Genomic DNA, 69,448 nt, shown 5'->3' on the forward strand with positions numbered 1-69,448 from the left:
CTGTCAACAGTTTGTTTATAAGGCAAAACCAACATTTCCAAATGTGATAGCGTTAGACTTTGTACAAGACCCACTGAGGCTGCACAGAGACCGAGATTTTAATGTAACGAGTGCACAGAGCTCATCCGCAGGCCTCGGCTTCCACAGCGACACTCACCTTTAAAAGCGCTCCTGTGTCGGCTTGAGCATAGCAGCAAAGAACAGCCTCCACAGCCATCTGAAAGGACTCTTACGATAACCTCCCACTTTCTGCCCAGCCTGCGTGATTGGTGCTTCTATCTCTCTCCCTCTCTCTTCCTCTCTGAAATCAATAAAAATATATTAAATAAAATAAAAAATAATCTTCTACTTTCCAACCCAAATCTATGTGAGATTAGAATTTCCCCCCACCCCCATATATTTCAACCAAAACAACATATTAGAACAGATTGAACACTGAAGCAAGTGTGAGAATCCAGCCATTTTAGGAAGCCGAACACTGAAGGGATTTTCAAAAATGTAAACAATGCCACTCTTCTCCTTGTTTTGTTTTGAAAATAGTTGTTTTAATAAAAATATTACTTATGTTAATATGTAATTAAACACGTAGTTATAATTATAATGAAATAGGTACATATCAGCACAGTGAGTGCTGAAAACTATAAAATGTAGATTTTTTAATAAATGAAAGAAAAGCCAAAAAAAAAATGGAGAGACATACGGTGTTCATGGTTTGGAAGGCTCAATAGTTCACGTGTTAATTATCTCCAAATTGATTGTAGATTTAATGCAGTCTCAAAATTCCAAGAATTCCTTGTAGCTATAAACAAAACTTCTATGGAAATATAAGGAATTAGACTAGCCAAGATCATTTATAAAAAAGAACTAATTTGGAGGACTCCCCTACCCAACTTTAAGACCCATTAGAAAGCTGTAGCCGTGGAGCAGGGAGCACTGGTGAAATGACAGACATAGGTCCGTGGGACAGCTTGAAGAGGCTCAGCTTTTGACAAGAGGCAAAGGAATTGGATGGGAAGGACAGTCTCTTCGACAAATGGCCCTGGAGCCACTGGGCTCCCCTTGAAAGCAAACAAACACCATGGACCTTCATCGCCACCTCAACAGGATTCAAGGAGTAACTCAAAATAGATCCTAGGTCCAAAGGTAAATCATGAACCAATAACATGCTTGAGAGAAAATATCTGAGAAATTCTTCATGAGTTTGGATTTGGCAAAGACTTCTTAGCATAATCCAAAAGGGGGAAAAATTGATAAGTTAGAAGGCACCAAAGTAAGGACAAAATTAAGAGAATGAAAAGACAAGCCACACAGAGAGAAAATATTTACAAATCAAAGACTAGTATCTACTTATGAAAGAAATGCAAATTACTAGCATAATGAGATGCCACTACTCACCTAGTGAAATGGCTACAATAAAAAATGCTGGCAAGAGCCAAAACTGGTTTGGCTCAGTGGATAGAGTGTCAGTCTGTGGACTGAAAGGTCCCAGGGTTTATTCTGTCCAAGGGCATGCACATTGGTTGTGGGCACATCCCCGGTAGGGGGTGTGCAGGAAGCAGCTGATTGATGTTTCTCTCTCATCGATATTTCTAGCTTTCTATCCCTCTCCCTTCCCTTTATATATATATGTTTTATTGATTTAAATAAACCAAGTTCTCCCTTGTCTCAGGCCCCCTTGCTCTTTATTAACACAATTTGTCCTAAGGCAAGGTAGATATACACTTCAAAGGCCAGGGTTTAGTTTACAGAGTCCATTGTCAGATTGGTGAATTACCTCTGGCTGTTCCTGTGTTTGGCCAGGAGGAGGCAGTAACATGTAGATTAAGATACCCTTAGCTGTCTGGCAGCAAGCAATCATTCATGCATCCCTTTCAGGTTTGAGGAAATGCCCTCAGCCATCTTCAGATGATTCAGCCCTGCTGACATGCTGGAATTGGCTTCCGGCAAGGGAGAGATAGAAGCATCAATGATGAGAGAAAAATTACTGATTGTCTGTCTCCTGCACGCCCCATACTGGGGATGAGCCTGAAACCTGGGCATGTGCCCTGGCTGGGAATCAAACCGGGACCTCCTGGTTCATAGATCAACACTCAGCCACTGAGCCCTGCTGGCCGGACTGATTTGATTTCAAAAAGAAAAGTGACATTTCTTATATCTCAGTGACATGGAGCAAATCCCTGCTGGCTCCACAGATGCCAGTTGGAAGCCCCAGGGATGGCTGAGGTAACCCTGTGAGCATTTACCCTGCAAAGAGCCTGAGGGGTCTCCCCGGAGCTCTGTGGAGGAGCCTGTAGGCGGCGGCGGGAGGCCCAGCCAGGGCTCCAGAAGGGGAGCTGGGAGGAGCCGTGGAGTTCCTCCACGCAGGGAGCACTCCGCTGTGAAATGCTGCAGAAAGTGCCAGGAAGATGCAGACGACAGTGTCCACCAGAGGTCGCCACATGGCGGTTCGCTGATGTGATGGGGCCGGAGCCAGTGGTTGAGGGGTCTGTGGAGGATTAGAATGTGTGTCCCCTCACGGCCCTGCACGTTGGCTCCATTGGCTAATCAGTCAGACGCCACTGGAGCAGGGACAGGGCCCGTAGCCCTTCTGGTCCATTGGATGAGAGAGCAGGGTGAGCTCCACTCAGTGAAGCTAGAGAAACCACCTCTAGGGGGCGTCCATCTGCCCATGTCACCTCCAGGGAAGATCAGCCCTTTCCTATAATAAGACCAAGAGGGCAGCTGATGCAGAGGAATGGTACATTTCCCGAGACCTGGAGGTTTACCGATGTTCCCTCTCCTATCTCACTTTCTGTGGGACCTGGAGGTGAAGGGCCTGGCCCTCTTGCTGCAATTTCAACATTTTTGAGAGGTCACACTGCTACACCAATAACTGCCCTGGGTATTTACCTGTGTCATCCCATCTAATCCCGCAGCACGTGAGATAGACACACCCACCGCACAGACGGAGAAATAGAGGTCAGCCTGTGCCAGGTCACACGGCCATGTAAGTGGGGGAGCTGGGATTTGTACCCCCAGATTCTTCCATTCTGATGCCAGTGCTCCTCTGTGGCGTGTGTAATTAGAAGGGTTCATTCAAAGGAGATCCCAGCCCAGCCAGCGGGGCTCAGGGGCTGAGCGTCGACCTATGAACTAGGAGGTCACGGTTCAGTTCCAGGTCAGGGCACAAGCCTGAGTTGCAGACTCTATCCTCAGTGGGAGGTGTGCAAGAGGCAGCCGATCAATGATTCTATTTCACTGATGTTTCTATCTCTCTCCCTCCCCTTCCTCTCTCATATCAATAAAAATACATTTAAAAAACAACACAGACAAACAAAGGAGATTCCCAGGGCTCCCCTTGTGTAAAAGTGAAGGATTCTGGGCCTCAGGCTGGGCAGAAGACAGCTTCTGTTCTCTCCTGCCCTGCTGGCAGAGCTGAGCTGTGCAGGCCAATGGTTAGTCCTCTTGGAGGACTCACCTGATAAAGCCTCCTGTCCAGACAGTCCAGCTGCCTCCCTGCAGAGCATGGCCCCCCAAGTTCTCGGGGAGGCCCTTGGTAAGACCAGCATGGAGCCTGCTGCCTGGGCGGGGGGTGGGGCGTAGATGACCAGGAATAGGAAGCCTGGCGTGTGGAGGAGGTGGGGAATGAGTGGCATGTGCCCCTCAGAGCCACCCGCCCACGTCAAGGTGACACGGAGGTGTCTGGCCTGCCAGCTTGTCATGGCCTGGGCGCGCCTCCGGAAATCACCCACCTGGGATGAGGGTGGGACGTGCAACAGCCTCCTCCCACTCGTGATGACTTGTCCCAGGTTCCGGAAACTGCGTGGTCCAAGCCTCTGGCATGTGACACTCTGAGGGGTGTGCCAGCCGCTCTGGGGAGTCGCCCCGCCCCTCGCACAGCAGCGGTCCAGCGGAGAATAGAAGGACCCCTCGGCCAGGAGGCAGACCCCATGAGGCCACAGAGAGCTGGATTCCACCTGACTTTGAAAAGTAGCTTCTCAAATGGGACAGCCTGGATTCAAAGGTCAGCTCCACTACTGAGAGTCTGGGGACACTCATTTCATTCTCCTTGGTGTCTTCTTGCATAAAACGGCAACAATAGCCACGCTCGAGTGTCCTTCCCATCCCAGCCGCCCCGTCTGCTCGCCTACCCTTCAGGATGCATCTCACCTCGCCTCCCCGGGAGGCCCCCCTGGCCTCTGGCACCACTGGTGGCTGCTCCACCTGTGCCCCACGGACGGTGCCCAGACTCAGCCACAGCGTCTACCACGCCGTCCCAGCCGTGAGCCCTGAGGCCGCGGCTGCGTCTTCGTATCCCGGGCCTGGCCAGGCACCCAGACCGGCCAGCCTGGTCCGGCGGGAGCATGGGTCCATAAAGGAATGGGTGAGGAAGTGAGCCGGACCCAACGCCAAGGAACCAAAACTCAGAGCCCACACGGAGGATGTCTGGGCAGCTGGTGGACCACCTCAAGTTCCCACCTCGGGTCCCAGGACAAATCCAGTGACAACATGTTCACAGAAGTTTTATTGCTGACGGCCATAGCCGGGCTGGGGGAGGTCACGGCTGCTGCCCCTTCCTCCCCCCCTCTTCCCTTCAGAGCACGTAGCCAGCCCTCCGCCACTGCCTGGTCACCAGCCACTCCTCCTGCTCTGCCAGGGCAACTGCCCCCGGGCTGCCCGCCGTGGCCTGGGGGGGGGGTTTGACCTGCTTGGACCCTGCCTCTGGGAGCACAGCCCACCAGACAGGCCCGGGCCAGGGGAGAACGGGAGGCAGGAGCGGAGTGAGGCTGGGAGGTCCAGGGCTCGAGGGGTGGGGCAGGGGGGCAGTCAGAAGGGCCGTGGGGGCGGGGAAGGGGGGTGGGAACTGGGGGCAGTGTCCGAGTTCTCTCCATGGCAACTTTATGTCGGAGTTCCGGAAACAGCAGAGAAATGGAAGGACGGAGAGAGCAGAGGAAAACCTCCAAAGTCCCAGAGCCCTGGGAGGGAGGGTGCCGTGTGCGGCTCCCGCCTCCGGGCCCGAGGAGGACCAGCACCCATTGCTCATGCCTGGGAGGAGCCTGAGTGGGCGCCAGGGCTCTCCCTGCCCTGGGTCTGCGCCTCCCCGAGGCCCGCGCCCTGCGGAGGCACCGGAGCCGGGAACCTGCCCAGCCCGGGGCGGCCAGCCCATGCGCCCGCAGAGCACTCGGCGTGACCGTGCTCGCTCCCCAACGGCAGGCATCTGGGGAGAATCTTTAAAAATACATCCAACTCTGTTTCTTAAATATAAAAATAGAGTCAATCCACACCCGGCTGCCGTGACCAACACGACCAGTGATCCGTCGACACAGGCGCGGCAGCCGCTCCACACACCGCGCGCCGGAGCGTCCTCCTGAGGGGCAGCCGGGCCCGGGCGAGACCGCCACCATCCCGACAGCGCTGCTGTCACCAGGCAGTGGGCACTGCGTGTCCTGGGCCAGCCTCCGAGCCCAGGTCGGAGGGCGACAGTTCCCGGCGTGTCTCCTCCGTGCGGACACACCCGTGGGTGTGCCCTGTGCCACACTGTGGTTCCCAGTGTGTCCAGCCTGGGGTTTGGGAAGAGCTGACCACCACCCTCCTGGTTTCTGAAGACCTTGGGAGAGCAACCACACACATGCACATGCACGCATGACCCACACATGTGCTCGTGCGCGTGCACAGACACACACACACACACGCGCACACACACACACACGCACACGCACACACACATTGCATGTCCGCTGAGCAGCAGCAGGGAACGGCCGGAGAAGGTCGGGGCCTGAGCAGGAGCCGTGGCGGCCTCGCAGCCTGGGCAGCAGCGGTGAGGTAGGCAGGGCTCAGGGCTTCCGGAGGCGCACCTCGCTCTGAGGAGGAGGGACAGGGGCGGTGAGCTGGGGCCCAGAGCCAGACCGGGCGCTCAGAGCCGCCACCAACCGGCCTGTTGGCTGGCACCCTCAGAGAGGAGGGAAGGGACAGTCATGGAGGTGGGCTCTGAGCCCCGGCAGCTCCCCTGCCCCCTCTGAGAGCCACTGTCCCTCCCGCCCTCAGCGGGCAGAGCACTGGCCTTCCAGCGTAGACACTGCTGGGTGAACCTCCACTTCCTGCCTCTCCATTCCGCCAGGGACCCATTTCCAGGAGAGAGTCCTCCCGCCTGGCCCCTCCTCCGTGGCCCTCCCCATTCCCCCTGCTGCCTGTGGCCCCTGGCCTGTGTGACGCACAATGTGCCGTCCTAACCCGGGGAGAGGAGCAACACTGGCCCACCCCGCAGGCCCCCCTCCAACCCTCAGACTCTGCTCCGTCCAAGGACAAGGAGTTCAGGGCACCGGGACGCGGGGCTGACCCAGGGTGGGACCCCTGTCCTGTCCTGTCTTCTGCGCTTTGTGACCCCTGGCAGGGGGACGTGAGGGGTCGCTGAGAGCGGGGAAGGGCCCTCTTCCCAGTGACCTGTGGGCACTGCCCCGCCTCCCCCGGTCGGTGGTGCCCGCAGCCTCACCTCCATCTTGCTGTAGATCCAGGGCAGGAGCTCGGTCACTTTGGTGTACACGCCGGGCTTGTTCCTCTGGCCGCAGCCTGTCCCCCAGCTGGTGACCCCTGCCAGGTACCAGCGGTTGTTCTGCTCACAGACCAGGGGCCCCCCGCTGTCTCCCTGTGGGGAGGACACGCTTCAGCAGTCAGCAGAGCGGGGAGGGCGCCTTGTGCGGGAGAGCTGGGCACCGACTCCCCTCCGACCCGGCACCTCTGCCTCCCGCTGGCCCTGGTCCCGGAGCCCGAGCCCCCAGCAGCCCACCTGGCAGGAGTCACGGCCGCCCCGCAGGTCGCCGGCGCACATCATCCGGGGCGTGAGGTAGCTGTCGTAGACCAGGAAGTCGTTGCACTTCCTGAAGTCGATGAGGCTGACCTGCACCTCCCGCAGGAAGGGGGACGTCTTCTCTTCAGGGGGGGGGTCAGATGTCAGCTCCCGGCCTTCCCACTGCCCGACCCCGACTCCCCCCTCGGTGTGGCCACCCAGACATGTGCGCCCACACGCACCCTCACGCCAGACACCGCTCACTGCACACGACAAAGTCAGATGGACATGGACACACGTCTCAGTCTGCCTTGCATGTTGCACAGGGCTTTTCCGTGTTCAAAGTGCCGTCCACTAGGGCCCTCCCTCCCTTGTTCCCAGTAGCTATGAGCTGGAGGAGGTGTAGTGACCCCCTGCAGATGAGGAGGCCATGACCCCCTGCAGATGGAGGAGGCCGGGCTGCAGGAGGGACTGGCCAATCACCCCACTGGTCAGCCGGTAGCCGAGGCCAGAGAGAGAGCTCCCAGGCAGGCACGCTGAGCCGGGGAGCCCAGCCTGTGTCTCATGGGGCCAGACAGGCCTGGGCCGTCTCCTGCGCCTGGAACAACCCTATAGGCCAACACCAGACAAGGCCGTGCCAGGGCCGTGATGGCCGCTCCCTAACCTGGGCAGGTACAGGTGCAAGCAATGCAGCCGCCATGCAACTCGCAGGCCAGCACCCTCCCACCAGGAGGGACGGCTGCCACTTCCTCGCCGATGGCAGCTGTAGACGCCAGGTGGCCACAGCCCCAGACGAGATGACTGAGGGACTTATCCTGCTCCCTGACAGCTTCCGGTCTAAACACACGCTCCCCGGAAACCCAAGCCCCAGGCCCTGTGCCGGGTCCTTCCTGACGCCTCTGCTGAGAGGCGCCCTGGCTCTCCGTGACGAATGTCCTCCTTGGACAGGAGCAGAGCCCCACATGTTCGTTTCTAGAAGTTTCACGGTGGTCTTAGCCGGAGGGCATGGTCACATGACTGCTTTGACATACACACAGGTCACACAGCCCCACCCAGGCCCGTGAGATCGGAGACCCAAACCCTCATTAGCTAGGCCTTCCCTACCCCCAGCATGTCATCCCACACACTGCACACAGGTACGTTTGCATGCGAGTGTGCGCGCACGCGCTCGCGCGAGCACACACTCATACACACACACACACACACACACACACACACACACACACACAGCTTAGCACCCAGCCTCTCACCATCTGTCTCCTTGGTCTTGCCGAAGCCTGTGATCCAGCAGGTCTCGTTGAGGCTGAAGGTCTGCCCGTGCATGGGGAGGCAGGCCGGGTGGATGTGGGCTGCAAGGAGAGTGCACGTCAGTGGAGGCACCCAGCTCTCAGCGGGGGAGGGGAGGGATGGGGGACTAATGTCCTAGGTGCCTCTTCTTGTCCTCGGAGAAGTTCTGAGTCTTCTAGGGCTCATTTTTTTCTTCCTTTCTTTCAAAGTCCTCACCCGAGGATAGTTTCCCAATGATTTTAGAGAGAGTGGAAGAGGGAGGGGAAGACAGAGAGAAACATCGATGTGAGAGAAACACATCAATTGGTTGCCTCCTGCACGAGCCCTGACCAGGGCTGGGGTCAGAGAGAAGTCTGCAAGCAAGGTGCATGCCCTTGACTGGAATCGAACTCAGGACCCTTCTGTCCATAGGCCGACGCTCTATCCACTGATCCACACCAACTAGAGCGAATCACTTTATCTTGGCCCCCCAGTCCTCAGGGTGCTACAGAGTCCCCAAGCATCCTGATGCAGGAGGGCCCTGTGGGCAGAGGTCTGTGCCAGAAGCTCCTCTGACCAAGAAGATCCTGGCGACCGGGTGTTCTATCCCAGGAGCGGCTCCCCTGCCTGTCCATCGGAGCAAGGAGCAGTCACGGGCGATGTCCAGTGGGATGGCCGCGCTGTCTCAGGGAGTGCCCAGCCTGGCTGGGAGGGCCCCTGCCGGTGGCCAGGACCCGAGGCTCTCCCTCCGGGGCAGACAGCCTCTCTCGGCAGGAAGACACCCTCCAAGGCACAGGCCACAGCATCGCTGCTCACTGGCTCTGCGTCAGAGACAATGAGAGGTGCAGGTGCTGCTGTGGGTCACTCCATGTGCTCCCCTGAGGACTTCTTCCTGCAGGGGGCACGGACCACCACGTCCTGCTCCAGAGAAGAACATGGGCACTGACACATATCTGCCATGTTCTCAGCTGCTTGCTTTGCTTACTGCAGCTTCCTGCACCTGGAATCTACACTGAGGGCCAGAGTATGATGATCTCTGAATGCACAATAATCTGACCGCTCAGTGTGTGTGTGTGTGTGTGTGTGCATATATTAGAGGCCCGGTGCATGAATTCATGCATGGGTGGGGTTCAGCCATCCTGGCCAGGCGGAGGAGATATGGGCGGTTGGCCGGCCTGCCTGCTGGTCAAACTACTGGTCAAGGGGACAATTTGCATATTAGTCTTTTACTATATAAATAGTACATTCACCGAGTGGCCAGATTATTATGCGTTCAGAGATCATAGGCTGAACTAAGATGCTCAGTAACTTTGAAAGAGAGAGAAGGAGGGAGGGAGAATGAATGTTAAATTCCCCTACAGCCATGGCTCAGTGGTTGAGCATTGACCTATGAACCAGACGGTCACTGTTTGTTCCCAGTTAGGGCACATGTCTGGGTTGCAGGCTCAATCCCCAGTGTGGGGTGTGCAGGAAGCAGCTGATCAATGATTCTCTCTCATCATTGATGTTTCTCTCTCCCTCTCCCCACTCTCCCTTTCTCTCTGAAATCAATAAAAACATATTTTAAAGAAATTCTCTTATAAATTGGGCTTTGCACATTGGCATCTAACATACCTGTCTGCTTCAGAGTAAACAAGAAATAAATGAAGGGATAGTATCAAATATTAACAAATATGCAAACACCATCTCTTAAAATGTGCTATCCCTAGTTTTGCCACACAGAGCCTGGAACATCTGTACCTGTTACATATTCTGCTGATTTTATGGGGAAATTAAGTTTCCCAGTGAGTTTCCATGAATTCTTTCTGATGCTCTGTGACCGCAAGGGCGTAGCCTATGTGTGGCGACTGCACCTGCTCTCATTTCTAAACCAAGAGTCAGGTCCAGGTCTGGCCCAGGGTGGCCCTCAGCGGGCCTGGGACTCCTCTGGTCCGCAGAGCGTGGGGATGGCTGCATAGGGTGGGCAAGGCCTGTTAGGAGGAGGGGGGGGGGGAGGACGGGGCCTGCCCACGGGAGGCTGTGGCTCAGGAGGGGTAGTTCTGGGTCAGCCCGGCCAGCTAGGCTCCGCCAAGGCTCCCTCCTCCTCACCCCACCCGACCAGCTCGCTCACTGCTCTGACTCACCACCCGCCCCGCCTCCGAGGTAAGGTGCGTGCGGGAGAGGCGGCTGACGGGCCAGAGCACAGGAAAGGCCGGACGAACCAGAGAGCCGTCCCAGGCCCCCGGCAGCCCGGCCCGCTGAGCCAGCCTGCCTCTGAGAGCCTCCCGGTTCCGCCGGGCCCACTGGAGCCCATACCCTGCCCCTCGGAACCTCACCTTCGGCCCCCTGGCTGTCTGCTCCATTTGCACTTGCAGCCCCGGAGCCCACTCCGCAGCGGGCGCCGTGGTCGGCAAGTGAATGACCGAGTGAGTGGCCCACTGCCGGAGCCCTCCCTGTCCCCTGCGTGTGCCTCTCTGGTCCTTAGCACCCCCCTCACGGCAATGGGGTGTCTGCACATGACTCCCCGGTGTTCGAGGGCCAGCCCTGCCGCCCGGAGCCGAGTGGGAAGAGGGGTGCCGGGAGCCGGACCACCGGCCGGTCCTGGAGCTGCCGCCACAGCTCCATCTCCTCCGTGTGAACTAAGCCGACACGGGCCTGCCCGCAGGGCCGCTGTGCTGAGCCACGAAGTCACAGCTGCCACACGCCTACCGTGCCTGCCCCTGGCGAGGGCTCCGTGACCAACGGGGAGAACATGCGATCTACCTGCTAGGGAGCCTGTGACGTAGCCGTGGCCCTGGCCCGGCACCTACTTGCAATGGAGCTGTGTCATTTGGGCAAACTCATGTCCAACCTCCGGGCCTTAGCTTCCCTAACTGTAACACAAAGGTGTCCCTGAAGTGACCTCTGAGCCCGACTCCGCACACTGAAGCTCTGCCACCCGGGCTGGCAGGTGCTGCCAGCAAGGGCTGCCGACAGCCGGCTGGTGCGAGCGCGGACACACGCACCGGACAGGGCCAGGGGCTTGGAGAGGCGCATGAGGGCGATGTCGTAGTCATCCTGCTCGTCCGAGTAGTTGCCGTTGATGATGATCTGGGCGATGGAGGCCGCCTCGGGCAGCTGGTGCAGGTTGTTGGTGCCGGCGTACACCTTCCAGCCCTCCAGGACCTTCTCCCGGGTCCTGCGGGGCCACAGGGGAGCAAGACAGTCACCTGCCCGCCGCCCGCCGCAGGGCAGCGTGTGTACACACAGGGCAGGTTGTGCACACACAGGACGGCGTGTGCTACTCACAGTACTGTGTGTGTACACACAGGCTGCACCTGGGGCCTCAGCGTGGTGGCAGGAAGAGGGATGACATGGCCTCCGGAGGCGCCTGTCTTAGCTCAGAGGTCCAAAGCAATGCCCCCTCTCCCCCTAGGCATTTGGAGCCTGCCCCTGCACCCTCCAACAGAAAGGGAGGGGCCTGGCAGGATCTCTGGGGGCAGTCACCCCACTGTCTCCTCTGCGCGCCCCAAAGATCAAACCAGGGCCATACACATCTCAGTATCACTGTCCTCAGTGGAAGCAGGTTCTCGGCAGGACCAAGTGGCCCCTGGAGGACTCCCTGCTGGGCCGGTGCCCCCAGGCGGCTCTCCTGCCCACCCCTCCCCCATCCCTCAGGTCCCCAGACAGGGTCCTGATTTCCCAGGCTCCTCTCCTGTAAGTCTGGTTCCAAAACCAGCAGCCCAGAGCCAGCGCGGGGCCCTCAGGGCAGGCTCCTCCTGCCGCCCGCTCTCCTGGGGCCCCAGGCAGCAGCAGCGTCTCCTGCCGGGCCTGGTGCTGAATAAGATGCCCATGACCAAAGGCCTGCTGCCCACCATGGCAGGGACCCGGCCGCTGGAGAGGGAGGGCAGCCTCATACCAGCCCTTCCCGTGACCCCGGACCCCAAGGCCTCGCATCACCTGGCCCCCAGCACTTACACGAAGAAGCAGTGGGCCGCCGTGAGCACCCACTGGGCGTCGATCAGGGTGCCCCCGCAGATGTGGGTGGTGCCGTAGTGCAGGCTCACTTGCCACGGCCACTTGCTCTCGGGGGCCAGAGCGCCGCCCACGATCCGCCCCGTGGGGGCCCTCAGTCCGCAGTCTGGGGGAAGCAGAGAAGGTGACCTGTCAGCGCTGCTGCTCTCCCAGCCCTGCCAAGCTCCCCGGGCCCAGGACGGCTCAGGGTGCCCATGGACACCACTCTGCCCACTGGGTCTGATAGGGCCCAGTGCTTCCTGCCCAGCCAGAGGCCCCATGGCGGCTGACCACCTGGAACCACCCAGCAGGGGGTCTGGTCCTAGGTAGTCCTTTCCTCTGCCCGTTCACTCCTCCTCAGATTCAGCAAATGCCCAATGGGTGCCCGATACCCCCTCTGTCAGGAGCCCGGGAAGCCCATCCATCTCCACGACCCTCAGTTGAAGGTGCTGTGCTGGACCGCCACTCCCTCCCTAGAGCCAGAGCAGACAGCCTCCCATGGCGCAGGGCTTTGTGCCCACGGGGCTCCTCCGTGGCCGGCTCACGCAGTGTGAGCCCTTCCTTCCAGGGAGCATTCCCCGGCACCTCCCGGGGTGAGTCAGCCCGAAAAACCGCGGGCGAGGGGGCGGCCTTGGAGTCTGTGCAGATGTGCTCTTTCCGCTGCCAGGGGACGGAGTGAGGAACCAGAGTGTCTGGGGTGGCACTCCGTCCCGCTCAGAGGAGCACCCCAGTGGCCATTGCTGAGAACACTGTCCACTCGGGTCCAATGACCAGCGAGGGCTTAGGGGTCAGACTCTTGGTCAGAGGTCAGCTCCTCCCCACCAGAGGCCTGACCTGAAGCTAGTAAACACTTCCGTTTCCTTTCAACGCGGAGCCGGTAGAAGTCCCTGCCTCCCGAGAACTTGCTCATGCTGGTGAGGAAGCAGGCAAGCACCTTGCATATAACACGGTGGGGTGCTGACGCCAGATCCAGGCCTCTGCCTGTGGCCAGAGGGGCTGTTAGCGGCCAGCCCTGCTCTCCAGGCCTCTGCCCCTGCCCAGAGCCCAGTGAGTCCAGCGTGCTTCTCTGGTGTGAGCGGAGCCGCTGGGCTGAGGTCAGGGCAGAGAAGGCTGGGCTGGAACGGTCCAGGTGCCTTCCGGGAACCCTTGCTGGCTAAGCCCCTCTTCCTGGTGGACCCCGGGCCAGCCCTGGCCCCAGAGAGGCCCCACCGCTCTGCCCCGATTCCCACCCACAGGCCCCGACAGGAGGAGGAGCATCTTCTTACGGGAGCACTGGAGAGAGACGTACCGCTGGGAAGGGCATTCGGATCTGAAGGAGGAAAGACAGAGGTGGGAAAAGGGCATGTGAGCCACCTCTTCCAAGAAGCCTTTCCTGCTCAGCTCCTCTCCCATTTCCTTGGCACAAACACCTGGAGATTCCGACCTTGTGGTGGAGGCCCCTTCGGTGTGCTCACCGGGCCTGGAAACAGCTCCGCCAAGCCCCCCGCACTCTCCCCACCCGCCTTCCCAGTGGCAGCCGCACACATTGCCCAGATCCCCATCCTCTGAGCTGGTGCCTCTGTTGTCCCAGCTTCTTCCACGGCTGGGCAGGCAGCCCAACCCTCCTCTGGCAGGTTCTGTGATGGTCGTCAGCAAGGAGCCTGCAGGTCACCTGGCCCAGTGCGGGCACTGCCGGCACAAGGCAGGCACCGGGAGCAGCCGGCTCCTTCCTTCCCTCCCACCCTTCCTCTGGAGCCTTGCTTCTCTGTCTCCCGTCTCCTGAGGTAGACACTGCCAGCTGGTTGAGTGCCCCCGCCACCCCTCAGTGGGATGGGACCCTGTGGGGCCACAGTGCAAAGCTGACACCTGGTGAGGAGGTGCGGGAGGAGGCCATGCCCCGGGTGGGCCCTGTTTACAGGCCACTGGCACTTCCCTGCTGCCGCTCCTCCCTCTAAAACCCTGCAGCGGGGTTCATTCCAAACACCTGGCCGACCGCTGGCCCCCAAACTCACTGTCTCTGGCAGCCAGGTAACCTCTGGGGACACCCCCACCCAGTGGTGCTCTCTGCACCGAGCCTCCGCGAGGTGAATGAGTTCCGGGTCTGAGGCGCTCCTGACACTCACAACGGGCTCCCGGAGGCCGGTCCAGAGAGGCCCAGGAAGTGGGGCTCCCTGATGTCCAAGTTCCTGACCCCCTCACCCGCTCACAGCCAGGCCGCTGGCCGCCCGCACCTGTAGAGGCTTTCCTGGAGGGTGGAGTTGTATATGGAGACGGAGAAGCTGCTGGCGGCGCCCCGGAAGGCCACCTCGCTGGTCCGGTAAGCACTGCCAGGGGAGAGGGAGAGTGAGCCCTCTGATACGGGGTCTTCTTCCACCCCCCCCGCCCCCCCCGCCCGGGAGGTCCTGGCCAGCCCTGGTGACGGGGAGGGGTGGGGGGCAGGGTTGTCAGGCTCCATATGGCCTGACCACGCCCACCTAACCCCGATTGCCCCACTAGCCCTATAGTTAGCCCAGCTATGATCACACCCAGAGTGTTCTCTGCCAAGCCCAGCAGCCTCAGCCCTGCCCCCTGCCGCCCAGGAACTTGTTGGAAATGAGACTGAGCCTCAGCCCTCCTGCATCAGGGGAGGGGGTCTGTCCTGGGTTGGAATAGGCCCTGGGGGGACTCTGACGCTCTCCCTGAGACACGCTGGCCTGGCCCCTTCCACCGGCATGGTGGCCCGTGGACCCAGAGCCTGCACCAAAGACTCTCAGCAGCCCCGGCTGGTGTGGCTCAGTGGATAGAGGGTCCTACGGACTAAAGGGTCTGGGTTCAATTCTGGTCAAGGACACATGCCCAGTTGCAGGCAGGAGGCAGCCGATCCATGATTCTCTCATCACTGATGTTTCCATCTCTCTCCCTCTCCCTTCTTCTCTGAAACCAATAAAGATATATTTTTTAGAAAATGTCCAGAGTCTCCTGATGAGATCACCCAGACTCCCCTTCGCAGGTGGGAATGCTGAGCCTGAGGCAGGGACAGAGCTGGGTCTAGTCCTCGTCTCCCAACCTGGTTTTCTAGCAGCTTCTTCCTGAGTGAGGAAGAGCCCTCAGTGAGGCCCTAAGCTCCTCTCCCCATGGCCTCACACACATGGACACACCCCAGCATTACTTGACTTCAAGACACAGACCACGGGGAGCAAGGAGGTGACCACGTGGCCTGCGAACTGGGATCCCAGAGGTCAGAGCTCCCCTCCCCTCCTCCACCTCCTGGCCTCAGCCGGCCGTGCGGATGCCGGTCCCTGGCCGCCCTGCCCACTGCTCTCCCCTTTGTGAGGTCAAGCCCGAGGCACACTGCCACAGCGCAGAGTCCCCTGGAGGCGGCCAGCCCGAGCTTCCAGCTCGGAGGCGAGGAGACCAGACCTGCCAGGGGCCTTCGCTTCCAGAGGCCGGGTGACCGCTCCCGGTGAGGAAGGCGCGAGTGGGTCCCGCTGCAGAGCTACGGGGCTGCCCGCCCAGACCTGTGCGGCCCCAGGCCCGGGCTAGTGTCCTCAGCCCTGGTCCCCAAGAGTCATGCTAATAAGAGGTCTCCGCACGGCGCCTGGGCCGCCCTGAGGCCCGGAGGACCCCGGGAAGGTTACCTCTCAAAGCCCAGCTGCTGGCAGGCCTTCACGGAGTAGGAGCTGTTCCAGCTGTCGCTGCAGATGGGCACCCACTGGTGGGAGGAGCCCGAGTAGACTCTGAGCAGAGACTTGTCCCAGTCAAACCTCACTGCGGGCGAGAGGGGGGAGCAGGCCCTCAGCACCGGAGGCGCCTCGGTGGGGGTGAGCTGAGTAAGGCTCTGAGAGGCCCCTGTCCTGAGACCCCTCGCTGAAGCCTGGGAGATGCCCGGGACCTTGGCTCCGGAGTGAGGGCATCAGCCAGTGCTTAGGCGCCCAGGACACTCGGTGAGGGCAGAGGCAGGGCAGGGGCAGGGGCAGGGGTGGGGGCGGGGCCGGGGCAGAGGGCTCTCCATCCAGCAGGACCTGGGCCATCACTGGGACAAGGGCAGGCGCTGCCAGGAGCTGTCACCCCGAGAGGCAGTGACATGCTATGAGCCGGTGTATGACCTATGATCTAATCATGTTCTCACTACACAGGCTCAGTCACAGGTAGACACGGCCGTGGGCAGGACACACGGAAACGTGCAGCAGAGTGGAGGGCCCGCCCCACAGCCGCCACCTCGGGCCACACACAGACAGCCTGCAAAAGCCACTGAGACCCGGAGCTCAGCACCACCTCTGCGTTCACCTAGGCCGGCCACTCATAAACCTGCCTCCATGAAGCCACAGCGGGGCCAGAGGTCATGTGCTGGGCAAAGAGGAGGGGCACATAGGCTAACGCCCAGAGAAGGTAAGCGATTTGCCCACGTCACACAGCACTCGAGGCCAGGTTTCAAACACAAGCCTCCGGGGCTGGGGCCCAAATCCTCCCAGTCACTGTCCATCACTTCCATTCACATTTGAAGTCACCAGAGTGCACACATGGGTGTGCACAATCACGCGCGCGCGCGCGCGCGCGCGCGCGCGCACACACACACACACACACACACACATGCACACTCCCGTACACACACACACACCCTACACTCACAGACACACGAATACACATGCATACTCACACATCCACACATACATGCACATACCTGCACACTCTCTCTCTCACACACACACATAGCCATACACACACACACACACACTCACATACACACACACACTCTCGTACACACACACTCATGCATACTCACGCACACATGCACACGCACAGACACACACATGCACACTCACACATGCGCACGTGCACGCGTGCACGCCCAGCCCGCTCACCGCAGCCCAGCTCGTCACTCTTCAGCTTGCAGTCGGCCACGCCGTCACAGCGCACCGCGTGCCGGGGGCAGCTCTCCACCGCCTCCTTGTACTTGATCCTCGTGTGGCCCCTCCAGAAGTAGACTGGAAAAGAGGAAGCACACAGCACTGTCACGCCAGCCCGCGGCGAGCAGACATGGAGCAGCCCGAGGCCCAGGGTTCTGAGACACCGACCTGCAATCCCTCTCGGACTCTGGGGCTCTCGTCCCCCATCTGTATGGAGAAAAAGGCTACTCAGGAATGTTCCAGAATGCTCCAGAAAGCTCCTGCAAGCAGGGCAGCACCAGGCCGGCCTGAGCAGCCACCCAGAGAGAGAAGGAGAGAGAGGGAGGGAGGTGTGGGGACGGCCTCGTGAGCCCCCTGCCTGATGCTGGCCAGAGCGGGGGCCAGGGAGCCATCCCGCAGGCCCGGCCCCTCGGAGCCCTCGCCGCAGTGCCTCCGCTGTGCCGGTGGCAGACATGGCTAAGCACCGGTCTGCTCTCCAAGGAGGTCCTTCGGCCGCACGAGCTCCTGGGTGCTGTCTGCTCCTAGGCCACGAGGTCTCCTAACTCACTCCTGGCCCACACTGTGCTTTTAAATGCTTTCCCACCAAAGAGCCACGGAGGTGCACACGCCTCACACACCCTTTCCCCGCACGCTGGCTCCCTGCATCTGCCCCTGCGTCCCCCCCAGAGCTGTTAGCCCGCCTGCACACACCGGCCTGGGAAGCCAGAGGCGCTACTCCCCACCCTGCTGTGCCGGCCCTGACCCTGCTTCCCGTCCTCCACTCACTCCACCCCCAGGGTGAAGGCCACCTGTGTGACCCCCAGGGGGAAGGCCACCTGTGTGACCCCAGGGGGAAGGCCACCTGTGTGACCCCCTGGGTGAAGGCCACCTGTGTGACCCCCAGGGGGAAGGCCACCTGTGTGACCCCAAGGTGAAGGCCACCTGTGTGACCCCCAGGGGGAAGGTCATATCTATGATCCCCAGGGTAAAGGTCACCTGTGTGACCCCAGGGTGAAGGTCACCTGTGTGACCCCCAGGGGGAAGGCCACCTGTGTGACCCCAGGGTGAAGGCCACCTGTGTGACCCCAGGGTGAAGGTCACCTGTGTGACCCCCAGGGGGAAGGCCACCTGTGTGACCCCAGGGTGAAGGCCACCTGTGTGACCCCAGGGTGAAGGTCACCTGTGTGACCCCCAGGGGGAAGGTCATATCTATGATCCCCAGGGTGAAGGTCACCTGTGTGACCCCCCAGGATGAAGGTCACCTGTGTGACCCCCCAGGGGGAAGGTCACCTGTGTGACCCCCAGGGGGAAGGCCACCTGTGTGACTTCGGGGTGAAGGTCACCTGTGTGACCTCGGGGTGAAGGTCACCTGTGTGACCTCCAGGGTGAAGGCCACCTGTGTGACCCCAGGATGAAGGTCACCTGTGTGACCCCCCCAGGGTGAAGGTCATATCTGTGACCGCAGGGTGAAGGTCACCTGTGTGCCCGCAGGGTGAAGGTCACCTGTGTGACCCCAGGGTGAAGGTCACCTGTGTGACCCCCAGGGGGAAGGCCACCTGTGTGTCCCCAGGGTGAAGGTCACCTGTGTGACCCCCAGGGTGAAGGCCACCTGTGTGACCCCAGGGTGAAGGCCACCTGTGTGACCCCAGGGTGAAGGTCACCTGTGTGACCCCCAGGGGGAAGGTCATATCTATGATCCCCAGGGTGAAGGTCACCTGTGTGACCCCCCAGGATGAAGGTCACCTGTGTGACCCCCCAGGGGGAAGGTCACCTGTGTGACCCCAGGGTGAAGGCCACCTGTGTGACCCCAGGGTGAAGGTCACCTGTGTGACCCCCAGGGGGAAGGCCATATCTATGATCCCCAGGGTGAAGGTCACCTGTGTGACCCCCCAGGATGAAGGTCACCTGTGTGACCCCCCATGGGTAAGGTCACCTGTGTGACCCCCAGGGGGAAGGCCACCTGTGTGACCTCGGGGTGAAGGTCACCTGTGTGACCTCGGGGTGAAGGTCACCTGTGTGACCTCCAGGGTGAAGGCCACCTGTGTGACCCCAGGATGAAGGTCACCTGTGTGACCCCCCCAGGGTGAAGGTCATATCTGTGACCGCAGGGTGAAGGTCACCTGTGTGACCGCAGGGTGAAGGTCACCTGTGTGACCCCAGGGTGAAGGTCACCTGTGTGACCCCCAGGGGGAAGGCCACCTGTGTGTCCCCAGGGTGAAGGTCACCTGTGTGACCCCCAGGGTGAAGGCCACCTGTGTGACCCCAGGGTGAAGGCCACCTGTGTGACCCCAGGGTGAAGGCCACCTGTGTGACCCCAGGGTGAAGGTCACCTGTGTGACCCCCAGGGGGAAGGTCATATCTATGATCCCCAGGGTGAAGGTCACCTGTGTGACCCCCCAGGATGAAGGTCACCTGTGTGACCCCCCAGGGGGAAGGTCACCTGTGTGACCCCCAGGGGGAAGGCCACCTGTGTGACCTCGGGGTGAAGGTCACCTGTGTGACCTCGGGGTGAAGGTCACCTGTGTGACCTCCAGGGTGAAGGCCACCTGTGTGACCCCAGGATGAAGGTCACCTGTGTGACCCCCCCAGGGTGAAGGTCATATCTGTGACCGCAGGGTGAAGGTCACCTGTGTGACCGCAGGGTGAAGGTCACCTGTGTGACCCCAGGGTGAAGGTCACCTGTGTGACCCCCAGGGGGAAGGCCACCTGTGTGTCCCCAGGGTGAAGGTCACCTGTGTGACCCCCAGGGTGAAGGCCACCTGTGTGACCCCAGGGTGAAGGTCACCTGTGTGACCCCAGGGTGAAGGTCACCTGTGTGACCCCCAGGGGGAAGGTCATATCTATGATCCCCAGGGTGAAGGTCACCTGTGTGACCCCCCAGGATGAAGGTCACCTGTGTGACCCCCCAGGGGGAAGGTCACCTGTGTGACCCCAGGGTGAAGGCCACCTGTGTGACCCCAGGGTGAAGGTCACCTGTGTGACCCCCAGGGGGAAGGTCATATCTATGATCCCCAGGGTGAAGGTCACCTGTGTGTCCCCCCAGGATGAAGGTCACCTGTGTGACCCCCCATGGGTAAGGTCACCTGTGTGACCCCCAGGGGGAAGGCCACCTGTGTGACCTCGGGGTGAAGGTCACCTGTGTGACCTCGGGGTGAAGGTCACCTGTGTGACCTCCAGGGTGAAGGCCACCTGTGTGACCCCAGGATGAAGGTCACCTGTGTGACCCCCCCAGGGTGAAGGTCATATCTGTGACCGCAGGGTGAAGGTCACCTGTGTGACCGCAGGGTGAAGGTCACCTGTGTGACCCCCAGGGTGAAGGTCACCTGTGTGACCCCCAGGGGGAAGGCCACCTGTGTGACCCCAGGGTGAAGGTCACCTGTGTGACCCCCAGGGTGAAGGCCACCTGTGTGACCCCAGGGTGAAGGCCACCTGTGTGACCCCAGGGTGAAGGCCACCTGTGTGACCCCAGGGTGAAGGTCACCTGTGTGACCCCCAGGGGGAAGGTCATATCTATGATCCCCAGGGTGAAGGTCACCTGTGTGACCCCCCAGGATGAAGGTCACCTGTGTGACCCCCCAGGGGGAAGGTCACCTGTGTGACCCCCAGGGGGAAGGCCACCTGTGTGACCTCGGGGTGAAGGTCACCTGTGTGACCTCGGGGTGAAGGTCACCTGTGTGACCCCAGGATGAAGGTCAACTGTGTGACCCCCCAGGGTGAAGGTCACCTGTGTGACCTCCAGGGTGAAGGTCACCTGTGTGACCCCAGGATGAAGGTCACCTGTGTGACCCCCCAGGGTGAAGGTCATATCTGTGACCGCAGGGTGAAGGTCACCTGTGTGACCGCAGGGTGAAGGTCACCTGTGTGACCCCAGGATGAAGGTCACCTGTGTGACCTCGGGGTGAAGGTCACCTGTGTGACCCCCCAGGGTGAAGGTCACCTGTGTGACCCCCAGGGTGAAGGTCATATCTATGACCCCCAGGGTGAAGGTCACCTGTGTGACCCCCTGGGTGAAGGTCACCTGTGTGACCCCCAGGGTGAAGGCCACCTGTGTGACTCCCAGGGTGAAGGTCATATCTATGATCCCCAGGGTGAAAGTCACCTGTGTGACCCCAGGATGAAGGTCACCTGTGTGACCCCCCAGGGTGAAGGTCATATCTGTGACCACAGGGTGAAGGTCACCTGTGTGACCCCAGGATGAAGGTCACCTGTGTGACCCCAGGATGAAGGTCACCTGTGTGACCTCGGGGTGAAGGTCACCTGTGTGACCCCCCAGGATGAAGGTCACCTGTGTGACCTCAGGGTGAAGGCCACCTGTGTGACCGCAGGGTGAAGGTCACCTGTATGACCCCAGGGTGAAGGTCACCTGTGTGACCCCAGGATGAAGGTCACCTGTGTGACCTCGGGGTGAAGGTCACCTGTGTGACCCCCCAGGGTGAAGGTCACCTGTATGACCCCAGGGTGAAGGTCACCTGTGTGACCCCAGGGTGAAGGTCACCTGTGTGACCGCAGGGTGAAGGTCACCTGTATGACCCCAGGGTGAAGGTCACCTGTGTGACCCCAGGATGAAGGTCACCTGTGTGACCCCAGGATGAAGGTCATATTTGTGACCTCAGGGTGAAGGCCACCTGTGTGACCGCAGGGTGAAGGTCACCTGTATGACCCCAGGGTGAAGGTCACCTGTGTGACCGCAGGGTGAAGGTCACCTGTATGACCCCAGGGTGAAGGTCACCTGTGTGACCCCAGGATGAAGGTCACCTGTGTGACCCCAGGATGAAGGTCATATTTGTGACCTCAGGGTGAAGGCCACCTGTGTGACCGCAGGGTGAAGGTCACCTGTATGACCCCAGGGTGAAGGTCACCTGTGTGACCCCCTGGGTGAAGGTCATATCTGTGACCCTCAGGATGAAGGTTACCTGTGTGACCCCCAGGGTGAAGGTTACCTGTGTCACCCCAGGATGAAGGCCACCTGTGTGACCCCAGGGTGAAGGTCACCTGTATGATCCCAGGTGAAGGTCACCTGTGTGACCCCAGGGTGAAGGTCACCTGTGTGACCCCCTGGGTGAAGGTCACCTGTGTGACTGCTCCTTCCAGGTTCAGAGGCCAAACCCTCCTGATCTGCGAGATGTGCCCACTCAGTGCCCACTCCCCCCTGCCCACGGCCTGTGCCCCGGACGGGCCATGGTCCCCTTGACGTCTGTGGGAAAAGCTCTGGGTGGGAGTCAGGCCTGGGCTCTAGTCATGCCCCCCTCCCTGGCGCTGGAAGGACCAGGGGCCGGAGGACTCAGGCATGCGGGAGCACGCTGGGAGCTGTGCCAGGAGGCTCTTCCTGGGGCTCTCCAGATGGTGGGGGTCCCTGGAGGTGCGGGAACAGGAGGCAGAGCGGGCAGCGAGCCCGAGCCCTGAAGAAGGTGCATGTGGACCCCCGGGGCGGGCTCACAGGCACCGTGACAGCCACGCCTGCACCTCGTGGGGAGTGAGGCTCGGGAATTACTAACCTGTGGGGTCACCGAAGCCGTGTTCTAACCAGTACATGGCCCCTATCTTGGCCCTCACTCCAGTGGCCCTGCCGGCACCCAGCCCTCCCGCATCTGGCCCTCCCACCCTGGCCAGGTGCGCACACGACAGACGGGGCTCTCCAGGCACAGGAGGCAGGTGGCGGGGTGCGTGGGGAGAGGGCGGGCTGCTCACAGAGGAGGTGCCCTCCCACTCCCAGGCCCCCGTGCTGGGTCCCCAGCCGCCCCCGGACAGGGCCCGGGACACGTCCTGAGCATCGTTCCCAAAGAGGGGAACTCCTGCACCCAGAACAGGTTATCTCAGTGCCGGGAAATGCTGAAACCTTCCCTAATCGGAGTGTTTATGTTCCCAGTGGGCTGTGTGCCAGATCTCCCTGACTCCTCTTCACCGTGAAGTCTTTACGGGACTCTCCTGGGCACGTAGTAAGTTGAATGAATGAGTGAACGAGTGAATGAGTGAACGAATGAATTCCATCTCATTTGAAGATGCAGAACCTGAGCTCTGAGCAGGAAGGACAGACGGGCCGGGAGCCCTGGCTTCTCTGACTCCCACACTCCTCACCCCCGGCTTCAGAGGGGCCTGGGGGCACCGTGTCCGAGGCCGTTGGCAGTGGTGGCCTCCGTGTTCCTGCTGTGCTCCGGCACCGCCCCCATGGCCACATCCCGGCCCCCCACAAGGTGCATGCCCCCCCCCCCCCCCCCCCGCCGCCCCGTCCACTCACAGAGCAGGATGAGCGAAGCCACCAGCGCGATGAGCAGGAGGATGCAGCCGATGAGCGGCAGCCGCTTCTGGCCCTCCTGCCAGGAGAACTTGGGCGAGCGGGCACCTAGGGGCAGGCGGTGGGAGGTGAGGGTGGAGGGCCTGCCCTGCGGGGCCTGGCTGGACCCGTGCCCTGGAGGTGGGCACCCAGCCCCACAGCAGCCTCCGCAGGGAGTCCCCCGTGCCCCAGTGCTGGCTGCCTTGGGTTTGCCTTAACGACTCCTTCTGCCCTCCCTGCCAGGCCCCTGCTGTCCCCTGTTCCCTTCCTCCCACACATGGCCACCCAGGAGCGAGCCAAGGCCAAGCCTTCCTCCCCCCATGGACCGCCCCTCCTCCTGCAGCCGCTCCTCACCTGGCGTCTCCCTGGCAGCCCTGGTGGCTGGCGCTGACGTGGCAGGAGAGGCCCGGATGGGAGTGGCCCCCAGAGGTGTTGCTCTGACCAGGTGCACTCTCCTTGGAGGGGGTGCTGTGGAGGCTGAGCTGGCAGACGGTGCCCTGCTGGACGGTGCTGACCTGCCGGACGGTGCCCCTCCGGACGGTGCCCCTCCGGACGGTGCCCTGCCGGACGGTGACCTGCCGGACGGTGACCTGCCGGACGGTGACCTGCCGGACGGTGACCTGCCGGATGGGGACCTGCCGGACGATGCCCTGGAAGGTGATGCCCGGGCTGGAGTCCTTGCCGGGGAAGCATTCTGAAAGCGGAGCAAAGGCTCCCTCAGGCTGTGTCCCTGCCAGCCATCCAGGTGCAAGCCCTCTGAGCTCCAGGGACCCGCTCTGAAGCAAGAGGCTGGAGGAGCAGGGCTGGGGCTGGGGGGCAGGGCTGGGGCAGGAAGGCAGAGCCAGGGGGTAGGGGGTAGGGCTGTGGCAGGGGGAATATGTGGGAAGACAGGTGGGCCCAGGGGTAAAATGAGCCCAGAGTCCCAGCTCCCTAAAGCCTCTCCCTGTCACAGGCCCTGCAAAGGTGGGCAGGGGACAGTGCCATCTGCCTGGGCGTGGGGGCACCTGCTTTGGCTCGACGTGTCTAAGGCCCCTCACAGGAGAGGCAGCTGGGCCAGCTCCTCCCCCAAAGGCAGCAGAGAGCTATGGTCCACGTGGGGGTGGAAACCACCCTCCGCCCTCTCCTCTCCTCTCCCCGCACCGGCCATGCTGGTGTGTGTGTGTTAGCCTGTAACACTGGCCCTACCATCAAACATGTGAAACGCACAGCTTAAGAAGAGCCCTGACTTGTCTTACACCCCAACACTCAGTAACCCCAGAATTAACACAGTACACACACACACACACACGCACACACACACACACATGCACACACACATGCACACACACAGGCAACGGCACAGGGGGACGCGGTGGGAGCACTAATTTACCCATGGCCACCGAGAAGGGGCTCTGAGTGCTGGTGTGTATTTCCTCATCTCGTCGCCAGAGCAGCCCTCTGAGGGGCACTCTCACCCCCATTTTGCAGAGGCTGAGCGACTAAGCCATGCAATTAAGCTGCTGGAGCCCCCAGGTGAGCCCAGGAAGGAGGTTCTGGGGGCCCTGTCCTGACCACAGGCGGCTGCCTCTGAGGGGCGTGTGAGACCGTGCAGCCACGGTCACAGCTATGGTCACAGCCACGGTCACAGCTATGGTCACAGCCACGGTCATAGCCACGGTCACAACTATGGTCACAGCCACGGTCACAGCTATGGTCACAGCCATGGTCACAGCCACGGTCACAGCCAAGGTCACAGCCACGGTCACAGCCACGGTCACAGCTATGGTCACAGCCATGGTCACAGCCACGGTCACAGCCAAGGTCACAGCCACGGTCACAGCCACGGTCACAGCTATGGTCACAGCCACGGTCACAGCCATGGTCACAGCCACGGTCACAGCCACGGTCACAGCCACGGTCACAGCTATGGTCACAGCCATGGTCACAGCCATGGTCACAGCCACGGTCACAGCCACGGTTACAGCCATGGTCACAGCCATGGTCACAGCCACGGTCACAGCCATGGTCACAGCCAAGGTCACAGCCACGGTCACAGCTATGGTCACAGCCACGGTCACAGCTATAGTCACAGCCACGGTCACAGCCACGGTCACAGCCAAGGTCACAGCCACGGTCACAGCCACAGTCACAGCCACGGTCCACGGTCACAGCCACGGTCACAGCCACGGTCACAGCCATGGTCACAGCAGGCGATGGAAGAGCGCAGGGCTGCTGCCCCTGGAGACCCAGCTGTGCCTCCCCCTGCGCCCTCTGACGGTCTCCATCTGGGGGGGAGCCGGCAGGCGGACCGTTGGGAAGGCGTGCAGCCTCTGCTGGCGTTGAGCCCTGGTCTGCAGGACGCCAGGCCCTTCAAACAGTTCGGGCCCCTTCTCACCTCCCTCTGCCCCTAATCGGATCTCTCCATCCTCCCTCACACCAGCCCTCCTCTCAGGTCCCCCCCAGAAGGCCCCAGAGCGCAGCAGAGCTGGGATTGACCCGGCCCGGGGCCTCACCGCCCTCACCGTGATTTCTGCGGAACGCTGACCAGCTGCACTGAGATGGCCTCAGGGAGCCGCAGGAATGTGGGGGCTCGGCCTGTGGTGAGCCGAGGGCACAGGGTCTGGGCCCGGCACCTTCTCCTCCCTCCCCGCCCACGGAGCTGGGAACCCCCGGACGCGCTCTCTCGTCGACCAGCGAGTGAGTCCTCTCACGCTGACCCCCAGGCTGCAGCACCTGCTGCAGGTAGCTGTCGCTCTGATATTTGTTCTCTCAGAGTCAGAGCCACTGGCGTGTCACTGCTCATGTGTGTGGAGCCTGGGGGTGAATTCCAGGAGGAGCCTCTGCCGATCCCACCCGCGGGGAGCGCACACAGCAGCGGCAGGGACACGCGCGTGTTTGGGAGCCTGAAGGGCGGCTGCTGACCACCGCTGAGCCCAGTGGCCCAGAGCTTGGTCCCCTTCCTGGCGCTTGTAGGTTCCAGAGAATGAGAACAGACCAGCCCCTGGAGGGAACGGGACTGGGGGAGCTAGGAGAACAGATCAGGGAACAGGACGGGGGCCAGGAGAGCAAGTGAGGCCGTGTGGAAGGTGGTGGGTGTCCGCTGACCACATGGGGCCAGGCCAGCTGATCCTGGGCCACCAGCGTGGCCCCTGTGACCTCGGGAAAGCCACTCATGTTCCTTCTTCCTGTTCTTGATCTGGAGAACAGCACAGCACTTCCGAGGACTCACCGGTGAGCGGGACGCTCCTGTCCGCCGGCACACGGTGCTGGCAGGGGGCCACTCCTCGCCCCTGTGCACCGCACACCCAGCACCACGTGCAGAGCGGAGACGGCCACGGGCACAGCCAGGGGGCCGACGGGCAGTGCCAGCTCCGCTTAGGGGGACGGGAGGGGGCTGGACAAAGCCGGACTAAAACCCCCCGCACAGTGCTGCCGAGCCTTGGCCTCCGCAATGCGGCAGTCTGCCTGGCAGGCCTTTGTCCCTGTTCTCACCTGAGTCTGCCCAGCCTCGGGGAATTCCCATCCTCCGTCCACCTCTCGGCTCAAACCCAGTGGAGCGAGGAGTTCCATGTTCTGGACTCCACGTGCGAGACTCCGCAGCCGTCCTCTCCCCTCCGCAGGCTCCCCCCATGATGTCCTCTGGTGTCCAGCCTACAGCCCGGGCCTCACGTCCTCTCCTCAACTCCTGGAGCGAGGCTCTCGCCAGACCTGCTGCACCCCTGTGCAGACACCTCAGCCCAAGGGGAGACCTCCCCTTCAGAATGCCAGATTCCCGGGCAGAGCCAGCGCAGGCCAGGCCCCCTCCCCCCCCCCCCCCCCCACACACACCCTCTGAGACCCGCCAGCATGCAGACAACCAGGAACGAGGCTCAGGCGACAGCTCCTGGGCCGGGGCCCAGCTCCCCCAACTTGCCTGCAGTTTGAGGGTCCTCACCGGCCGGGCGGGCAGCGTGTGGCAGGGCAGAGTCAGACGGAGGTGATGCAGTGCCCTGGCCCGGCACTGCCAGTCTTTCCCTCCTGGCCTGCCTGTCCTCCCATCCCCCGGCCGGTCCCGGTGAGGACCGCCTGGGCTAACGGCCTGGGCCCTCCCCCATCATGGCCAGCACTCCCCAGGCTGCTCCCGGGCATCCCACCCAAGCCCCTCAGGGGGCAGAAGCAGCCTGGCTGGCAGCAGGTGGGCAGGGCCCTGGGGCGGGGAGGGGGGTGGTGGCTGAAGAGAGCAGGGGCTCTTTCCTGGACAGGAGCCAATGAGGATTGTTCTTCCCATTTCACAGACAAGGAGGTAGAGGCCCAAACCATGTATGTGCTTTCTCCGAAGTCCCTTGGGAATATCTTGGTGCCAGGAGGCAGGAAAGCCCAAGGCGCCTTGGCCCAGCTTCGTGCCCTCTGCCCGCAGTGCCCAGTGGTAGCTCCGTGCCCTCTGCCCGCAGTGCCCGGTGGTAGCTCCGTGCCATCTGCCCGCAGTGCCCGGTGGTAGCTCCATGCCCTCTGCCCGCAGTGCCCGGTGGTAGCTCCGTGCCCTCTGCCCGCAGTGCCCGGTGGTAGCTCTGTGCCCTCTGCCCGCAGTGCCCGGTGGTAGCTCCGTGCCCTCTGCCCGCAGTGCCCGGTGGTAGCTCCGGGCCCTCTGCCTGCGGGGCCCGGTGGTAGCTCCGTGCCCTCTGCCCGCAGTGCCCGGTGGTAGCTCCGTGCCCTCTGCCCTCGGTGCCCGGTGGTAACTCCGGGCCCTCTGCCCGCAGTGCCCGGTGGTAGCTCCGGGCCCTCTGCCCGCAGTGCCCGGTGGTAGCTCCGGGCCCTCTGCCCGCAGTGCCCGGTGGTAGCTCCGGGCCCTCTGCCCGCAGTGCCCGGTGGTAGCTCTGTGCCCTCTGCCCGCGGGGCCCGGTGGTAGCTTCATGCCCTCTGCCCTCGGTGCCCGGTGGTAGCTCCGGGCCCTCTGCCCGCAGTGCCCGGTGGTAGCTCCGGGCCCCAAGGTGAACGGGGACCTGCACACTCACTCTGAGCACGCTCTGCCCAGAGGCCCTGCCCGGTGGGGGTGGGAGTGAGCCCACGAGCCGCTCGGCCTGCGTGGAGGGACTGGTCTGAGTGCCGTCATGGCCCAGGCCACAGCCACGGCCTGAGCCCTGGGCTCTGGGTGGGGACTGCTCCCCGGCCCTAAGCTATGCCCATCGCAGTAGCGGCCCCCACGCAGCCTCACAGCCCAAGGGCAAGCCCAGCCGGGGCCCTAGGGCCCCCTCAGCCTCAGCCCAGGGCAGGCAAGCACAGCTGGCAGAGTCCCGAGGGCCTTACAAACGCCAGTCCAAATCTCCATCCTACTGCTGAGGCGGCCGAGGCCCAGAAAGGCACAACCCTTGCCCGCTGCCTGCTGCTGGTGCCCATTGCCCGCTGTCCGTGCCCGCTGCTCGCTGCCCGCTCAGCTTGCCAGGCAGGCCCTCCCCAGACCCAGGCCTTGTGGCAGCCCCGCTCTGCAGTGGCCCTGAGCGGTGCGGGTGTTGGAAGGAATGGGCACAGGCAGGGCCCAGGCTGGGCCAGGCAGGAAGAAGTGCTCCCCGCCAGCTGGAAGCACAGGGGAGTTCCGGAAAGCTCAGGGGTCCCTGTGATGGCACCGAACAGCCCTCTTGCCCGCAGAGGCCGCTGCCGTGTGGACTCAGAGACTGAGAGACCTCCAGGCGCTGGCCGCTCTGGGACGGGCAGATCCTCAGCTCCCCATTCGCACTGCTCAGCCCAGGTCCCTGCGCCTGCAGCAGCAGAGGCTCCCCCTGTTCTCCTCTCCCTGGACCGAGAGAAACCCACAACCACCGGCTCCCCTCTGATTCCAGCATCTCTCCCCAGCCACCAGCGTGCCAACCCCGGGTCCCGGTCAGCCTGGGATCCAGCGGGCCCCAGACTGGGAGGCAGGGCCACGAGTCCTCTTTTCTCCACACGTGGGAGGCACGGCCTCCTGCTCCTGCTCCTGCGTGGCCTACTGGTGTCACATCCCTCACCTCCGGGTCTGCAAAACCAGGGGCTGGACAGCCAGCGGCATCCCAGCAGGGTCCACGGGCATCGAGGCCGCACAGAGGGGCCGGGAGCGATTCACAGGTCAGGGGCTTGGAGTCCCTCGCCCACTTCAGGCAGAGAAGAGCCAGATTCCCCTGCCAAGGAAGCGCCTGCTGCCACCGAGAGTGTGAGGGCCACTGCCCGGATGCTAAGGTCACCGCAGAGGGGCACCTCCTAGACACACAGGAACGGCCAGACTCAGAGCACCTCCCGCCCCTTCGTTTGTTCCCTCGTTTTCCTTCCTTTTTAAAAAAATATATTTTTATTGATTTCAGAGAGGAAGAGAGAGGGAGAGATAGAAACATCCATGATGAGAGAGAATCATGGATCGGCTGCCTCCTGCACGCCCCGCACTGGGGATCGAGCCTGCAACCCGGGCCTGTGCCCTTGACCAGAATCGAACCCAGGATCCTTCCGTACGCAGGCCGGCGCTCTATCCACTGAGCCAAACCGGCCAGGACCACTCACTCATTTTCCATTCACTTATTATTAATTCATTCGTCAAATCATGTAGAGATGTTGAGTGGCCACGGCTGCCAGGCCAGGAGCACTGGATGGTGTAGGGACTTCCTGCCGCGGCTCCCATGGGCACCCCTCTGCTGATGCCGAGGCTCCCTTGGCAGACAAGCCGCAGCCAGCGGGTGCCACCAGGCCTCCCCGAGCCCCCACCCAGCACCCTGCACACCCAGATGGGCACGGTCCACCTCCGTGCCGTGTGCCACGAGGAAGCTGTGTTGCCAAAACAAGACACTTAGATTAAGTGGCTATTGTTAAATCAGCCGCCTTCCTGCCCAGGCCCAGCGCCCAGGCCCACACACTCCCACACATGCCAGTGCCCAGGGGAAGCACAGCGAGGCAGGGCAGAGGGCGGAGGGTGGAGGGTGGAGGGCGGAGGGCGGAGGGCGCAGGGGGCAGGGGGCAGAGGGCAGAGGGCAGAGGGCAAAGGGCAGGATGACGGTGCAGGGTGGAGGTCTGCCAGGCACCATGACGATGTGAGACAGAGGTCGGAGGTGAGGGCGCATGCCTGCAAATGCAGGGCGGGTGCCGGGTCCTGAAGTGCCTGCACTAGTTTGGGGGATGGCGTGGCCTGCGCCTGCGGGTCTGGCATCTTGGAAACTTGCCCGGCCCCCTGTGGGGAGGGGCCGCAGCTGAGCCCTCCCGGGGACCTCAGCCCGGGTCCGGGCCACAGCGCCGTGGTCCGGGCCGGCTGGAGCCGTGCCACGTTAAGCAAATACAAGGAAGCACAGGAACATCCACTCAGCAAAGGATGGCTGCCATCATGGGTCCCGTCGGCCTCTCTCTAATAAACATTCCCCCCTGTAAGCATGGAGGCTGTGGCTTATTTAAAACACACCAAGTGCACACTGTGAAAAAGCCAGTACATACCAATATGGTGCACCTGGAACCCCTTTTCTGTGGTCTCAGGGGCCACACACGGGCCTCTGGGGGCCAGGTGTCCAGGCCTCAGATTTGATGGTGGGAAAACATAGTCAACGGAGAGAAGACTTTGCCCACATTTTGACAGGAGCCGGGACAAGAGCATAGAGGATGATGACAACAAACCTTGGCTCTGAATCAATCTCTGTCTTCCTCTGCCTCTGCCCCTGCCCCTGCCCCTGCCCCTGCCCTGCTCCTGCCCTGTCTCTGCCCCTGCCTGTCTGTCTGTCCCCAGTGATGGCAGACACTATTCTAAAGGAGCCTCTAGGTGAACTGCTCTAAGACCCTCAAGTAAACAGTTTTTATCCCACGTTACAGAGGCCGGGTCACAGCTGAGCTGGCCCGTGTTCTGTCCACCGCATCCCGCAGCTCCTCCTTGGAAGACGGACTCGAGGACCTCCTCACCCCTTTGCCAAGACCCCCTGAGACCCTCCCGGCCTCCCAGGCGCTCCATCCGGCTCCGGCCCGGCTCCTTCCTCACAGCCCCGAGGGAGAACAGCAGTGGCGGGCGCTGCTCTGCAAGCGTCCTCCCCAGCCACCCCTCTTCAGTGTCATTAATGCCCGCCTCCCCCCGCCCCCCGGCAGCTCCCCCTGCCCCCCCTTCATCCCCAGCTCCTGTCTGGCAGCTCTACCTTAAACAGGGGTGCATTCGAGAAACTTCAGTAAGGAAGTCGGGCGCACATCTTCCATTCTGGTATAAGTTAGATCAGCCCCCGAAGGCACATGGCGCCCCCACACCGTCCACACGCTCCACGATCATGAAAAGCCTGCTCTCCACCCTGTGCCCCTCCATGCCCTCCCCTGTGGTCCCGGGCCCCGGAGGACAGGTGCTCCCAGGCCCATTGCCCTCCCCTTTCCCGGGCCGGCCCCGCCCCCTTCGGAGAGCTCCCCTTCCCCTTGCTGCTTTTAGGGACCTCACGTTAGGCCCCAGCAAGCCCCCAAGGTCCCTGGCTGGGACTGTGGGCACAGTCCTTCATGCCCCAGACAACGCTCTGCTCTCTCTGACCATCACCCTCTGCTTCCCAGAGTCCCTGTCCCCCCTCAGTGCAGAGCGAGAGGGGGTGGGAGGAGGAGACATGGGGCCCAGGAGGCGTCAGAGCTCCTGAGGAGGAGAACACAGGGACACAGGGGAACAGGCCCCACGGAGCACTCACTGCTTTCAGCACCCCTCTTCTCCACCCTGAACCCCCAACCCCCAACCGCAGCTGCGAGGAGAGGAGCCGGCACGGCAGGCAGCGAGCGGGAGGGCTGTGGCCAGACCCGGAGGCCCTTCCGGCAGCAGGTGATTCAGCCGCAACGTGTGTGGCCCAGGGAGGAGGGAATGCCCTTGGCCTGGAAAGCACATGGTGGCACTGTGGAAGGGCTAGAAGCCCGGAGAGGAGGCCCCGAGGCCCAGAGCCCGGTTAGAGTCCGAAGGGCCCGTGACCCTCAGACCAGCAGAGCAGACACCTCCCAGCAGAAGCCTCCTGGCCGGGTGCTCCCAGGCCACAGAGCGCACGCCTGCTCCAGCCACACAGCCTGGGCGCCTCCCAACAGCCCGGCTTGTTGTCCCTCCTCCCTAGAGAGGGCAAGAGCTCTTGGTCTCCAGCAGCTTCTCAGCAGAAAAGGCCCCTTCCGTTGCCCCCACCCTGAGGCCCCGCCATGCCTTCTCTCTGCCAGGAGGTCTGGCCCGGGCCCAGGACTCACCGGGCGGCTGTCCGTCTCCATGGCCTCCCCGGGATGAGGCTCCCAGACTCAGCTGATGTTGACAGGAAGGTCCATGTTGGCCCCTGGCTCCTCGGGCATGTGGGGAGAGGGGGCTGGCGGCCGAGGGCCGGCCCCCACCAGGCGGGGCGGGGAAGCCGGTCGGGAGTGTGAGGTAATCCCAGGCACAAACAACAGGGCAGAACCAGCCAGACCTGTCCCTCACCCTCCTCCTTCCACCCTCCTCCTCCCCCTCTTCCTCCGAGGCATCCAGGTTACTCAGTGAATGCCAATGAGTGCCAGGCCGGCTCTGCTCCCGAAACCCCATGGGGCAGCTGTGGGGACCCGGGCTCCAGAATGGGAAGACATTCTAAGCCCACTCGGCCTGAGCCCCTAAAACAGGTGCTCTCGAGAGCCCTAAGGTACCACCTGTCCCCAGAAGGGATGTCCACAGCCAGGGACCTATCACCAGTGGATTTCATGTAACCCCCTAATCTATTCCCAATGGATTTCATGTAACCCCCTCATCTAACGCCAGTGGATTTCATGTAACCCCCTCATCTATCCCCAATGGACTTCATGTAACCCCCTAATCTATTCCCAATGGATTTCATGTAACCCCCTCATCTATCCCCAATGGACTTCATGTAACCCCCTAATCTATCACCAATGGATTTCATGTAACCCCCTCATCTATCCCCAATGGACTTCATGTCACCCCCTCATCTAACGCCAGTGGATTTCATGTAAGCCACTCACATCCCCTCGTTTCAGGTAAGGTACAAAACAGGGTGAAAACCCGCCATTCTCCAGAGCATGAGCCCAATCCTTTGAGGTTTGCTTCCCAGCAATCGTTGACAGTTTAGCTCAAATAAACTCACAAAAATTCTTGCAGGTTGGAATGTTTTTACGTTAACCACCTCTGAGGACTGCATGTCCAAATCCCAAGCAGGGCATGTGGCTGGAATGTCTCTCTTGAACTCTGTTTCTCCAAAAACCCCTAACACAGGCACTCACCCAGTGACCACTCACCGTGCCCAAGATGAACTGTGCCCATTGGAAGCACTGAATGCTCTGAGACAACAGGCCAAAGCCAGTTAATGAGCCACAGACACCTGCGCGGAGACTGTTCCTAGCCGTCGTGGGCTGACGCAGCCACACTGTGCCCCCGCTCTCAGCCACGAAGGGAACTGCCATGGGGGGCCCAGCCCGCCAAACGCCGTGGAGCTGCTGCTGGGAGCGGCGGGCGCAGAGGGGGCACCGGCCAGGCTGAGCGTTTGCGGGAGGAAAGACGGAGAGCTGCGGTCCTGGGAGCAGGAGGAAGCCCAGAGAGCATCGTGACTGGGCTCCTGGCTGGCGGAGGAGAGGCCGTCGGCACCGCCACACTCAGCAGACAGCCCAGCCGGGGGACAGCTGGCCTCCCGGAGGCTCCCTCAGCCCCGCCTGACCCTCACTCGCCGTGCCACCATCACCTGTGCAGGGCTCTGATGTGCCTGCGCGGGCACCGGGCACCATGAGCAGGAGGACCCTGGCCTCTGTCCTCGGCAGCAGGCACACAAACGTAAGTAGCTAAGTGGGTAGACAGACAGACAGATGGACAGACATCCAAAGCAGGGAAGGGAGTGGGAGGGTGGCAGGGGCAAGGCTGCAGGCTGAATCTCCCAGAGGTGACACTGAAGCAAAGACTGAAAGGAAATGACTACCACCCCCATTTGCATGTGAGCAAGCAGGAATGTTAGCTCAGCGTGGAAGCTGGGGTGACCGAACCCAGAGTAGGGGACCCGGGCCTCCAGTCCCAGAGTATCTGGGGGTCAGTTTCAGAACTCAGCCCCAGCCACACCCCCCTTGCTCTCTCCCCAGCAGAACGACCCTCCTCTCCTTGGCCCTAGAAGGTGGTGAAATTCCTCTTGCTGCTGCTCCTCCCTCTTGTGGGTGCTCCGCAGGGCGCTCTCCGGCCGGCTGTCCCTGAGCCTGTTGCCACAGCCCAGGCCGGAGGAGCCTCCCCGGTCACCCTGAGCCTTGCTCCCGGAAAGGCAGCTCTCCTCTGAGAAGAGCTCAGGCCTGGAGCCGGCGGAGAGGAGCCCTGTGTCCGGGGCCAGGGCGGCCAGCTCCTGCACTTGGGGCGTCCGAGTTCCCAGCTGGGAAATGGTGATGACAGCTGACCAGGGACTCTGGCTCTGCAGGCATCGGCTTTATTTCTCGCTCTGCTCCTGGGCCCCACAGTCCTTGCGGACCAAGCCATCGATCAGATCCATCAGAACTCCTATCGGCCCTGCTTCAGTTCAGTAAGCCGTGTGACTGCAGCACCAGGCCTCATGCGACTGCAGTGGGCACAGGATGGCACAGGGCAGCCAGGCCTCATGGCACAGGATGGCACAGAGCAGCCAACACCTTGCCTTGGGGAGCACCAAGTTCAGCTGGCCCTAAACAATGCAGGGCGGGGCACCAGGACCCCCACAGTCGAAAATAAGAACATAACATGACTTTCCAAAATGCTGTTAACCCAGGTTGTGCTGTGACCGGTATGTATTGTTCTTAGCAGAGTGAGCTGGGGAGAGGAAACGTCCCTCAGAGCACAAGCACCGGCTGCCCAGAGTGGCGGGGAGCCCGTGTGCAGCGTGCTGTCCTGCGCCCAGAGTGGCGGGGAGCCCGTGTGCAGTGTGCTGTTCTGAGCCCGGGGTGGCGGGGAGCCCGTGTGCAGCGTGCTGTCCTGAGCCCAGAGTGGCGGGGAGCCCGTGTGCAGCGTGCTGTCCTGAGCCCAGAGTGGCGGGGAGCCCGTGTGCAGCGTGCTGTCCTGAGCCCGGGCATGGCGGGGAGCCCGTGTGCAGCGTGCTGTCCTGAGCCCGGGGTGGCGGGGAGCCCGTGTGCAGCGTGCTGTCCTGAGCCCGGGCATGGCGGGGAGCCCGTGTGCAGCGTGCTGTCCTGAGCCCGGGCATGGCGGGGAGCCCATGTGCAGCGTGCTGTCCTGAGCCCAGAGTGGCGGGGAGCCCGTGTGCAGCGTGCTGTCCTGAGCCCGGGCTGGCGGGGAGTCCGTGTGCAGCGTGCTGTCCTGAGCCCAGGGTGGCGGGGAGCCCGTGTGCAGCGTGCTGTCCTGAGCCCGGGCTGGCGGGGAGTCCGTGTGCAGCGTGCTGTCCTGAGCCCAGAGTGGCGGGGAGCCCGTGTGCAGCGTGCTGTCCTGAGCCCAGAGTGGCGGGGAGCCCGTGTGCAGCGTGCTGTCCTGAGCCCGGGCTGGCGGGGAGCCCGTGTGCAGCGTGCTGTCCTGAGCCCGGGCTGGCGGGGAGCCCGTGTGCAGCGTGCTGTCCTGAGCCCGGGGTGGTGGGGAGCCCGTGTGCAGCGTGCTGTCCTGAGCCCACAGTGGCGGGGAGCCCGTGTGCAGCGTGCTGTCCTGAGCCCAGAGTGGTGGGGAGCCCGTGTGCAGCGTGCTGTCCTGAGCCCAGAGTGGCGGGGAGCCCGTGTGCAGCGTGCTGTCCTGAGCCCGGAGTGGCGGGGAGCCCGTGTGCAGCGTGCTGTCCTGAGCCCGGGCATGGCGGGGAGCCCGTGTGCAGCGTGCTGTCCTGAGCCCAGAGTGGCGGGGAGCCCGTGTGCAGCGTGCTGTCCTGAGCCCAGGCGTGGTGGGGAGCCCGTGTGCAGCGTGCTGTCCTGAGCCCGGGCATGGTGGGGAGCCCGTGTGCAGCGTGCTGTCCTGAGCCCTGGCGTGGTGGGCCCAGCCCAGGGCACACGCTAGGGCTCCAGGCACACGTGTTGGGGTGGAGGGGACCCTGAGGCAGGGGATTGCTGGCAGTTTTTTTATTTCCAGAGAAGAAGGTACCAGGAGGCACAAGACCTGCTTCTTGCCCCCAGAGGCTTGCCCTAACCTGGGCTCCTGGCTCTGCCCTGTATGCCTCCCTCTGACCACCCTCTCCCTGAGCCCCCTCCCCTCCATCAGCCTGCCCAGCCCCTCATGCTCAGCTGCCTAGCCTGTGCCTGCCCCAGCCAGGACTCCAGGCCAGCATCAGCCCCATGCATGCCCGGTCCCCCGCCCCCTCCCGCACACTTCCCTTGGAGGCGGAGCGAGTCTGTAGCTGTGTACCTGTGGGCACAGGGCCCCGGGCACAGGGCACAGGCCGCCAGGGGAGGGGAGGGGGACGGAGCCTGCTCCACTGTGAGATTGAGGCCACTCTGCTCTCGGCTGCACAGCCGCCACGGTCCAGGGCGTCAGGAGCACCTTCCTGGGGCCGCAGGCGGCAGGCAGGGCTCTGGGCCTTGTCACTGGGGTCCTCTGTCCAGAGTCCTCCTCCGGAGCCTCATCCTGCTCGGCTCCCCCATGGAGCCCCTAGTGCCTGCCTCCTCTGCTCCCCACTCCGGGGTCCTCACTGCTCAGAGCAGAGCCCTGAGGGGGACACAGAAGAGCAGCCCCCGCTGGGTGACCCCAGCTCCGGCTCCTGCCCCAGCCCAGAGTCCCCTCTGCCCTGCCCAGCAGGGCTGCTAGAGGCCTCCGCCCTCAGCAAGGGGCCCTGGGTACTGTAGAGGGGGCAAGGTCAGGAAGGGGTTCCTTTTTAAGCCGAGAGAAAACCCCCTGTGAGCCTAAGTAGGGTCCCGGGTCCCAGCTGCCTCTCAGGCACCACCTGGCCCGGGCCCTGCAGGGGCAGCCATGGCCCCTCTCCTCCATGGACACTGGGCCCCTGGGCTGGGCATCAGGGACGAGGCAGGGGGGCCCAGAGGAAACCACGGGGAGGAGAGTGGGGCTGGCAGGGCCGCTGCTGCCCCGCCTGTGCCGAGAGTGCGGAACCCAAACCCCGCAGCTGGCGCTGCTCCCTCTGTGTGCTGCTCGGACCGAGAGGGCAGAGGGACAGCCCCGTCTCCCGGGACTGCCATGCTTCCTTCGCGTCACCAAAGCCCAGATCGGATGGTGGGTACGAAGCCTTCGCAGAGCCCTGGCAACACCGCCGGGCGCAGGGGAGGGGGCGGTGAGCCACGAGGACCCCAGCCCAGAGCAGCCGCTGCTCCCAGATGCCAACCTGGTAGTGCCCAGCGGTCTGAGGGCTCCGGGGAGTGGGAAATACCACCGTCCGTCCATCCTGCTTCGCTGCCACCTGTTTCCGAAGGAGGATTTGCCAGCCGCTCCTCCTGGGCTTCACCGACCCCATCCTCCCCAGTCTCCTCCCCCCCATGAGCACCGTGAGAAAGGGAAGCCCACTGCCAGGCCACAGTGTGCCCGCCTCCGAGCCTGCGCTTCCCCCACCGAGCCCCCGGCCCGCCATCTCCTGGGGTAGGTCCCTCACCTCCCTGGTTTCTCCAGAGCAGACAGGTGGCTGCCCTGGCCCAGCTGGGGTGGCCCGGCCCCAGCCGCTTGCACACGGCTGCTGCTTGCGGTAAAGCCGCCAGGTGCCCCGGGCCCCTGGCTGGGCTGCTGCCCACGGAGCTGATGCAGCTGCAGGTGGACAGTGGCCTGCAGGCAGGGGCTTGGCCTCACACAGCTGCCACCGGCTCAGGCAGGGCTGGGAGGGGCGCGATGCTGTGCCCAGGACCCATCTCCAGGCAGCACCCTCTCCTCTCCGACCACCTGAGGAGGCCGCCCCAAGGACAGGCAGGGAGGCGGCTGCCACTCGGTGGCTGTCCGGGGAGCCCTGGGCGGGGACCAACCCCCAGAGCAGAGGGCACGGAGCAGCCTGTGGGCCAGACGTCACCCCAGACATCGATGGAGCCACAGCTCTCCCAGGGACAGCTCTGTGTCCTTGGGGGGTTACCGTCTCCCGGCCTCAGTTTCCCTATCCCTGAAATGGGAATGGTGGCCCCTCTCCAGCGGAGTGTTTCTGCCCACTCAGGGAGATCATTTGTACTAAACCCTCGGCACAGGACCTGGTACGGGTGCCCATCGCTAACCAGCGGCCATTGTGACAGGGTTACCATTCCTAGCCTGGCGGCTGTGGGGACTGTTAGACCTGGGCTCTGGGCCCTGGGCCAGTCGTGGACTGGCTGCAGTTGGGATCTGGGGCTCTGAGCCTCGCCCTCCGCGCCCTCCCCCCAACCCCGGGGGCTGGGGCTGCACTTTCTCGCTTCCCAGCCTCTGAGAAGTGAGTGAGGTCCTCTCACCCCCGCAGCTCAGAGTCTCTGGCAGAGAGGCCCGCAATGTGATTATTCGAAGTCTTTGTATCCACGTGCATAGAAGAAAACATATTCTTTTAGACTCACGTGTTCTTAACTGAGTCTTTTAAAAAAATATCTTTATTGATTTCAGAGAGGGAGGAGGAGGGAGAGAGAGATAGAAGCATCAATGATGAGAATCATTCATCAGCTGCCTCCTGCACACCCCCACTGGGGATCAAACCCCAACCCGGGCCGAGGCGTGGATGGGCTTTGCACTTTCTCTTCGGGGTTGGCCAGGGGTCTGAGCGCCCGCCAGGAGCGGGACAGGCTGGAGGGAAGCAGCTGTCCCTGAGGGAGAAAATGCCCAGACGGTCAGAGAGGCAGGGCAGCGATGGCCAAGGCGGGCGTAGTGTACGACCAATGGCCATGATGAGGAGAGCGCGCGCGCGCGCGTGCGTGCGTGTGTGTGTGTGTGTGTGTGTGTGTGTACTTTTCGTCGCTAAAACAGAAGCACCAGGAGCCAATATCTCTCATGGACAAGCAGCTGGCCGTGTCTGAGTCCGCTCTGTCCGCAGTGCACACTGGCAGGCAGTTACTCCCCTTCTCCCACTTGGCTCCAAGGGCGCCAAGGCTCCGAGAAGCAAACTCCCGCCAGCAGCTTAGCCTGGAGGAAGCTGCCACTCCCAGTCCCTGCCTCCCAGTTCCGTTCTCAACCTGACGGTGTCGCTGTGACAGAGGCAGAGTGGGTGATTCTATTTTTAAATGTTCTTGGATATCAATATGCTGTTTTCATCATGAAGCTCGAAGTGTTAATATGCATTCTTGTCAGAACGGTTCTCTTTCTCTGAGACGTGGGTATCTGTAAAGAGGGAGTTGATTCTGATGCAATCTTCCCTAGTTCTGTCTTCCCGCTGTTTCCAATGTGTTTGAATCTGAGCAGGTGGTAAGTGCGCAACTGAGAAATCGACACTGAGCCCTTGGCTGGGCATTGGTGCCCCCCACAAACCCCTGTGACCCCCACAAACCCCTGTGACCCCACAAACCCCTGTGACCCCCACAAACCCCTGTGACCCCCACAAACCCCTGTGACCCCACAAACCCCTGTGACCCCCACAAACCCCTGTGACCCCCACAAACCCCCTGCAGGCCCCCCAAACTCCTTGTGGCCCCACAAACCCTAAGTGGCCCCCCAACCCCCCTGTGGCCCTCATGAACCCCCTGAGGCCCCACATGCTGTGTTTGGCCAAATGTCACCAAAGATAGATGTATATGTTGTTTGCTCAGTTAAGTTGTACATTTTGAATTTTTTGCTTTTTGAGTGCGAATCATTAATAAAGATACAAGTTAACTAGACTTCACATCTCGGTAACTCGAGAAGCTTCACGTATCTGAAGAGGCTGCTGCATCATCCGTCCTCCTGCGGGTCGTTGGAGTTTGGAGAGGAAAGTGAGCTGCGTTTTCAGCTCTTAAAAGGCTTCTCGGCTAAGACCGGGCCGGCGTGGCTCAGGGGTTGAGCATTGACCTATGAACCAGGAGGTACGGTTCGATTCCTGGTCAGGGCACATGCTCGGGTTGTGGGCTTGACCCCCCAGTGCGGGGCGTGCAGGAGGCAACTGATCAATGATTCTCTCTCATCATTAATGCTTCTATCTCTCTCCCCCTCTCCATTCCTCTCTGAAATAAATAAAAACATTTTTTTAAAAAGACTCAGTTAAGAACAAGTGAATCTAAAAGAACATGTTTTTCTATGCGCGTGGATACGAAGACTTTGAATAAGCACATTTGCGAAGCACTTTCCCTTCGTTGATCTCAGCCCGCCCCTAAGACAGCCCTCTGAGGGGATCCGGGCGGCGTGAGCCTGGGAGAGCCGTCTCCGAGGCCGCGCACTCTGCAACGCTGGTGGCAGGCCACGCAGCCTCAGAGCCCCCGGGAACGAGGTCCACGTGAAACTCATGAAGATGTGGGTCCTTCCCTCGAACCCGTCTCCAGCTCCACAGACAGCCCTGGGACAGCGCGTCCTGGCAGGTCCAGCCCCGAGGGCTGTCCCAGCAGCAAAGCCTGGTGGCCACGCCTTCCCCGTCGTTCTCCCGGCTCCTCTGCCTGCCCCGGAGAGAGGTGGAGCCTGCGCTGGGAGCCGGGCAGCCCTTCGGGACGTCGGCTCTACCAGCAGCTGCACATCGCGAACAGGCCTCCCCGCCAGGCGTCCGTCCGAGCGCCCTGAGATGCGTCCTTGGAGCACATCCGCGTTCAGGTCACTCCCGGGTGTCTCAGGTCCTCACACTCCTCTGCTCAGCCTCAGTTCCCACACTCAGGATGTTTCTAGTGACTCTTTTTAAAAATAAAAAATATTTTTATTGACATCAGAGAGAAAGGGAGAGGGAGAGAGAGAAACATCAGTGATGAGAGAGAATCATGGATCAGCTGCCTCCTGCACGCCCCACACTGGGGATTGAACCTGCAACCCAGGCGTGCGCCCTGACCGGGAATCGAACCCTGACCTCCACGTGCACAGGCTGAGGCTCTGCCGCTGAGCCATGCCAGCCGGGCCCGTGTGGTTCTTGCTGGAGCGCCTTCGGCAGAGCACCGAGTGCAGAACAGCACTCAAGGGCAAGACACGTTTCCAGTTTTTCCCACCACCCTCCCGGGAAGCATCCATTTCCTTGGCCTCTGGTGCTGGGCACCGTGGGACCACCCACCTGCAGGCCGCGCCCCGCACTGCAGCTGCCCCCAGATCCCTTTCTTCAGTCACAACAGAGGGCTCAGACCGCGGCCCAAAGCTAGTGCACGGACCCTCACGCTGTGCTCCTTCCGCGTCCCAGACCAGAGCCCATTCACCAGCCCCTGACCTCCTGCGCCCTGACCGCACGTCTGTGGTAATTATTCCCAGGCGGCCATGGCGGCCTGGTGATGCTCATGGATAGCCAGCGGCGCGCCTGCCCGAGGGGTCTCCCTCCTGTGAGGAGCTTCGTCCCCGGCCTCGCCTCCTCACTCAGGACTTTCCTGTCATGTGCACTGAACCCCTCTAGGAGCAGTGCCTCCGCTCATTGCCACACCAGCCGTATGAACCCTGTTTGCCCAGACCACACACCCAGCACGTGCTGAAAATGGGTTTGTGTGTAATTCGTTCTCACTTCTGAGCCTGCTTTGTTGTTGTCAATCCTCACCCAAGGAGAGACCGAGAGAAACATCGATGTGAGAGAGACATTGAGTGGTTGCCTCCTGCACACACCCGACCAGAGAATCTGCAAAGAAGGTGCGTGCCCTTGATCAGAGTCAAGCCCGGGACCCTTCAGTCCATGGGCTGACGCTCTATCCACTGAGCCACACCGGCCGGGGCTGAAACTGCCTTTGACGCTGCGCTAGGACAGTCTCCCCCCAGCACCCACTTCAGCGGAGCCTGCGTGGCCTCTCGTCCCAGGAGCTCAGGAAGCTCTGGACACGGCCTGTGTCTCAGAGACCTTGGAGGGTGTTCCTGACAGTCTTTGTGAAGAAGTTTCCCTTCTTCTCTGTGCTGCTTTCCGGCCTAAGGCCCTGGGAGGCAGTAGAACACCACGCCAAGCACATGAAAAACAAAGCGCGTCCGAGGCCGGGATGCTGGCCGCATTATCCTAAGTTTCCTCAGAATCTCAGGCTCTTCGTCTGTGAAAGGAAGAGGCTGATCACAGCACACACACACACACACACACACACCCCGCTCATGCACTCCCATCCTGTCTGTAGGCAAAGGGTTAAATGAGACAACACCGGATAAAGGGCCACGTATGCGGCCACGCACGCACACAGCCCTCTGTGACCACGTCTCCTTCCACGGCCTTGGCATGGCGCTTCTCCGCAGGGTTAGTCTAGACCAGACGCCGCGCCCTGGCTGCTCAGCTGTGAAGACGCCGGTGGGAAGCCCGTGTCCCTCCGTGTCTCTGCTTCCCGCTCACCCTACGTCCCACTCACAACTGACGCCACTGTGGGGTCCCCCCAAGAGATTCTCCCTCACACAGCTGGGTGTCCTACATTTTAACTCAAAAAATGTTTAATAAAATGGGACTGATTTAAGGAATTGGTCTCAATTTGAGGCTTTACAGGGGTGGGACACTGCATTTAAAAAAATATTTATTGATTTTTAGAGAGAGAGGAAGGAAGAGGGATAGGAACAGTAGTAAGAGAGAAACATCCTCAATCTGCTGCCTCCTGCACATTCGCCCCCTCCTGGGGATTGAGCCTGATACCCGACATGTTCACGGAACCAAACACGTGACCTCCTGGTTCATAGGTCCATGCTCAGCCATTGAGCCACACCAGCTGGGCTTACCTCCCTCCTGACACTGTCTGCCTGGAGGAGGTCAGGCCGCAGGGCGAGAGCTCAGTCCAGGGGCCCGCCCACGGCAGAGGCGAACCACACGCATAGCTGTCCCAGCTGGCTGCAAACCCCATGACCCCTGCTCCTTGGATCCAAGCCCCTCACCGCCTCCTGCAGGGTGATTATCTGCTGGGACAGCTCGGAGATCCGGGAAACACAGCTACCAGCTTATTAACGAACGTGAGCGGCCGACAAAGAGACGCCCAGGCGAGGGCTGGGGTCTGCGCACAGGAGCTCTGTCCCCGGGGAGCAGGATGCTCCTCCCGGCATGTGGTGGTGCTCCCCACCTGCCCCACCCCAACCCCAGAACACTGGGATTTGTACGGGGGCCCCTCCTGATCAGCTCACTCCATTCCCAGCCCCGCCCCTCCAGCGATGGGGCGGGCAGAACATGCCGAGCTCTGACCGTGGCTCAGTCTTCCTGGGGCGCCCTCAGCCCGGCCACGAGAGTCACGTCACAGGACCGACACCTGTCACCCAGCACACGGAGGGGTCAGGGCGCGGGTCACAGACGGAACACGAGACGCAGTACCTGTTCGCCAGGCAGCGCCTGTGGTGGCACTGTGTGTCCCTGCGTTTCAGCCCCTTTGGACAGCGTTACTTTTAGCTCAATTAACACCAAAACATAACACTTCAAGGAAGTCTGGTCTCCAGTCCAAGTGCGCCACTGCTTTGCTCAGACCTGCCTCGCTGGGCACTCACTAGCCAGCTAACAGGCTCTTCTGCGCACCCCCAGCACCCTGCCCCCCAGCACCCCGCACCCACAGCACCCTGCCCCCCAGCACCCCATCCCCCAGCGCCCCGCTCCCCAGCGCCCCGCGCCCCCTAGCACCCCAAGCCCACAGCACCCCGAGCCCAGCCAGCGGCCGGGCCAGTCCACAGGCTGCACTGACGTTGCGGTGTCAGTAGGAGCCGCTAAGAACGAAACCTCGCCCCTGCCCTGCACGCCAGGAACACGTGGCTGGATGGGAGCACCTCGGGACAGGGAGCACCTCGGGGATGGGAGCACCTCGGGAATGGGAGCACCTCGGGACAGAGAGCACCTCGGGACAGGGAGTACCTCGGGGACGAGTGCACATCAGGGACAGGTGCAACTCAGAATAGGGAGCACCACAGGACAGGGAGCACCTCGGGACAGGGAGCACCTCAGGACAGGGAACACCTAGGGATAGGGAGCACATGGGGACGGGTGCACCTCAGGACAGGGAGCACCTCGGGACAGGGAGCACTTCAGGACAGGGAGCACCTCGGGGATGGGAGCACCTCTGGACAGGTAGCACCTTGGGGATGGGAGCATCTCGGGACAGGGAGCACCTCGGGACAGGGGGCACCTCAGGATAGGGAGCACCTCGGGGATGGGAGCACCTCTGGACAGGTAGCACCTTGGGGATGGGAGCATCTCGGGACAGGGGGCACCTCAGGACGGGTGCACCTGGGCAGTTTGAGAGCGCCAGCAGGGCTGGGCGTCCCAGATCCAGGGCGCAGAGGGTGCTGCTCGCCCCCCGGAGAGCAGGACTCAGCCCCAAGGACGTCTTTCTGGAATCACTCTGGTCAGGGACCCTCTGGCGTCCGGGGACAGACAGAGCGGCTCCTGCCGTGGCCTTCCTGCAGGAGGGCCCGTCCCCTGGAGTCCGGATGCTGCCGAGGTGCCTTCGGTTCAACCACAAACCACAGACCCGCTCACCGCCGGAGAGCACCAGGCTGACCGCACACTCACCTGCCGGCAGTCCTCTGCCCACGGGATCCAGCCTGGCCCCGCCTGCTCTGGGTTCTTTGTTCTATTCTTTGTTTTTAAAGTATATTCTTATGGATTTCAGAGAGGAAGGAAGAGGGAGAGAGAGAGAGACATCAGTGATGAGAGAGAATCATGGATCGACTGCCCCCTGCACGTCCCACACTGGGGATCGCGTCCGCCCGCCATCCGGGCCTGTGCCCTGGCCGGGAATCGAACTGTGACCTCCTGGTTCATAGGTTGACCTATCACAGTTAGAGCCAGGCCGCCCAGGCAGGGGTCCAGCCTTGGTGTGAGGAGTGAGAAGACCAGAGTGTGTCTGCGCCAACACCTCCCACTGCTGTCCGTGCCAGGCCCGTCCCCGTGTCCTGAAGAGCCGGTTCCCCGGGTCTGCACGGCCCGGTGTGAGGCAACGCGGAGTCAGCCCTGCCGGCAGCTGCTCAGCTGCAAGTGCGGTGACACACGCCGGGCCGGCCCGGCAATTACCTGGGCGGCACGGCCCCGCTGGGGAGAGGAAAGGAGAGAAATCCCGGACCCTCCTGGGCCAGACCCTGTCCTGCCTTCAGGGCTTTCCAGGAGGTGCCGCAGGCCCAGGAGGCCTGCCGGGACGGGCCCCAGCGGGTGGGCCGTGCAGACGGAAGGGGCCTGCTCGCCTGTGCATCCAGAGAGTGTCCAGTCCAGGCACAGGCCGAGTCCAGGACCAGCTCACTCCCCCACAGCAGGAGGCTATCGGAGGGAGCACATTCACACATCCGTCCCAAGAAACAAAACTGTAACCTCTCTTTCTTTTTTAATATTTTTATTATTTTGTTAATCCTCCCCCAAGGGTATTTTTACATTGATTTTTAGAGAGAGTGGAAGGCTCGGACGAGACACACAGAGAGAAACATCGATTGGTTGACTCTTGCACATGCCCTGCCCAGGGCTGTGGGTTGAGCCTGCAATCGAGGTACATGCCCTTGACCAGAATCGAACCCAGGACCCTTCAGTCTGCAGGCCAGTGTTCTATCCACTGAGCCAAACCGGTTCGGGCCAAACTGTAACACCCTTATTGAGAGAGGAGTCACATCCCGCATGACTCACCCACCAGAGGACACAGTGAAGTGGCTTTTAGGACCCTGGTGTTGGCCAGGCGACCCTCACCACAGGCTGTGGAGCCCTTTGTCACCCCAAAAGGAACAGCCCGTCAGCAGCACTCTGCGTCCCCTCTCCCTCCCAGCTGTCAGCCACACCAACCCACTTCTCCCTGGACACACGCGTGGCCTGTGGCTGGCTTTGCTCACGCGCGGTATTTGCAGTCTGTTTCCGCTGTGGCTGGCATCGCTGCTTCCTCCTCGTGTGGAAGGTTCCGGTGCGTGGTGCTGGCACTCCGTTCCCCCTCCGTCAGGCGGGCATTCGCGCCGTCTCCACGCTGGCTCTCAGAGCGAAGCGGCTGTGAGCGAACTGCCTGCTCGGGGTCTGCACGGGCTCGTGTTCTCAGTTCTCTGGGTCTGTGTCTGCAAGTGGAATTGCTGGGTCCGTGCTGAACTCTGCGTGTAAGCTTTTAAGGAGCTTTCCCACACAGTTTCCAGGGCGCCAGGCTTAGCCTCGGAGCCGGGATTCTAAGCAGTCTGGTGGGAAACCTGCACCAATTCTAGTGAGCAAAGCAGACGAGGCCCTGTCCTCGGGGAGCTGTGAGCAGAGGAGAGGAAGACAGGCAGTGAGCGGAGGAGAGGAAACACGCAGGCCTTTACCGGAGCAGCAAGGGGCGGCCTCGGGCGGGCGAGCCGCCTCGGGAATAAGAGCCGGGAGGCGAAGGGCTGGAGGCTTGTCCCAGTGGGAGGAAGCTCGGTGGGTGTGAGGGACAGAACAGACAGCGCGGGGGGTGGGGCTGGGCCTGGAGGAGCTTCGGGCTCCTCGGACCACAGGCAGAGTCTGAATTTTATTCCAAGCACACGGAGCAGCCTTGAGCCCTTTTAAGTAAATGCAGGCTGGAAGGTGTGTGTGACCTGAACCGATTCTTATATGCACCCCTATGTTCATAGCAGCACAATTCACCATAGCTAAGACTTGGAAACAGCCTAAGTGCCCATCAGCAGGTGAGTGGATTAGAAAACTACGGTACATCTACACAGTGGAATACTATGCTGCCATAAAAAGAAGGAATTCTTACCATTTGCAACGGCACAGATGGACCTGGAGAGCATTATGCTGAGCGAAACAAGCTAGTCAGAGAAAGATAAATATCACATGATCTCACTCATATGTGGGATCTAATGAGCAATATAAACGGATGAACAAAAATGGATGCAGAGACATAGAGCACCGAGCAGACCCTCAAGCCTCAGAGGGAAGGCTGGGGGGAGAGGGGGGAAGAGACAAATGAACTCATGTGCATATGCATGACCCACGGACACAGACAGGGGGTGGGGAAGGCGTGGGGGCAGGGGAAGAGGGCAAAGGGGGAAAATATGTAATACTTTCAACAATGAAGATTTATTAAAAATAATAATAAATTAAAAAGTATATTTAGTGCCCGGCCGGCGGGGCTCAGTGACTGAACATCGACCTATGAACCAGGAGGTCACGGTTTGATTCCCAGTCAAGGGCACATGCCTGGTTGTGGGCTCCATCCCCAGTGCAGGGCGTGCAGGATGCAGCCAATCAATGATGTTCCCTCATCACTGATGTTTCTCTCTCTCCCTCTCCCTTCCTCTCTGAAATCAATAAAATATGTGTTTTAAAAAAATTAGATTTAGTGAAGTATGATTTATACACAATAAATCTTACCTTTCTTACATATGAACTCTGATAAACTTCAACAGATACTACAGTTGGGTGGCCACTGCTACGTTGAAAATACACAATATTGTCACCTCCCCCAAAATCTGTTACACCCTTTCTCAGTCAACCCTGTGTCCCCATCCCCAGCCCTGGCAGCCTCAGAGTCATTATTTTGTGCCTTTTTAGAATGTCATATACATGTAGTCATACATGTACATGTAATCATACATGAGTCAGCATAGCTACTCTGCATGGAGGAGGAACAGGACACCAGAAAGGCCTGAGATGGCCCAGCAATGGCTCTCGATCCAGGCCTCACCCCCGCACCCCGATCCCTGGGTCACCCCGACCAATCGCCGGAAGTGAAGCTGGACGGGGTGGTCGTTCTAATGGCAGCCAGGCCCGAGACAACTCCTTCCTCATGGATGCTGAGGAGCCGAGTGGGACGGGTCCTGAGATGGCCCAGGACCCTGGGCTTCGGGGGTCACAGGACTTTCAGTTAAAACTGTCAGCACAGACTGGGAAGACCTGGGGACCCAGAACGAGGGGTCGTCCCACCTCTGCTCGCCGCCTCTGGCAGCGGCTCTCCCAGCAGACACACAGGACGCTCCCCGTCTGTCAGCCCTGCACCTGTGTTATCACACGGTCTCATGGCTCTGCTCCGAGTCCGCTGCTCCCCATGCAGGCCCTTCTCCCGTTCCAATCCAAAGCAGCCAGCGTGTTGCAGTAAGATGTGGAAATATTTTACAATGTCAAAAAATGTCTAAAAATGTCAAAAAGACTTTAAAATGTTTGAGTTAACTTTCCTGAAACCTAAAGCGTGACATCAAGGACACACTCCCCACTGCCCTAAACGTGTGTATCCACAGGGAGGATCTAAACTTGGGTTACATACAGACTGAGTGACTTGCGTGATGCCACATGTGTGAGTGACGTGCTCTCCCCAGATATGCACCCACAAGTGCACGCCCTGCAGCCCCTCGCCCCTTTAAGATTAACAGGTGTCCATTTACATAACTCCCTGATAGCCACCTAAATGGCTGCGGGTACGAGCAGGCCTTAAAAACGGGTCCTGACCAGCCAACAGTGCTCGCCGGCCGAGACCGCCACAAAAGGCACGTCCTGCCATCCACAGCCGACGCCACACTGTGCCGCTCGGCTCCTCTCCGCTCCCTGGCAGATGGCGGAAGAAGAACGCGACCGAGCTCTCGGTGAGGCGTGCCGGCCCTGCACCCGGACCGGACCAGCCCAGCTGCCGGGCCCCAGAGACCGCGCCGCGGGACCCCTTAAGTGTACTCGCAGCACCAGGAATTGTGTGCGCAATACAATGCTGTGTGATTTGCAACTGCATGTTTCATGTGGTGTAACTCCTCCGGCAGTTAATCTGTCTTGTGTACACTTGAAACTAAAACTAAGGTTTTTGGCTTTTCGATCCTAAGCCTGCTCTTGGTCCTGCTTGCGCAGAGTAGCCTCTTCGCCAGCAACAATTTGAATGTCCCAACATCTGCACGGTTAAGCTCATCTCCGGGACGCCTTGGACAACACCCAGGCCCTTCCCAGGGACCTACTTGGGACACGGTGGTTCTAGCTGGTTTGGCTCAGTGGACACAGTGCCGGCCTGTGGACTGACATGCAGGCTTGGTTCCCTGTGTGGGAGGTGCAGGAGGCAGCTGATCAATGACTCTCTCATCATTGATGTTTCTCTCTCCCTCTCCCTCTCTGAAATCAATGAAAATATATTTAAAAGCAAGCAAACCAATAAAAATAACAAAGCGGCCAGGGCACTAGCCTCAGGGGACAGAGCTCAGGGGAGTAGGGTCTCACTGAGGCCCCCCTAGCTCTGCCCGGTGTCCATGCTGGCTTCCGGCCCCTGGGGTGGACGTGCTTCTTCCCCCGCTAGCTTCCCCGGGACCAGCTCTCCTATCGCCGGTCACCACTCCCCGGAAGCACTGGTCACTGCAGTGGTTTTGTTTGTGAGATAACTGGATTGCTGTTCGCCAAGAATGTGAACTTGGTGAGGACAGGGCCACACCGCTCCAGTTCATTATTGCCTCCCAGTAACGAGCATGTAAGTGGCACACAGTAGGTGCTCAACAAATGAATGAGTGAATGAATGAATGAATGAATGAACGATGACTATCATTACCTATTGTCGCGCCCAGGGAATAACTTTGGCTCGTCTCCTTTTATCACTGGGAGATTTCAATCCCGTGGGACCCACGCTGTTAGGACGACGTAATCATATTCCTCTGAGATACACAGTTGAACCTTGAACGATGTGGGGGTTAGGAACACTGGCCCACTTTGCAGTGAAAAATTCCTGTGTGATTTTTGACTGAACAAAAACCTGGCTGCCCCTCCGAACCTGTGGCGGGCTGGCTCCAGCACCCCCGCCCCCGCCCCTTCCGGATTCTGCTCTAGTCCTGTGCAGACGGATGCACACACTCGGCCCTCCGCATCCGTGGGCTCCGGATCAACCCAAACAGGTACTTGTTGGGGAAAGTCTGCTTCTCTGTGAACCTGTGCAGCTCCAACCCAAGCTGTTCAAAGGGTCGACGATGGAGGCACAGGAGTGGCAACGAGGGGGACGCAGGCCTCACTGGGAGCCTCTCTGCCACCTGCCTCCTGAGACCCGGTGCCTCTGAGGGAGCGGCTGTGTGCAGCCCAGGCACCCTGAGTCGGGGCCGCTGGCATTTTATGAGTAGCTGTGACCATCAGGCTGGCAGGCCCCCCCCGGGGGACTGGCCGATGTGACACACAGGAAGTGACTCCTGACCTCGCGGGCTTTGCCATTCCGCGGGCTGCAGAGATAAGACACACACTTCGGAAAGCTTATCAGGCCAGAGGCGGTTTGTCACCCCTGCCAGAGATGCGGCCGTCGATAAAGGTGCCCGTTTCAGAGGGGAGTGCGTGAGAACTGCGGGTGGGGTGGGCGGCTGCTCCCCACTGTGCCACCCACACCCCCACGTTCCATGATCACACACCGGTCTTCAGCCCTCGCCCCACCCTCCGTCTCACTCCCCAAACTCAAAAGGAGCCCTGGAGGGTTTGGCTCAGTGGACAGAGTGTCAGCCTGTGGACGTAGGATTGATGCCTGGGCTGTGGGCTCGATCCTCTGTGGGAGCTGTACAGGAGGCAGCCAATCAATGATTCTCTCCCATCATTGATGTTTCTAGCACTTGCTCCTCTCCCTTCCTCTCGGAAACCAATAATAAACATATATATATATATATATATATATATAATTTTTTTTCAAGGGGACCAAGATGGTGTCTCTGAGACACACGTGTGCGGTCTCTCTGGACCAGGCACTCACTGACCGTGATACACGCAGGATGAATGAGTGAGTCAGTAAGACCACCCCCGGCTGACCTGTCACCTCAGGTAGAATGGGTGACAGTGCTCCTGGGTCTCGCCCACTGACTGCTGGGAGGACACCCACTGGGAAGTCATCCTAGAGTCATTTCCTGGGAACTGGCCTGGGACCCGCCTCCCACTTGGCTCACTTGGCCTCCCAGCGGTCAGCCTAGGACGCCCCCTGGTGGCGCCTCTAGGAGAGGCTCTCCTGCTCACTCCCCTCCTGCCTGCTGCCAGGCTTCAGAGTCCCAACCAGACCCGAGTGGGGAGAGGGAGAGCCCCCCCAAAGAGGGAAGAGAGGCGTGGACAGAGAGGAGAGCAGTAAAGGTGTTAGAACTGGCCCTTCGCCATCAGGGCGAAGCCTCAGGAGGGAGAGCCAGGTGGCCATGTGCCTTTAAAGGATAGAACGTGGATGGACAAGCTCAGCTACGTGTCCCCCTCCCCCTCCACCCCTGCCCTGCCTCTCCCTCCTCTCCTCTCCCCCCCTCCCTCCTCCCCCTCCTCTCTCTCCTCTCCCCCTCCTCCTCCTCTCCCTCCTCCTCTTCTCAGCACTGACCACACTCACTGATGGTATTTTGCAAGGGTTTTTTTTTTAACGTTTGTTTCTGTTTTGGTTCTGTGGAGATCAGGGGAGAACTGAAGTTGCCCCCTGTGGAGCAGAACTGAAAGCAGAGGCACCGGGAGGAGGGCTCCCGCCCGGGGATTCCTGTGACCACGGCCTGCCCGGGGCTGAGCTGCCCGAGCCAGGCCCCAGGGCAGGGCGGGGGCTCTGAGGGCTCCTGCCCGCTGCCCCTGCCTGTTCACAGCGGCAGCACCGGGACCCACCGCCCCGCTTCAGCATCTCATTTCACCTCCCGGGCGCCGCGGTCACGTCCCCGCTGCAAGGGAGGAAGCGAAGCTGAGCGAGGCTGGGAACTTGCTGGGATGACAGGGCTGTGGGTGGGAGAGGTTGCGTTTGACCCTGAACCTCACCCTGTGACACTGAAGGAGCTCAAAAGCCAACGAACGCTTCTCCTGCCCCCCGCCCGCCACAAGCAGCCCGTCCGGGAGCCCGGCGCTGGCTGCGGGAACTGGCAGGAGCCCGCCTGCTGGAGCCGCCCTCCCCTGCCCGCCGCCTGCCCAGAGACACGTTTACTTGTCACCTGGCGGTGGGTGCTGCTGGCATCCCTGGGTGACAGGGGCAGAGAGAATGTGGGGCAGCTCTGACTGCGGACGGGAGTCCTGTCTGTGGCCGGACTGCTTTGCTCTGAGCACAGAAGGCGCAGGCTCACCTGGTGGGCGCTGCAGGGGGACCTGGGCGCTCACCTGGAATGCAGCCCCCTCCCTCCGGGAGCTCCTGGGAGCATGGAGAGGTCAGCAGCCTTGCTGCCGAGCCAGAGCCCCGGCCCTCTGGAGGCCCAGCCCGGCTCACCCACAGGCCTTTGCTCACCCACAGGCCTTTGCTCACCCACAGGCCATTGTTCACCCACAGGCCTTTGCTTACCTACAGGCCTTTGTTTACCCACAGGCCTTTGCTCACCCACAGGCCTTTGTTTACCCACAGGCCTTTGCTCACCCACAGGCCTTTGCTTACCCACAGGCCTTTGCTTACCCACAGGCCTTTGCTTACCTACAGGCCTTTGCTTACCCACAGGCCTTTGCTCACCCACAGGCCTTTGTTTACCCACAGGCCTTTGCTCACCCACAGGCCTTTGCTCACCCACAGGCCTTTGCAAATCTCCATCCTGTGAATTGCTCATTGGCACACCCTACCCCATGTAATCTTCGTCTACAGTAGCTGGCAGCTGAGTATGGCAGCTGGCGGGGGGTGGGGGGAGGGGAGTGGGGAGAGCAAATGTCAGGGTAGGGGGGTGCCCTGCTGCTCTCCCACGCTGCAGCAGGATTGGAGTACAGGCTCATGTGATTCACCCGTCTCTGCCGAACTGGTGCATGGACAGAGCTATCCAGACCACAATGTCACTAGTGCTGCGTGAGAGACTTCGATGCGGACGTCGTCCAGGAAAGTGGCTGGCAGCCTGCGGCCGTGGGGAGCCTTGGCCTCCATCCATCTCAGCTTCAGAGCCCAGACTTTGTGCGAATTCTCTGAGAAGATCGGGGCCTGGAGATGATGGGCACCAAAGCATACCAACTTCAGTTTTCCAATTGGAAACTGAATCCTACGTTTCAAAATAACCCATGATCAATGAAGAAGTTGAAAGGGGAAATTAGAAAGCATTTAGAAATGAATGAAAATGAAAACACAATGTATCAGAATTTGTTGGATGCTGCTAAGCAAGAGGAAGTTTATATCACTTAATGCCTACACTAGAAAAGAAGTCTCAAGTAGGTCAGGTCAGGTTGTACCTCAAGAAATTAGAAAAAAGAGAAAATTTTTTAAAATATATATTTTATTGATTTTTTACAGAGAGGAAGGGAGAGAGATAGAGAGCTAGAAGCGTCGATGAGAGAGGAACATCGATCAGCTGCCTCTTGCACACCCCCTACTGGGGATGTGCCGGCAACCAAGGTACATGCCCTTGACCGGAATAGAACCCCGGACCTTTCAGTTCACAGACCGATGCTCTACCACTGAGCCAAACCGGTTTCGGTGAGAAAATTTAACTGAAAGTGAGCAGAAAAAAGAAATAATAAAGATGAAAGTGAAAATTAATGACATAGAAAACAAAACAAAAACAGAGAGAATCGATGACATCAAAAGCTGGTTCTGCAATATCGACAAAACTGATTAACCTCTAGCCAGAATGACCAAGATAAGAATCAGGAAGACTCAAACTGCCAGTATCAGAAATGAGTGAAGTGACATCATTCAATAGGTCTATAGGTATTTTTTTTAATTTAATAAATCTTTATTGTTCAGATTATAATTGTTTCTCCTTTTCCCCCCCATAGCTCCTCTCCACCTGGTTCCCACACCTCCCCCCACTGTCCTTATCCATAGGTGTATAGTTTTTGTCTAGTCTCTTCCTGAACCCCCAACCCTTTCCCCCTGAGAATTATCAATCCACTTCCTTTCTATGTCCCTGATTCTATTATATTCACCAGTTTATTCTGTTCCTCGGGTTTTTAATTCACTTGATTTTTAGATTCATTTGTTGGTAGGTATGTATTATTGTTCATAATTTTTATCTTTACTTTTTTCTTCTTCTTCCACTTCTCAAAGAATACCTTTCAGCATTTCATATAATACTGCTTTGGTGATGATGAACTCTTTTAGCTTTTTCTTATCTGTGAAGCTCTTTATCTGACCTTCAATTCTGAATGATAGCTTTGCTGGGTTGAGTAATCTTGGTTGTAGGTTCTTGCTCTTCATCACTTTGAATATTTCTTGCCACTCCCATCAGGCCTGCATAGTTTCTGTTGAGAAATCAGCTGACAATCATATGGGTGCTCCCTTGTAGGTAATTAACCGTTTTTCTCTTGCTGCTTTTAATATTCTCTCCTTGTCTTTTGCTCTTGGCACTTTAATTATGATGTGTCTTGGTGTGGTCCTCTTTGGATTCCTTTTGTTTTGGGTTCTGTGTGCTTCCTGGATTTGTAAGTCTATTTCTTTTACCAGGTGGGGGAAGTTTTTGGTCATTATTTCTTCAAATAGGTTTTCAGTATCTTGCTCTCTCTCTTCTTCTGGCACCCCCATAATTCTGATGTTGGTATGCTTAAAGTTGTCCCAGAGGCTTCTTACACTATCTTCAAATTTTTTATTCTTTTAGTGTTTTTTTGTTTGTTTGTTTTTGCTTTCCCGGTTGGGTATCTTTTGCTTCTTTGTATTTCAAATCTTTGACTTGATTCTTGCATTCTTCTAGTCTGCTATTGGGTCTCTGTATATTTTTTATTTCAGTGAGTGTATGTTTAATTTCTAGTTGATCCTTTTTCATATCCTTAAGGGTCTCATTAAATTTATCGGCCTTTTCTTGAAAATTCTTGAAAAACCTTATAAAAGTCATTTGTTTTCCTCTATTTCTTTCCTTTGTGATCTGTTTCTTTGTATCCACATTTTTGCTGCTTCCCTGAGTTGAAAGGGTGGCTTTATGTGCTAGGTGTCCTATATGGCCCAGTGGGTAGGCCTCCCAGTTACCTGAGGTGGACACCCCTGATGGACTGTGTGTACAGCCTTGTTGTAGTTAAGTCTTGATTGTTGTTGGTATCACTGGGAGGAATTGACCTCCAGGCCAATTGGCTGTGAGGACCCGCTGTGTCTATAATGGAAGAATCACTGTGCTGGAGACACACTTATGGTGCAGGCCTTGTTTCAGTGGGGCTTTGGTGCTCAGGGAGTCCGCTCTTGAATATGTCACTTATGGATGTGAATCTGCGCTGGGGCTTGGGACACAGGGACTTGGAAACACAGAAATGCAGAGACAGCTGACTGGCAGCCATCGCTATTTGCCACGCCCTGGCCTAGTGACTCCCTGAGACCCTGCCTCACACAATCTCCAAACCCACTCAAGCAGTGGCTTTTGCATATAAAAGGCCTGCCATATCACAGCTTAACCTAACAAACTGCAGCTTTGGTCAGACAGCTCCAAAACCTCCAAACCTCCAAATAGGAGAAAACTGTAGTTCTCACTGTAGCTTCTGCTGGGTGGCCTCAGACAGTAGCTGATCTGCATTCCATTGAAGATCCAGAAGCCAGTGTATCCAATGGTCTATCACCCAGTGTATCCAATGGTCTATCACCCAGCTGGTGTCATCTCACACTGACCATTGGATACACTGGCTTCTGGATCTTCAATGGAATGCAGATCAGCTACTGTCTGAGGCCACCCAGCAGAAGCTACAGTGAGAACTACAGTTTTCTCCTATTTGGAGGTTTGGAGGTTTTGGAGCTGTCTGACCAAAGCTGCAGTTTGTTAGGTTAAGCTGTGATATGGCAGGCCTTTTATATGCAAAAGCCACTGCTTGAGTGGGTTTGGAGATTGTGTGAGGCAGGGTCTCAGGGAGTCACTAGGCCAGGGCGTGGCAAATAGCGATGGCTGCCAGTCAGCTGTCTTTGCATTTCTGTGTTTCCAAGTCCCTGTGTCCCAAGCCCCAGCGCAGTAAACAATGATTGCTGGGTGCACCTCTGCAAGAAAGTCACCCTCACTTTCCAACCCAATGGCTGGCAGTCCAGCTTCTCCCTGTAGGAGTTTGGGTCCCCAACATCTCCCCAGAAACTGGAGTGCAAAATAATCAGGAGCTTGTCTCTCTTTGGGTTGAAAAAAAGCAGCGCAACCAGTCACCCGCCACCAGCCCGGTTCACACGCCTCTGTACCTGTTTTTCAGCGCTTCTGCACATCTCAGTGCTCTTTCCTCTTTCCTTCTAGTTGACGAACTCAGCCAGCTTTCCCATGGTTCTGGGTGATAGACGTTTTGTCTTCTAGTTGTAGTTTTGAATTTGTTGTGTAGGCAGCAGTTTAGTTGTTTACTTATGCCACCATCTTGATTTCCCCAGGTCTATAGATATTAAAAGAATAGGACAATATTAACAACTTTAGGCCAAAAAAATCTGAAAATGAGTGAAATGTCTTTGAAAAACACAAATTACTATGCTCAAGTAAAAAATAAATAGAAAATCTAAAATAACCCAATATCTATCTATATAAAATCCTAATATGTAAATAGACCGAACGGTGGAACAACTGAACAATTGGTCACTGTGACATGCACTAACCACCAGGGAGTATGCACAGAACATGGCGGGTGTCAGCCATGGCAGGATGGTGGAGCAGGTGAGCGGGGAAGCCAGACCAAGGTGGGATGCCAGTTGCTGTCATCGGGGCGAGCCTCTGGTGGTTACTGAAAAGTCTTTGCTCCTGCATGCCATGGTCCCACCAGGCTCTCGCACTTGCTGCAGTGCCAGCCCCACTTGAACCCACTGACGGGGCCAGAGCTGCAACTTGCACCAGCTGCCAACCCAGGCCCCAATCGCACAGTGCTGTCAGGGCCTGTGAGCAGCAGCTGCCAGCCCCAATCGCCCCTCGGGGCTTCTCCACCTCCTTCTGCTCCTGAGGGGCAATCGAGGCCAGCAGCCACCTCTCATACCTGCTGCTGGCTCTGGAGTCACTGCTCGCACCGGCCCTACTTCCCCACATTGCTCACGCCAATCCCAATTGCTCCATGCCGTCAGCAAGGGCAAGCGGGACTGGTGCCATCAGCACATGGGAGCCGTAACATGGGAGTGGTGCTGCCTGCAGATAGGGGACCGGGGGCTATAGCAGGAGAGGCCAGGCGGGGGATATGGAGGATGGGCTGAGATCTACCCCTGTGCCCATGGCAGCATAACGGCCCACAGTTCCTTTCAAGGTGCACGAATTCGTGCACTGGCCCCTAGTCTATTCAGTAATTTGAAATTGCAGTTAAAAGCCTTTCCAGAGGCCCTGCCTAGGTAGCTCAGTTGGTCAGAGCATCCCCCTAATTCACCACAGTGTCTGATTCAATCCCCGGTCAGGGCACACCCAACAATTAACCAATAAGTATCTAAAAAAAAATAATAATAATAAAAATGGAAAAGCAAATTGATGTTTCTCTCGCTCTCTCAAATAAATAGATACACATTGAAAAAATACTTTCACACAAAGAAAACTCAGGTCCAGATGGCTTGACTGGTGAATTTTACCAAACATTTAAGTAAGAAGTAATATCAATTCTATATTAACTCTTCCAAGATAATTGAAGAGAATGGAATACTTCTCAAGCTATTCTTTGAGACTGAATTACCCAATACTAAAACCAGACATAGACATATACCAAAAAAAGGAAAATTAATGGTCAAATTCCTCATGAATATGGAGCAAACATTTTAAACAAAATTTTAGTAAATTGAATTCAACAATAGATTTAAAAGATATTACATCATGACAAGTGAAGTTTATCCCAGGGCTTCAGGGGTGAATCAACATTTGAAAATTCCTCAATGAAACTCACCACATTAAGAAATGAAAAAAGGAAACCATATAAATATCTCAATAGATGCAGAAAAGGCTCTCGAGTTTGACATTAATTCCAGATAAAAACTAGAAATAGAAGGGAACTTCTTCAGCCAAATAAAAAGTATCCACAAAACCTCAGCTATCAGTACTTTTATTGGCAAAAGACTGAATGTTGGCAAAGTTCCCTCCCTAAGGAGTGAGGGGTCCCAGCCCCACACCAGGACCTCCAATCCAGGTTCCAATGCCAGGAAGAAAAGTCCCCATGACTTCTGGCTGTGAAACCAGTGGGGATTGAGGCTGGGGGAGGCTGAGGCTGTGGAGTCCCAGGCAGTTCATCTTAAAGGGTCCATGCACAGATTTGTCAGACTCCATCGCTCTGCGCTCCAGCACTGGGGCAGCAGCTGGAAAGGCACCAGGGACACATGGGAAGGAACTGAAGTGTCTGGCAACTGGGCGAGAGCCTGAGGGGCAGTTTTCTCCCAGACAACGTGCTGCTGGCAGAGGGCATTGTTCTTTTTCTAACCCTCTCCCCACTGAGCTGGCAGGTGGGCACCATATCTGAGTCTCCATCAACCTGCCTCACACAGTTTGCCTCACCGTGGTGATTCCCTGAGACTCAGCCCCTCTCAGGCCTACCCAAGCCATTTCTAGTGGTGTTTCCACATGAACAGTCTGTCTTGTCTCATGCTTCAAACTTCCCTAAAATCTCTCAAGCCAGCAGCACTTGGCCTTGGCATGCCACATACCTTTCACCAAGAAGAAGGAGCAGCACTAGTGGCAGCCGGCCTTGGTTCTCAGTTTGGCCTCTTCTGGGCAACTACAAGCCATTTGCATATCACCTTGTAGCTCATTCCTGGTGGCCCAGGTAGGGCACAGGTGGCAGCTGACCTTGGTCTGCACCTCTCAGGAAGTTCCAGAGCCAGCAGATAGCTTCAGACCACGTCAAAGCACCATCCACTCACCTTCACAAGCAACACACCTAAGGGATGGACTTAGTGAGCACCAGAGCCCCGCTCTAGGAAGTCCTGCTGTGGGGGGGGCCCCATCACAGCCGATCCTCCATGGTGTAGGAGGTCAGTAGTCTGTAGTTACAGCCAGTCCAGGAAGTTGATCAGCTGGAGGTAAATCCCTTCCATTGACATGCCAACAGCAATCAAGGCTCAACTACAACAGAAGGGCTTACACAACCATAGTGGGTGGAGGTGCACCTAGAGTGCCTCGCTCAAGTGACCAGGGAGGCTGTGCCACTGGACCCTACAGAACACCTGCTATTGCACAGGCCACTCTGCCAAGCCAGGAGACACAGAGTTCTACCTCATCCATAGAACAAACACAGAGAGGCTGCCAAAACGAGGAGACGAAGAAACATGTCCCAAATGAAGGAACAGAAAGAAATTCTAGAAAAAAAGAATTAACCAAAATGGAAACAAGGAATCTACCAGATGCAGAGTTGTGACCTTGACAGTGTTAACAGTGTGGGGCAGGCACTTTACAGAATTTCCCTCCACTGAAGGCTGTCTGCTGTTTTCTTCCCCGGCTCCAGGATCTGGGGGGAGACCGAGGAGGTGAGGTGCGGCATGGGGGCCGATGGGCCAATTTGAATACTCCCCACTGGTGTTGACCTTGACCACGGGCTGAGGTCGTGTTTGTCAGTCTCTGCTGTGAAGCTGTTTCCCGTCCCCCACCCCCTCTCACACGCTGTCCCCGTGGGAGGAAGTGGCCGTGTGCAGCCCACGCTGAGGAAGGGCGAGGCCACCCTCGCTGAGGGCAGACTATCTGCACACGTGATGTGGGAGTCTTCCATGTGGGGATGTGTGTGTCTGGTCTCCTAGGTGGGATTTTATGTCTCGTTCGGAGTTTTCACTGTTATCAGCCGGAGGCTATTCGTACATAAACGATGTCAGCATTCCCTGAGCTGACTCCCACAGCTAATGTGCTGGACACTGACTACATCCCGCACACGCTGCTAACCATCTTTGTGTATCGTATTTCATTTAATCCTTGCAATAACCTTCTGGGAGGAATACATTATACCCACTTCACGGATAAGAGACTGAGACTCTGCGTGTGAACCGCATTCCATTCCTGTGTCTGCCTTGCACACCAGGTGTGTATGCTGACTGCGCCCCTTGCCCGGACCTCAGCCCCTCTGAGTGCCCTCCCTCCCACCCCTGCAGGGCCTGGCTGTGTGCTAGCAGACCACACTAGCTGCCTGGAGCCCACCCCGGAACCCAGGCCACGGTCTTCCCTTCTGCCCACCCCGCAGGCACAGATGGTGAGACCTGGCCATCGCAGCAGCCCCGGGCGGAGAGGTCACAGCCAAGGCCTCTGCCCACACGGAAGCCTCCTCCTTGAGGGACAGAGCCACACCTCGCTGGGAAGACCTGAGAGAAGCCGTTTCTCACCTCTGAGCAAAATCCCCGCCGCCTGACACCAGAAGGTGAGAGAGCAGGAGGGAGCTGAGGGCTCAAAGGCCGTGATGGTTGGAAAAGAAACCACACCAGTGGGTTTCTGAGGGTTAGCCCGCCTGCCCCCACAGCCAGCTGCAGAGTTCAACTCCCCGTCCTCCCCCACCGCAGCCAGGCCCTGAGGGGCCCCGCAGGGGGCCGAGGCGCTGGGCACCAGCTCATTTGATTCTACAAAAGCCCTGGGAGGAGGCGAGGCAGGGATCTGTAGCCCCGCTCCCACAGAGCCTGAGGCTCCCAGAGGGAAAGCGATTTGCCACACACAAGGCAGCGAGCTGGCACGTGGTCTGACCTTCCCACAGGTCATGGAAAGACCAGCATCCCTGCACCCCGCACCACCAACAGCCCAGCGGAGGTGCGTGAGAGCAGCGGCCGGTTAACCACGTTGCCGATGAAAATTGTGGGTCAGAACAGTACTCTGCAGGGGTGAGGTCCTTCAGGAAGACTGGACTCACTCCTGTTTCTCAAGAAAGATGGTGTCTCCCGGCTGGTGTGGCTCAGTGGTTGAGCGTCAACCTATGAACCAGGAGCTCACGGTTTGATTCCTGGTCAGGGCACATGCCCGGGGTGCAGGCTCCATCCCCAGTGTGGGGCTGCAAGAAGCAGCAGATCCATGGTTCTCTCTCATCACTGCTTCTCTCTTCCTCCGCCTCCCTATGTTTTAAAAAACATGAGAAAGGCCGGCGATGGCGCTGCACACTCTGCGGGAGGAAGGGGGGCCTGAGGCCGCGGGCACCCACACTCCCGGGCCACCCCTCTTCACTCTGACTGGTCTGTCTCCCCGAGCCCCGAGCTCCAGGGGGCTGTGCGGGAACCCTTGTGGCAGGCGCCCTGGGGACCCATTTGGATCGGGCACCGCGGGCTGCAGACCTAGAGGCGGAGTCCCAGCCCAGGGAACAACCAGCCTCCGTGACCTGCTCCTGCTGTTTGGCACCCCCCCCCCACGCCTGGCACACTCCCCCAGCCTGGCACACCTCCCCACCCGGCACACTCCCCCAGCCTGGCACACCTCCCCACCCGGCACACTCCCCCAGCCTGGCACACCTCCCCACCCGGCACACTCCCCCAGCCTGGCACACCTCCCCACCTGGCACACTCGCCCCCTCCTTTGCCTCATCACCCCAACTTCCCCCTCAGGTTTCACCTGGAGCAGCACCTCCTCAGCGAAGATCTTAGGCCTTCCTCTTAAAAAAAATACATTTTATTGATTTCTACAGAGAGAGGAAGGGAGATGGAGAGGGAGAGAAACATCAGTGAGAGAAGCACATTGTTGATTGATCGGCTGTCTCCTGCAGGCCCCCCACTGGGGATGGAGCCTGCACCCCGAGCATATGCCGGGATGGGGAACTGAGCCCGGGACCCCTGAGCCACCCTGGCCGGGCTCTTGGCCTTTCTCACGGTTAGGCCCTGCCTGCGGACTCAGCTCTGAGTTGCAGTTCGGCCTCTTCTTGGGGGATCATGTGTGAGCTCCCAGGACGGCCTCAGGGCCTGGGGGTGAGGAAACGCCAGGGGCACGCTGCGGGAGGACTGGCGGGCCAGACGGAGACAGAGTGTGGGAAGTCCTCCTTGAGGGAGGGCGTGGCTCCCAGACCAGCCTGCATCCTAAGCCTGGGCCTTGCCGCTACCTTCCCGGAGCAGGTCTTTGCCGATGGCATTAAATAAAGCTCTCGAGGCTGGAGCTTATTCCAGATTGTCCGTGTGACTCAAAAGGCAATCACACTTAGGCCCTTAGAAATGTTTGCCTTCACAAGGAGACAGAGGGAAATCACACACACACTCACACTCACATCCACATGCACACACTCACACATCACAACTCACACACACTCACATACACACTCACACACACACTCACACATTCACACTCACACTCACACATACACTCACACACTCACACACTCACTCACACATCACAACTCACACTTACATACTCACATATACACACTCACACTCACACACACACACACACACACACACTCTCACACATACACTCACACACTCACATACTCACACACACTCACATACACACACTCACACATTCACACCCACACTCACACACACACACTCACACACACACTCACACACACACACATTCACACACACACTCACACTCACACACACACACTCACACACACACACTCACACATTCACACACACACTCACATACACACACTTATACACTCATACACACACACTCACACACACTCACACACACACACATTCACACCCACTCACACACACTCACACTCACACACACACACACTCACATACACACACTCACACACACATTCACACACACACTCACATTCACACACACTCACTCTCACACACATTCTAACACCCACAGGCACACACTCACAAAGGCAGCATGACAGGAACAAAAATGGAGGTGATGCAGCCACAAGCCACGGCTGTGCAGCCCCCGGCGGCTGAGAGGCAGGAAGAGTCCTCCGCAGCCTCCAGAGGACGCCAGGCCTTAGCACCATCTCAGCCAGGAAGCCAGTGTCCAACTCACCGCCAGGACACTGAGTGAGCCCTGAGCCCATTGCCGCAGGTTCAGCCAGCCAGCCTGCCATTCCGTGTTAGCTGCAGCACAGGGAAACTACGCTCACACACACCCTGCATGCCCTTCCTCCTCACTCAACCCCAGCCCCTCCCATCACCTCCTCTGGGAGGAGAAGGGGGGCTACAGAAGGGACACAGAAAGTGGAGAGTCCAGAAGGACGGGAGGAAAGGCTGAGGTTAAGGGCTTGGACAAACATGCCAGACTCACAGGCTAACACGGGCCCAACAAACAAGGTGTAAGCTTATGTGGCCACAAAACACAAAATCTTCCATTTCATAAAAACGTAGTTTTATTTGGATAGAGACATGCTGAACACAAAGGGCTGAAATAAATGAGTCATCCTATCTAATAAAAGAGTAGTATGCAAATTGACCTTATATCTGCTATACCCACAAGCCATGCCCACCAGCCAATCAATAACGAGTATGCAAATTAACTCAACCAAGATGGCTGCAGTCACAGGGCAAGCAGGAGGCTTGGGTTTTCCCAGCAATGGAGGAAGCCAAGCTTCCTGCACACCCTGGCCATGAGGCCTCTGCTCAAGGCTATAAAGTTTCAATTATAGAAGACAAATAAATCCCAACAAAAATGGCTGTGGCCATGGAGTGAGCAGGAGGCTTGTGTTTCCCAGATAATGGAGGAAACCAAACTTCTTGGCTGGCCCTGGACTCCACACAAAGCCACAAAGTTTCAATTATAGAAGATAAATAAATCCCAGATACCAGGGCCTCCACTTGGGTTGCAAGGGGTTGGGGTTGGGAAAGGGGGCATGACCGGCCTTCAAACTACCACAGACCCCTCGCCCAGGCCGCCCCACACCCCAAGGGAACCCCCATCCTGATCTGGGATACCCTTCAGAGCAAACTATCAATAGCTGGCCCCCACCCGTGTACCAGGCCTCTATCCTATCTAATAAAAGGGTAATATGCAGGTTGACCATCACTCCAACACACAATATGGCTGCCCCATGTGGTCAAAGATGGCTGCCCCCATATGAACACAAGATGGCCACCACAAGATGGCCCACAGGGCAGGGCAGTTGGAAGGGACCAGGCTTGCAGGGGAGAGCAGTTAGGGGCAATCAGGCTGGCAGGGGAGCAGTTAGCCATCAACCAGGTTGGCAGGGGAGAGGTTAGGGGGTGAGCAGGCTGGCAGGCAAAAGTTGTTAGAGGCAATCAGGAAGGCAGGCAGGCAAGCAGTGGGGGGCCAGCAGTCCTGGATTGTGAGAGGAATGTCCAACTGCTCATTTAGGCCTGATCCTAAATGGGCAGTCGGACATCCCTCAAGTGGTCCCAGATTGGGGAAGGTTCAGGCTAGGTTGTGGGACACCCCCCACCTGTGCACGAATTTCATGCATCAAGTCTCTAGTCATTAACATAAAATAATAGAACATTTTAATAAACATTAATATTTTTCTAGAACATTAACTTACCAGACACTGAATAACTGCACAAATTAATAAGCGTAACACAAGTAAACCTATTTTTCTTGTTCTCCAAAAGCAAAATATTTCCTGTTGCCTACACCAAACAAGTCAGTCCAAGACTAATGACGTGGCCATTGGCTGCTAAGTTATTTGCTGCTGGTATTAGTGGAGAGAAATAGTGCACCTGTGCATAAGGGAAATAAATACAACACGATTATATTGTAGTAATAAGGCATTACCAAATGTTGTAGTTCGTTATTAATAACTATGTACAACAGGATATTGTAAAAAATTAAGCTACAAAATTGTTATTACAACATTTCTTACATACCATTACATTGACTGGGCTGCAAAAATATTCGTTGTGGGCCGCATGCAGCCTGCAGGCCATGAGTTTGACATGCTTGGGCTAGAGCAGTGGTCGGCAGACTCATTAGTCCACAGAGCCAAACATCAACAGTACTACTGAAATGTCTTTTGAAAGCCAAATATTTTGAACTTAAACTTCTTCTAATACCACTTCTTCAAAATAGACTCGCCCAGGCTGTGGTATTTTGTGGAAGAGCCACACTCAAAGGGCCAAAGAGCCGCATGTGGCTCGCGAGCTGCAGTTTGCCGAGCCTGGGGCTAGAGTATAATTATGTAGGGGAAGTGTGTTTATCAGAGTGGACGACAGGGCCAAGAGGGCGGGAGAAAGAGGCCCTGCCCGTCCCCCTCCCACCCCCCCCTCCAGTGACCATTCTGAGGGGAGGAGAGATGGGCTGAGTCTTCACACCCTGTCAGCCGCTGGAACCTGCCCTGCAGACAGGCCAGCCTACAGCCAGGTGAGCTCATCTCCCAGCCTCCAGCCCCTGGCTGTCCCCAAACCTGCCAGGTACACTCGCACCCAGGGCTTTGCACGTGCTGCTCCCTCTGCCTGGACTGCTGTTTGTCCACACGATGCACCCCCCTCCTCAGGCCCTGCTGGGCAAGGCCTTCCCTGCCCCCTCCACCCCCTCTCCCCTCCCCCACCGCCCTGCTCCCCCCGCAGCATCAGCTCTGCACTCACTTCCTTTCCTGACCATTCACCCGTCCCCACTGCGTGGCACTCCCTGCGGCAGGAGGGGCTGCCTGTCTGCCTACAATGGAGCCCCGTCCGTGGGGGGCGGGGGGCGTTGAGAACTGAATGGGTCCTCACGGGCCTGTCTCTGGGGAGACGGAGATGCTGGGGGAGGATCAGCTGGGATGGTGGTGATGATGGTAGAGGTTTTACTCTGCCCCTCCCGGGTGTCAGCGCCAAGCACAGCCCTGCAGGGCAAGTCCTAGGGTTTCTAATCATTCTCAACCCCATGTGCCCAGAGGCCTGGCACCCGGGCGGGCGAGGACCCCACCCTGGCTGCCTCTGGAGCTGGGGTTCCGGCAGGCTCATCGTTGCACCCGGAGGCATGCCTGGTTGTAGGTCAGCAGGCCAACCTCGCTGTCTGCGAAGCCGGGAGTGGCCCACAGCGGAGCCGGGCCTGTGTGAGTGAGCGGGTGCGAGGAGGAAGACAGGGTGACGGCGGCCGACCTGGGGTGTATCATCTGCAGCGTGACAGAGGGAACTCACAACCTCTCTGAGACTCAGCTTCCTCCTCGGTGAAGTGGGCACAGAATGCCTCCTGCCGGACCCGATGAAGTCGATGAAGTCCTAAGACCGCATTCCTCAGCATGAGAACATCCCCGTCTTCCCAACGAGGGGACCTGCAGCCAGCGCGGAGCCTTTCCCGGGGCCGCCCGGGGCTGAGCCGGCGCCGACACGGGTGTGCCGTGAGGGGAGCAATCGCCCGGAGCAGCTGTGGCCCTCGGACTTGGTCACCGAGGCGGGGCGGAGGAGCTGGGCTCCTGGCTTGCGCTGCAGCAGGCAGGCGGAGCGGGCCCGGGAGGGACATTAGTGGAGAAGGAGCAGACGGAGGCCAGAGCAGCCATCTCTGGACGCGGTGTCCCAGGAAGAGGCGCTGAGCCAGGAGCCTGAGCGCCTCGTTTCGAGGTTGGAAGGAGCGTCCCTGGGAGCGATGGGGCCTGTCGCTCACGTGGACACCCCGTTAATGTATGCATGTGGGTGCGGCAATGACCCCTCACAGGACCCTGTGGCTCCAAGCAATTGCTTCCTCCAGCTTCCTGAAATTAGGCGCAAAACTCCCGGAATTTATAACATTATGTGGCTGAAATTATATGTATTTATGGACATGACTTAATCCAAGAATTTCTGTATTAAAAATTTATTTACCAAATCAAAGTTTCTGCCTGACCAGCGTGGCTCAGGGGTTTAGCATCGACCTATGAACCAAGAGGCCAGGGTTCGATTCCCAGTCAGGGCACAGGCCCAGGTTGCGGGCTCCATCCCCAGGGTGGGGTGTGCAGGAGGCAGCTGATCAATGATTCTCTCTCATCGTTTCCTTCTCTCTCTCCCTCTCCCTTCTTCTCTGGAATCAATAAAAATATTTTTAAATTTTTAAAAATGTTTAAGAGGAATAAAAAGAACCTTACCCAGACAAGAAAAAGCTGCAAGAAATGCCCACTTTCCTCACCAGGGTCCCCAGGGCTTCCTAGTGGGCCCTGGTGTCCCGAGAAGAGGGGCCGGGGGCAGGGGGTGGGAGGCAGAAAGGAGGCCCTGGCTGCCGGAGCCCAGCGGCCCTCCCTGCGGCCCTCGTGCTGTGCGGCAGCGCTGGGAGGCAGCTGGGACTCCTGCTCCGAAAGGGCAGGCGGCCACAGAGCAGCTGAGGGTGAGGTCTGAACCGCTGTGACCTGAGCGGCTCTTCCCCTCTGACTTTCATTTTCCTATAAATTGTAAGAACTTCCACTCCCCGGGGACTGCAGTGCTTCCCTCTTCCACGCCACACCCCCGTGCCCATCCCCACTTCCCGAACTGCACTGATTCCAGGAAAGGGAGAGCGCCGTGGTCCAGTGTGCTCTTGGCCAAGGGCAGAGACAGAAGAGGGGACGGAGGCCGGGCCTCCGGGCCAGGAGTGCGAGGCAAGGGGGCCTCAGGGCCCCGAGAGCCACGAGCGACATGGAGGAGCGGCTTAGAGCTGAGTGTCACCGCATGCGTGGCCGGGGAGTGAGCAGGAGGCCGATCCGGGAAAGCGAAAGAAAAGCCATCGCACCAATGCTCGCCCTGCGCGGGCATCACACCTTAGACTTCACCAAACATTTTACATCGAAGCTGGTCCTTCTGACGTCAGAGCAGAGAGTCACTGTAGGTCTGAGTCCAGAAGTGCAGGCACCCCCAAGGCCAGGGTCTGAGTGGCTCTGTCTCCGGCGCCTGCGCACAGAACAGCCAGTGGTCGCTGACCTCCTCTCAGCAGCCCGCGGGTGGGAAGGAAGGCGCCCTCCCGTTTTGCAGTAAGAACCCTGGGCTCCGGGGAATGTGTGACAGATGACAACTGGCACCTGAGCTTGAAGCCTGTCGAGGGTCATCCCAGCCTGCGCTCTCGCTGCCTCCGGAGGCGGGCGAGCACAGGGCACCACACTCCTGACGCCAAGCTCTGTGGTCCAAGGGGCTCCAAGCAATGTCTGCGTCTCAGGACTGCTGCCTCACCCAGTCACACCCAACACCTCCCTGCTCAAGCAGAGTCACATCGGCACAGCGTGGAGGGGCATCAGGGAGGGATTCTGTCCTTCTGAGCACTTTATATGCAGGTGGGGGTGGAGGGGAGGGTCAGGTAGGCTGAGGAGGGAAGTGGAGCAGCCCCTGGGCTGGGGCTGGCCGGTGACCCCTTCCTCTTACACCTGTGATTCTCCGGCCCCAGTGACTTCCTCCTCTCTGTCCCCTCCCGGAGCACTCCCTGCGCATGCAGCCCTGACACAGGGATCACGTGGCCTGGAAGTCCCTAATCACAGGACAGGAATAGAAACTGCAAGCAGGGCCCCTGCTCACTCCCTAGCAGCCTTCCTCCCCTGCTGCCCCGCCCCCAGGGAGGCCTGCTTAGGAGCAGCATCCTGAGGACCGAGATGAAGTAAGTGAAAATGAGACAATGGAACCACCTCAACCTCAAAATGTGCCCTAAAAATTTCCCTGTGTGGCCATGGGGGCAAGATGTCCGTCTCCCCAGGTCTCCCCTGGGCTCACCACGTCCCCTTTACCAGCCCGGAGCTCTTTCTCCTCCCCTGGCCTCACTTTCTTTCTCTCTGTCAGCTCGCTGGACACTTGCCTTTTCCAAGAATTCTTCCAAGATTGGGAAGGGCGTTGATAATATGGTGGTAAAAGCGTGAGCTCTGGAGTCAGACAGACCTGGACTGTTGTCTTAGCTTTGCCCCTCACTGGCTGAGTGACTGACACAGACTGGTGACATAATCTCTGACTTTCCATCTGTAAACCCTGATGATGATGCCAAGCTTTCGGGGTGGTCATAAGGATTAAGTGAGATGATGCTGGTGCATTAGTCAGGGCAGTTAACACTAGCTGCTGTAACAAGTACAGAATCTACATGCAGAAGTTCACTCCTCACTCAGGTCACAGACTGACATAGCTTGGGTGTCTTTCCTGCATGCTCCCCTCCAAGAGGCGAGTCGGGGACCCAAGCTCTTTTCTGCTCGTTTGGGTCCTCCACCTGGTGGACAGAATAGCAAAGACAGAGACCAGGCCAGGAAGTGGTACCCCTTAATTTCACTTCCCGTTGGTTAAAACCCAGTCACTTATTCAATGTGATCGCAGGAGGAGCTAGGAAACACGGTGCCCTGTGTACCCAGGAAGAGGAAGTGAAGTTGCTAAGCCTCTAGCCTCTGCTGCACAACTTAGTGTTTAGAGTCCTATTTGATACACAGTAAGAGCTCAGAAAAGAAAAGATACTATTATAATCATTTTCTATGATCTGTCCTGATACTGGTATGAATATTCCGCACACACCAGATATCCCAGAGCCACAGGGTAGACTTTTCAGACTTTTCACTGGCAATGAATAGCTGGCACAAGCCAAATGGAATTGGCAAAACAAGATATGGCGCTGTGTGTGACATAACTCCTGCTCGGGGTGCCTCCCGGCAGGGCAGGACACACTGAGCTGCTGGCTCTGCTCTGAGCAAAGGTTAGCCCATGTCATCCGGGGTGGTCTCGGCCTAACACAGCCATGCTGACCTCCCCACCCTCCCGAGTTCTTCAGAAACGCCCTTCCCTCCGCTTCAAGTCTCCACTTCCTGCTGTCCGAACACCCTGTCCACCTGCTCTTTTCCCAGTTCCCCTCCTCCCCTCAGGGCTCAGCACGGAGGTCACCTCCTCCGGAGCCTTCTCCGTCCTCCACCCACTGTGGCCGAGTGCTTGTCCCTGGACCCACAGTACCTCTACTCCCTCCCCAGAGCACTCAGCACCACGGGGAGGTCTCGCTAGAGTGTGGGTCTCCGGGGGCAGGGCCCTTGTTTTGATCATTTCACCCCAGGCCGGCAGCAGGGTAGCTCATCGTGAGCGGCTGGCCCTGATGTTTGCCGTGTGAATGAAAGAAGAATGAATGTGGGCAAACCTTTTTCAAAAAGATAATGGGGTAAGCCTTTTACATTCTTACAGCTCAACAATAAAACCCAACAGTAAAGACAAGTTCAGAAAGAAAGAACAGTGTAT

General features: G+C 58.9%; 1 protein-coding gene across 7 annotated transcripts; it reads right to left on the minus strand.

Annotated features, from left to right (window-relative positions):
- Positions 1 to 4,859: 4,859 nt before the first annotated feature.
- On the minus strand, positions 4,860 to 32,438 carry TMPRSS13 (transmembrane serine protease 13). Of its 7 annotated transcripts, none has more exons than XM_036427702.2 (15): positions 32,252 to 32,436; positions 23,722 to 23,810; positions 23,471 to 23,613; positions 23,081 to 23,185; positions 17,035 to 17,073; positions 16,822 to 16,944; positions 15,598 to 15,727; positions 14,212 to 14,304; positions 13,267 to 13,310; positions 11,966 to 12,128; positions 11,014 to 11,186; positions 8,014 to 8,112; positions 6,764 to 6,906; positions 6,470 to 6,622; positions 4,860 to 5,840 (listed from the first exon to the last, which is right to left on the minus strand). In XM_036427702.2, exons 1-15 carry the CDS (start codon positions 32,270 to 32,272, stop codon positions 5,814 to 5,816), a joined length of 1,545 nt encoding a protein of 514 aa, XP_036283595.1. In that variant the 5' UTR covers positions 32,273 to 32,436; the 3' UTR covers positions 4,860 to 5,813. The 7 variants fall into 7 exon arrangements, with proteins under 7 accessions (XP_036283595.1, XP_036283594.1, XP_036283593.1 ...); XM_036427701.2 differs by having other exon boundaries at positions 23,707 to 23,810; XM_036427700.2 differs by having other exon boundaries at positions 23,692 to 23,810.
- Positions 32,439 to 69,448: the final 37,010 nt, after the last annotated feature.

The sequence above is a fragment of the Pipistrellus kuhlii genome, unplaced genomic scaffold, assembly GCF_014108245.1.
Source record: "Pipistrellus kuhlii isolate mPipKuh1 unplaced genomic scaffold, mPipKuh1.p scaffold_m20_p_9, whole genome shotgun sequence".
Lineage (NCBI taxonomy): Eukaryota > Metazoa > Chordata > Mammalia > Chiroptera > Vespertilionidae > Pipistrellus > Pipistrellus kuhlii.

Excerpts from the sequence above, each read along its gene's own strand:
- TMPRSS13 (XM_036427697.2), bottom strand. The coding sequence starts at position 32,272 with ATGGAGACGGACAGCCGCCCG. Across the intron at positions 16,945-17,034 it reads GAGTCCGAGAGGGATTGCAG|TCTACTTCTGGAGGGGCCAC; the intron begins GTCGGTGTCTCA and ends CCTCTTTTCCAG. Across the intron at positions 6,907-8,013 it reads CAAGACCAAGGAGACAGATG|AGAAGACGTCCCCCTTCCTG; the intron begins GTGAGAGGCTGG and ends CCCCCCCTGAAG.